This window comes from Dipodomys merriami, unplaced genomic scaffold (assembly GCF_024711535.1).
Source record: "Dipodomys merriami isolate MVZ:Mamm:240054 unplaced genomic scaffold, mDipMer1.0.p SCAF_10, whole genome shotgun sequence".
NCBI classification, from domain to species: Eukaryota; Metazoa; Chordata; class Mammalia; order Rodentia; family Heteromyidae; genus Dipodomys; species Dipodomys merriami.
Genome location: NW_027202271.1, coordinates 51,506,093 through 51,567,040, shown reverse-complemented (window position 1 = coordinate 51,567,040; position 60,948 = coordinate 51,506,093). Strand labels below are relative to the sequence as shown.

At 38.3% G+C, this 60,948-nt stretch overlaps 1 protein-coding gene across 3 annotated transcripts; it reads left to right on the top strand.

The window, feature by feature from the left end:
• Nucleotides 1-4,426: 4,426 nt before the first annotated feature.
• Washc3 (WASH complex subunit 3) lies at nt 4,427-43,932 on the top strand. 3 transcript variants are annotated; one of them, XM_069991383.1, is made up of 7 exons: nt 4,427-4,583; nt 5,170-5,268; nt 11,758-11,823; nt 13,652-13,759; nt 18,602-18,709; nt 32,710-32,774; nt 43,677-43,932. In XM_069991383.1, the coding sequence occupies exons 1-7, from the start codon at nt 4,533-4,535 to the stop codon at nt 43,759-43,761; spliced, it is 582 nt and encodes a 193-aa protein (XP_069847484.1). In that variant the 5' UTR covers nt 4,427-4,532; the 3' UTR covers nt 43,762-43,932. The 3 variants fall into 3 exon arrangements, with proteins under 3 accessions (XP_069847484.1, XP_069847476.1, XP_069847493.1); XM_069991375.1 differs by having other exon boundaries at nt 18,599-18,709; XM_069991392.1 differs by lacking the exon at nt 18,602-18,709.
• The last annotated feature ends 17,016 nt before the right edge of the window (nt 43,933-60,948 follow it).

The window sequence follows — 60,948 nt, the reverse complement described above, 5'->3', positions numbered from 1 at the left end:
AGATCAAAGAGTTCAGTCTTTGGAGGATAGGAGTTATGTTCACTGAATACAAACTCAATCTTTCACTAGTTCACCTCAACCTGTAATTGAACCCAAATGCTTACCTCTTCTTTTAACTTACTGTTCTTTCTTCACAATGTCCAAAATAAAATTTAAAACTGTAAGACATATCAAGAGAAATGATTAGTTATCTTGTAGTCTTTAATAATTCAAATATCTGGTTCATTTATGTGTCTGTTTCTGTTGAATCCATTTTATTATTTATTTTTAACATGTTCTATAATGTCCACTTACCTTCTTTTCTCTCCTTCCCATCACCCTCTTTTTTCCTCCTTTCTTTCTTGTGGATGGATGGATGGATGGATAAAAGGTGGAAGGGACAGTATTCTGGACCATGCATATATCATAGAAAGCTCTTTAAATAGCATATTAAAATTACTAATGAAATCAAGTGCTGGTAGTTCATACCTGTATTCCTAGCTAGAGGCTGAGATTTGAAGATCATGGTTTGAAGTCAGCCGGGGCATAAAAGTCCACATTACTCTCAACTCTAATAAAACCACTCAGGAAAAGCTGGAAGTGGCTCAAGTGGTAGAGCACTAGCCTTGAGCACAAAAAGTCTCAAACTCAGGAACAGCTCCTAGACCCTGAGTTCAAGATCCAGAATGGGCAAAATAAAAGGGAGGGGGGAGAAGACAATAAAACTATTGAAATTTCATTGAAAAACAGAGTCATTGGTACAAATTGAGTACAGTTAAAGAATTACCCTTGCTGTGAGGATTTTGAAGATTAATGGAAGAGATCAAGTTCATATGGGCTTTATCAAGGGGAGAAAACAAAAACATAAGTACAAGTTGCCTAGAACTGTCACAATGTTTATGTTATTTATAGTTGTGGCAGAAGTATAGTTCAGTCAGGCATCATTTTCTTGTGTTTTGTGTTACTGAACTTTATAATATTGCTCTTTAAAAACCAACAAAATGTTGAAAGTTTGTGGCAACCCCGCATGGAACAAGTTTATTAACACTGCGTTCCCACAGCACAGACTTCACTTTGGATACCTATGGCCCATTTTGGTGACTCTAAACTTTCTCATTGCTATAATGGGTTATGAAGATCTGATACCAGCTGTCTTTGACATTACTATAGCAATTTTCTGGGGTGCCACGAGTCATCCCCACATAAGATAGTAAGCAATCCACAAATATTATCTGTGTTATGACTGCTCCATCAAGTGATTCTCTCCCTCTTTCTCTTTCTTTCTCCAACCCCACGGGCCTCACTTTTCCCTGAAACCAATGTTAAAATTAGACCAATTCTTGGCCCTACCCTGGCCTCTCTCAGTGTCTCAATAAAAGAAGGAATTGCACATTACTCTCTTTTTAAATTAAGAGCTAGAAATGATTAGAACAGGTAAGGAAGCTATGTCAAAAACCAAGACAAGACAAAATCTAAGCCTTTTGTATCAAACTCTTGGCCAAGCTGTGAATGGGAAGGAAAAGTTCTCAAAGGACACAAAAAGTTCTAGTAATATGTGAATGATATGAAAACAAACTACCCTCATTACTAGTACTACCAGAGTGATTGCCTTAGAAAGTCACAAACTACAGAATTCCCCCTTTTTTGGGGGGGGGGTTCCGGTCGTGGGGCCTGAACTCTGGGCCTGGGCGCTGTCCCTCAGCTCTTCAGCTCAAGGCTAGTGCTCTACCACTTGAGCCACAGCGCCACTTCCGGCTTTTTTCTTTTTGCTTATGTGGTGCTGAGGAATCGAACCCAGGGCCTTGAGCATGCAAGGCAAGTGCTCTACCACTGAGCCACCTTCCCAGCCCCCAGAATTCCCTTTAACCAAAGCCAGACCAAGGTCCTCATTCTCCTCAAGTCTGTGAAAGATGATGAAGAGGCTACAGAATAAAAGTTTCAAGGTGGTAGAAGTTAGCTCATAGTAGATGTTTTGAGGAAAGAATTTGTTCTGTAACATAAAAGTACAATGTAGCAACAAATGCTGATGTAGCTAGAGCAAGTTATCCAGAAGATGTAGCCATGGTTAAGTGATGAAGGTAGCCAGGTAGCCACACTAGACAACAGACTTTCAGTGGAAATGATGCAGCCTCATAATGCAAATGCCACCCAAGGATTTCCAGAGCTAGAGAGAAGTCAGTGCCTGACTCCAGAGTTTAAAAGACAGGCTGGTTCTCCTCTTACAGCCTGATGCAGCTGGTGACTTTAAGGTGAAGCCAATGCTCATTTGCCATTCTTGCTGTGGTGGTGCATTCTCCTAATCCCAGTATTATGGAGGCCAGGCAGAGGCAGAAAGATACAAGTTTGAGGGGAAATGAGGATGCCTATACTGAGAAAATAAAAGATGATCAATGGATGCTTGTTAAAAGATAAATAATAAAATATCCAAGAATATATAGCCAGTTGAGACTGAAAGTCTTCATTTTCCCCATGTACAAATCCCACCTTTAACATTTGTATCCTACCCAAATTTTACTCACCAGATACTGGATAGTCTTTTTTAAAATATTCTGGCTTATGTTACTCTCTTGCTCAGAATTTTTTAATGGCTCCCAAGACCATGGAAATAAATTTTCAATCTTTTTGGTTCAAAATAATAATGGGTAGTAGGGTCCTTAAAAATGAAGATTTATAGGTTCACTCAACAGATCTGGTTTATCTGAGGTTAATCTGAAATGAGCATTTTTAAGAGAACTACTAAATAACTGATACAACTAGTCCTTAGATCACATTTACAGGAACATGAGTTATAGTCCCATCATAAAATGACTTTAATAAGCTTTTTCTGTCAATTTCTTCTGCCTTATTCTCCATTTCTGGCTTCTTTGCTTTTACATCCCCAAACAGTGTTCTTTCCCCCCACATACCATACTCTTTTATGTCTCTGGACCTTTGCTTGAGCAAATGTCCATCCCAAATTGTCTGCTTAATTCTCCCTAATGTACAGTAGCTAGTAAAGTTTAACTTCTCTGGTTTTCTTGGAGGACTTAGAAGCATGACTTTATTGGCAGCACCATAGCACACTGCATCTGGAAGCACCTGCCAATATATACACAAGTGTTTGTGTGCCTACTTGTACACACAGCTTGTTTGTATGCCTGTCTGGATGTTGTACACCGAACTTCTGTGTCTTCCCTATGCGATAAATGTCTTGAAGGCGAAGACTATCCTCTTCGTATTTTTAGTATTGAACATCTTGCCCAGGATGAGTTCACACTTTGGGTTAGATGACTTGTCGGGGGTCATGTAGATGATAAGCTACACAGTCAAGAGCTGAACCAAATCTTCACACTCCAGATAAAGATCTCCTCTCTCTCCCTCTGTCTTTTCCTCCTCCTCTCCCTCTTATTTCCCTCTCCTCCTCCCTTCTCTCTCTTCCCCTCCCCCTCCCCCTTCCTCTCTTTCTCTCCCCCTCCCCTTCCTTTCCCTCTTCACCTTCCCCTCCCTCTCTCTGCTAGTCCTGGGGAGGGACTGAACTCAGGGCCTGGGCACTGTCCCTAAGCATTTTTTTTTTTTTTTTTTTTTTTTTTTGCTGAAGGCTAGCATTCTACCACTTGAGCCACAGCACTTTTGGTGCTTCTGGCTTTTTCTGTTTATATGGTACTGAGGAATCGAATGCAGGGCTTCATGCATGCTAAGCCACCTTCTCAGCCCTGCAAAGATCTCTCTCTCTCCAGGTGAATTTTCTACCTTTTCTAAAGTGGCAATCACTTCCTTTTCTTTAGGTCTCAACCATAGCTTGACAGGATATTTGAATTTTTGAAACATCTTAACTCCTTCCGCAGGGAATAAGCTTCTCCAGTGCAACAGGTTCGCTGTCTCTCATTAATTTTTGTATTCTGACAATGCCCAGCAGAGAATCTGACACTTAGTAGTTTTTTTTTTTTTTAAATGATGCTCAATGAATAACAAAGCTATTTAAACACAGAATACTAAGAAGGAAAACGTCAAGTGGATGCAGCTCCTGAATTTCTTAGCTATCCTTTCCCTACTTAAAGTTTTACAAGCAGCCGGACACCAGTGGCTCACATCGGTAATCCCAGCTACTCAGGAGACTGAGACCTGAGGATTGAGGTTTGAAGTCAGCGAAGAGAGATAGATCCTTGAGAGTCTTCAAAAAGCCAAAGGTGGAGCTCAAGTAATAGATCATTATCTTTGAATGGAAAACGCTAAGGCAGAGCGCCCAGGCCCTGAGTTCAAGCCCCAATACTGGCAACAAACACACAAACAAAAGGACAACCAAGTCAGCATACTTCTCCAGCGTCTTCAGCAGTTCCTTCAGAAGCCTACTTCACATTCTGGATCAAGAACTACCAATCCCAGAATGCCGAGTGATGAGGAGGGGGCGGGTTCTCCAGGAACACACTTGTGATTGGCCAGAGGAGACATTTGCTTCCGGCCGGAAGGGCCTCGGGGGTGGGGACCTGCGGAAGCTCTGCTGTTCAGAAACCGGGTTGGCAGGTTTTCTTTGAGGGGATTGTGGGTGACCCTTGGGTCCCCCAGCCGCTGACGGGATGGATGAAGACGGGCTTCCGCTCATGGGGTCAGGCATAGACCTGACCAAGGTTTGTAAAAAAAACAAACAAACAGAAAAACAAAACAGCGGAGTTGAACTTCCGGCATTCTGGGTGGAATCTGGGGGGAGGGACGTCGCCGCTCCAGGCCCTTGGTGCCCCTGACGGTGACCCCCAGGAAGTCGAGCCCCACAGTGAACCTCAAAAGGGGGGGGCGTGTCTCCAGAGCTGACTGAGATGAGATGGTGCCCTAGCCTGTGCTTCCCAGGCCACGTGGCTTTCCACAGTGGTTGGTGGCTAGAGACTGGCCCATTGGGACCTGAATCACGTGTGTGTGTGTGTGTGTGTGTGTGTGTGTGTGTGGTTTTCACCTGTTAACAATCGTCCTTGTAAGTCTAGGGAACTTTCTGCAAGTTTCTGCAGCCACTTTCCAGCCGCCTCCTCCTCCACCCACACACACTGTGTAGGAAAACAAGCTAAATGACTGTTTCCATCCTCCAAAAACTTCCTATCACACGTCAGAATGTCCCCTTGGGATTCCCAGGTACCTAGACGATTATACAGTGTGCATTTCTCCAGCACGAATCATGTTTTTCTTTTTGTTGTTGTTGTTGTTGTTGTTTTAAACAAAACACAGGTGCCAGCTATTCAACAGAAAAGAACGGTGGCATTTCTAAACCAATTCGTGGTGCACACTGTACAGTTCCTCAACCGCTTTTCTACAGTTTGTGAGGAGGTAGGTCCTCTGATACTGGTTTTAGCCAAGAAATCACTTAGCGTTGAACTGACAAACGAGTTGAGCAAGTGTTATTATGGTCTTTATGTATTCATGTGTCATGACATCTTATTTGTGTTAACCCCCCTTAGTGCCCCATCAGGTCACCTCTACTGGATTACTAATCTAGAGGCTTCTTTGAGATAGTTTGGGCATTTTTATTATAATTAAAGAATTAAAAGGAAACCTAAAATTTCGCCGTTGGAAGCTCTTCTTTTTTGTAATTTTGAAATTTTATTTTCCTACCCCAAAGATTGACATTTTTAAGTATACATTGTTTCGATTTATATTGAAATTAATTTTACAGTTGTTTATTCCGAAAGATGGGGAGGGGTAGCCTGGAAACATGCCTTGAGTGTCAACTTTTATTATTGGAGCCTGGAGTCACAGTAGAAGTCTAGAGAGTGAATCTGTAAAGGTCAGTCTAGAACGGAGAAGACATGGAACTCATATTTATGAGTATCAGCCTGGTGTTTAAGGGCTACAGACCTGGTGTGAAGGTAGGCTCCAAGTTTGGACCTGGGTTTGGACTGCTCTAAAATCTAGGACAGCCTTATTATTTGTATCTAGTTGTATATGGAAGCTGGCCTAGGACTATAGACTGATCATGGGAAAATCATGGCAGTCAGCCTTATATTCTGGTGACAGGCTTGCTCTTAAGATTTCTTAGGGCCAGCCTGATTCTAATATGGGCTTGGAGATCCTGTGGGACTGGCCTGCTCTTTAGACTGTCTTGAGCCTTAGATTGACCCAGAGCCACCAGAGTAGGGCCCAAAGTGAGGCAGGTCTGGAGTTTGAGGCTGTGGGATCTGATGAAGCAATGGAGTTGACCAGGAGGTGTCATCTTTGAGTACAGGTGTGTTGTCTGGGGCCATAGGCTTGCACAGTGCTGGGTTTTATTCCAGTGGACTTAGCTTTGTGGTCCAAGGCAAAGTCTAGTGCTCATGTCTCCCTCTTTTTTGAATTAAAAAGGCATTTTTAATCCATGCTGTGCAGCCTGGGATTGGAGGAGGGTGAAGACAGAGATATGAAGCTGCCCTTCCTGCTTCAATGCACCTTTTCTCAAATCTGTGTTCCGCCCGCTTGCTATGATCTCTCAGCTGGTTTCCTTGCCTCTTGTGAAAGTATTTTCATATGTGACTGGTTGACCTGGAAAGTGCTATGCAACTGTTAGCATAGCCCTTTTCTTCTTTAAATATGGTAATCCAGAGGTAACTGCAAATCATTACCTGAGCTTATATTGGTCAGTTTTAATGTCTCCTACTGAGTGAGATAACAGTAACTAATATTTATTACTGTTTACTCAGTTTTGTACAGGTAAAGCTAATGTTTTACACATATGGAATCATCACAGCATAGTCCTTTGAGAGAGGTCGTCATCCCTCCTTTGCAGATACACATACTAAGATGGAGAGTGTTAAAATCATTCATTCATTCATTTATTCATTCAACGTAGTCAACATGTTTGAGCAGCTAGAGTTTCTTCCTGTTACAGTTGTGGTACTGGTACTCATATAATTGGGATTCTAAGTCTGGTTGAACTGGAAAAGTTAAATATCCAGCTCACCTTTTGCATTTGAATAAGAAACTTGTTTGCTTTCAAGTGAGAGAATATAATATTTGTGTTTTGAATTCATGTTGTTTACTATATTGTGTTTAATGTAAGGTCCTTTTGGATGTGATAAAGTGCAAGAATATTTTTATCCAAATCAAAGTTTCCCCAAGTGGCTCATGCTTGTAATCCTCACTACTCAGGAGGCTGAGATCTGAGGATCAAGGTTCAAAGCCAGCCCAGACAGAAACACCTTGAGACTCTTTTCTCTAACCACCAGAAAACCAGAAGTGGTGCTGTGGTAGAGTGCTCGCCTTGAGCTGAAAAGCTCAGAGTTCAAGCCCCATGACTGACAAAAAAAAAACAAAAAAAACAAAAAACCAGAAAAGAAAAGAAAAAGAAAAAACAATAGTGTGACTTTTTGAAATAATTCTTAATTTGTTAGTAGCATTTACTAAGCCTGTAGCCCTTGTTTACTTAAAGCCTTAAACAAGAATGACTGTTTCCTTCAGAAAAATAAAAGAAGTGAACCCCAGCTGTTGTTTTTTTGAACAGGGAAAAAAAAAAAAAAAAAAACTAGAGAAAATGAAGCTCCCATCCTTCTCTCCATACATGACAGGACTTGAATGAAGCCCAAATTGTTAACACTTTCAGTCACAACTAATCTCAAAATACAATTAAGTGTGAATCTTTCATCATAAGTGATACTGCCTTTTAGAGTTAGTAAGAAAAATGAACAACTGTGAAAAGCTCAACTTTTTAAAAACTTTCTGCGTAGTAGGCTACTTTGTAATTCTTTTACGTCTGGTGAGATTGGAGGACAGAAAAAGGAGAAGAGTTGAATCAGACCCAACTTACAAGTTACTTAGGGTCATATCTTTCTGGACAATTCCCCAGTAAACATTTCTATTATTATCCTAGTCAGCAAAATCTATTGGTGATCCAATTTAAAAGGGCAAAGGGGGCAACACAAAGTCTATGTGATTGCAGGAAAACCTGAGCAGGCACTTAATCTTACAGGGAGTTTTCCTGCCAAAGATATCTGTAAAACAAGAGATTATTAAGAGATTTTTTTTTCCCACATGGATTTATAACACACTTAGAATACAAGATTTTAAATCATTCTTTTTGTAGTCTATTTTTTTTTGTCTTTTGTGTGTATAGTTCAGTCATGGGTTTGAACTCTGGGCCTGGGTGCTGTCCCTGAGCTCTTCAGCTCAAGGTAAGAACTCTGCCACTTGAGCCACAGTGTCACTTCCAGTTATCTGGTGGTTAATTGGAGATAAGAGTCTCACAGACTTTCCTGCCCAGGCTGGCTTTGAACCGTGATCCTCAGATCTCAGCCTCCTGAGTAGTGAGGATTATAGGCATGAGCCACCAGCCACCAGCTTTTGTCTTTTTCTAAAAGCTTTAAGTACAGGCTGAGAATTCCCATAGTATTGAAGAACATTTGGAGTAGTTATCTTCCCTATTCTATTTCTAAGCCCACCTTTGGGCTTCACTTTCACACAAATGATGTTTTGTATACAAACTAAATTTTGCTACATCTAGGTGCCTGTCATATGAGCTTAAGAAAACCCTTTCTTTTTCTAGCGGTTAGACAGACAGACAGACAGACAGACAGACAGACAGACAGACAGACAGACAGACAGACAGACAGACAGACAGACAGACAGCTAGCTAGATACAATACGTTGGGATATATTAAGAGATCTATTAAGGTACTGTTTCTCTTTTAGAGAAGTAGACATGTAAACTGGATACTTTTATATTCACAAACGTTATGTTGTTACTATCTGTAAAGTGTAACTTTTGCGACACCTGGTTTTTGAGATTCTTAGATGTTAAATATGTTCTCAGAAAATATGCAATGTTTTCTCGGGGAAAAAAAAAATCCACCAGCCGGGTGCTGGTGGCTCACACATGTAATCTTAGCTACTCAGGAGGCTAAGATCTGAGGATCATGGTTCAAAGCTAGCCTGGGAGGAAAAGTTCCTGAGACTCTTATCTCCAATAAAACACCAGAAAACTGGATGTGGCACTATAGCTCAAGTGGTAGAGCTCTAGGCTTGAGCTGAAGGACAGTGCCCAGGCCCAGAGTTCAAGCCCCACAACTGAAAAAAAAAAATCCACCAAATGATGCTGAGTAGGTTAAAAAATTATTTTCCAACTGGGCTCAAACTGAAATCTTACCAATCTCTTCTTCAAAGTAACTATGATTACTTCAAAGTAACTATGGCTTTTTTCTTTTTGCTTATGTGGTGCTGAAGAATCGAACCCAGGGCCTCAGGCATGCAAGGCAAACGCTCTACCACTGAGCCACCTTCCCAGCCCTAACAGTTTTTAATACAACTTTAAAAAGTAACTTCAGATAACTGGCATCTAAGAAAATTTACCACAACCAGAAGAAAGCCATTCTCAGTGGATATATCATAGACAGTAGCATCTTAGGACACAGTAGTCATTTATTAACTAGAAAACAAATTCTGTCTGTGTAATCCTCATGAATTTACTATCATGTTTTAGCAGTATAAAATGCCCTTAAAAGTAGTTTTCTGATAAAGCCAGGCACTGGTGGCTCACGCCTGTAAATCTAGCATCTCAGGAGGCTAAGATCTAAGAATCGTAGTTTGAAGCCAGCTTAGGAATTGCTCAGGTAGCACATTCCATGAGACTCTTATTTCCAAGTAACCACCAAAAGGCTGGAAGTAGAGCTGTGGCACAAGCGATAGACAACTAGATGAGCAAAACAGCTCAGGGATAGCTCCTAGACCTTAAGTTAAAGCCCCAGAACCAGCAGAAAAAAAAAGTCATTTCTAATAAAATACTGACTGTAGTCAATGTCAAGTTACTTGCTTGGCTGAGACTCTTGTTTTTCTTTATTATGAGCATAGTAATTTCTATTTCAAAATTTTAGTATGAAGTTTAGTGATATATTTCCTATGTAGCATACTATATATAAATATTTAAATGTTTACAATGATGCACACACCAATCCTGGGGTTGAAGTCAGGGCCTGGGTGTTGTTCCTGAGCTTTTGTGCTCAAGGCTAGAACTCTACCACTTGAATCACAGCTCTGCTTCAGGCTTTTTTGTTCGTTCATTGGAGATAAGAGTCTCATGGACTTTCTTCCCTGAGCTGGTTTTGAACTGTGATCCTCAGATCTCAACCTCCTAAGTAGCTAGAATTACATATGTGAGCTACCTGTGCCTGGCATGTGATTTTTCTTGAGTACATATTTATGTAGTACATAAAACTTAAGTTTTGATTTTGTTTTTTTCCTTTTGTATATTCACTTTACTCATGCTAGTACGTTCATGTTTTATAAGCTGGAAATTGTCATTCGTTCTACAATTAAAATGTTACAATTTTTTCCCTCTGAATTAAAAGATTGATTAAATTTGCCAAAGTTGATTTTTACAAATACTCCCTAAATTATTTGTGTGTGTGTATTATTTGTGTGTTGTCCTTAAGCTTTTGTGCTCATAGCTAGTATTCTACCACCTGAGCCACAGCTCCACTTCCAGCTTTTTTGGTTTTTAATTGGAGATAAGAGTTTCACAGACTTTCCTGCCCAAGCTGGCTTTGAATCTCCATTCTCAGATCTCAGCCTCTTGAGTAGTGAGGATTACAGGTAGGAGCCACTAACACATAGCTAACCCCTACTTTGTTTTGTTTTTTGTTTTGTCAGTTGTGGGGCTTGAACTCTGGGCCTGGGCACAGTCCCTCAGCTCTTCAACTCAAGGCTAGAGCTCTCTTACTTGAGCCACAGTGTCACTTCCAGTTTTCTGGTGGTATACTGGAGATGAATATCACAGACTTTCCTCCCCTGTCTGGCTTTGATCCTCGGATCTCAGCCTCCTCCTGAATAGCTAGGATTACAGGTGTGAGCCACCAACACCTGGCTCTAACCCCTAAATTAGTAAGAGGGATTCACCCATGACACATTTTATAACATGTTTATGTTTACACAAAAGCCTTAATGTGAATAAATCCTAGAAACTATTATAACCTGCATTCAGAAGGCTGAGAAAGATTGCCTTGGCTACATGGCAAGGTCTTGTCTTAAAAAGCAACACCAAAGCAAACCAATTGAACAAACAAAATACCCTAAGATTCTGTGTTTTATTTCTAGCTTATAGAAATGCAATGTGTTAGAGCACCTGCATAGCAAACAAAAGGCCCTGAATTCAAACCCTAGTGCTTACAAAAATGGGAGGTGGAGGGAGCGATGTTATTCCAGGTTTTCTTTGAGTAATCTTTATTCTTATTTTCCATAAAGAATTCATCAGCAAGTAACTATTAAGCTCCTATTAAGTTTCAGGTACTGGTTTTTATTTTGTTTTGTTATTATTATTTTTGTTTTGTTTTGTTAGTCGTGGAGCTTGAACTCTGGGCTTGGGTGCTGTCCTTGCACTCTTCAGCTCAAGGCAAGCACTCTACCACTTGAGCCACAGCGCCACTTCTGGATTTCTAGTGTTTATTGGAGATAAGAGTCTCACAGACTTTCCTGCCCAGGCTGGCTTTGAACCGAGTTCCTCAGATCTCAGCCTCTTGAGTAGCTAGGATTATAGGCATGAGCTACTGGCCCCTGGCTCAGAGTACAGCAGTAAACAAAAGACTTTGGCCTGAGTTGAGTTTATTTTTGGATTGTTTATTAGTCTAGTAATTAATTTCTTAAAGTTGAGATGTAACTTTTTGATAGTGAATATTATCTTATACAATTATAAGAATAATAGAAAGCCTGAATTCCCATTTCTACCTATATAAATAAGACAGGATCATATTGGAAAGTGACAAATACTTAAGCCATTGTTTTCATTATTTGCAAATCTGTCCCATGTTCTTTTTAACAGGTATAACAGTTTAGGCTATGTCTCTAATTTTTCTTTTCTAGAAACTTTCAGACCTTTCTCTTCGGATCCAACAAATTGAAACAACACTCAATATTTTAGATGCAAAGGTTTGTATTTCTGAATATATAGAAAAATTTTTCTGTGCTCACATGGTCTTTTTTATTCATATTTAATTTTAATTACATTTGGGAAGGAATTCAATTTAACTCTTGCATCTATGAAGTAGGATAATATACTTTTAAAAATCTTTGTTATTTTGCAAGGAAATAGTATCCACTTTAAACCATTCATTGAGTCTTCTCAAATATATATGTAAATTAAGATTTCTTTCATTGTACTAGTCAAAAGCATTATATGAACAGCATGTTAACAAACTGAGCTGGATTATAGTTTAATTCATTTGATAGAAAATTCAAAATGATGGCTATCATGTAATGACGCTAATAATTACATAAAACTGCACATATCTCTAGAGCAAAATTTACATATTATCAGAGGTTTTTCCATTTGTAAATATCTAAAATGCTAAGGAAGAATACCAATATGTTACAAATTGCCAAGAATTAACTGAGAAAAATAGAAGGTTTTTTTTATCTTTGTAATTTGAAAGCCAAAAGATTTTGATTAATATCAGTGACATATTTGATTTTAACTTGATTTAATTTTTTTCACTGCATATGCAATTTTTTTCTTCATAAAGTAAGAGAATCGTATTTTGGTGCCTTTATCCTTTATTCTCCTCAAATAATAACTATTGATTGAATATTTATGAGAAGGAAAAATGATATTAATACTTTTATAATATTTCTACTTGCTACATCTTCTATGGACTTTAGTTTAGAAATTTAAAATATCTGACATGGGACATGTTCAATACACATTTGCCACTATTTGGGTGCTAGCTACTGTGCTACTTGCTGCCATTAGTCAAAAGTTCTCAATGAGCATTGCTGTTTAAGTCCTGCCATTGTTTTTTTCATTATTGTGACTATGTCTTATTTTAATGTTTGGGGAGTTATCATGGAGTTAGATTTCAAGGGCACAAGTTAAGACAGCTAACCTTTCTTACTTTCATGGCCACAGAGTTAATTCCCAGACAGCCTACATTCTGAAAGTTATATATCATTGATTTGCCTAGATCTTGCATATCTAACCTAAAATTCTTAACTATTCCAGGTTGAAATGCTGACAGTATGCCATTTATTGTGTATGACAAACAATATATTTTAGTTATATTGAGTGGTAATGTTTATAGGAAAATGATTTTTAATATTGTATATTAAACTACATAGAAGAATTTTGTCATATCCCTAATATAAAACATGCTACAGAGTGCTTATTTGCTAGCCTTTTTAATAAAAATATTACAGAACAACTTGGAAAGGTCAATTTTCTTATTCCCATTACAGATGAGAAAAATGGTCACACAGCTTGGGAGTTGTAGTGTAGTAGTGCTGGCTCCTCCTTGAGCTCAAGTAGTCTGCTCCGAAGCCCAAACTCAGTCCTTACACTGAATTGTCTATATTGAAAAAATACTAATTAAAAAAAAAAAAAAAGAATGGTCAAGTTAAGTTTCCAAGAAACTGTTCAAAGTATTTTTTGTGAATGTCATTCACTTTTAAAATGGAAATTAAAGATCAGATTCAGTTCACTATGAAGTTTGTTTAGGCTTAAAACAACACAAATGTTAAAAGCACATTTTAAAAAATATTTGTGCACCTATGAGGGGAGGGAGGAGTCCGGGAGGTGGGGAGGGAAGGTATGGTAGGGGAAAAACAAAGGAGGATGTAACAATGCTCCATAGGAAATGTACTCATTCCCTTGCTCATGTAACTAACCCCTCTGTACAGTATCTTTACAATAAAATATATATACAAAAAATATTTGTGCACCTAGAATTATTTTCATATTGTAATACCAATTTTCATTTCTCAGTTGTCCTCTATCCCAGGCTTAGATGACGTCACATTTGAAGTATCTCCTGTAAGCATCCCTAATGTCACAAATGAATTACATTATGGAACTGCCTCAGAGCAATCACAGGTAAGTAGTTCAGTTCCAAGAAGCATGAACAGATAGATATTCTCTGTTGAACCTAATAGATGTATACTTTGGTCTTGGATGGAAGAAGCTAAACAAAAATGGTAAAATGATACAATCTTAAGATATAAAAGGAAGTTTGAGAAAAAATTGTTTCAATTATTTTGAAGGGCTGTCAAAATGATTATATTTTATTTGGGTGTAAAAAGCAGTCTAAACATGACTAGGAAAAGCTTTAATATTCGAGTTCACTATGAAATTTTTCTGCTGGTAGCAGGGCTTAAACTCAGGGCCTTACACTCCCACTATTGTCTACACATAGTCTCTATCACTTGAGACACAGCTCCAGTCTAGCTTTTTTGCTGCTTAATTGGAGATAGAGTCATGCAGACTTTTCTGCCCAAGCTGGCTTTGAACTTCAGTTCTCATATCTCAGCCTCCTGAATAAAGAATATAGGTGTGAGCCACTGACACCTGGCACATTATGAAATTTTGTTCTAATTTCTTATATATACTTTTTAACATGTCTTATTATAAATTTTGTGAACATAAACAGAAATTGAGTAATAGAATAAATACTCCAATGCACATTACCTAGATTCATAAGTTAAGATTTTGTCATAATTGCTAAATCTTTTTTATTCCTAAGTAATCTTTATACAAATAACATATCTAAAAAGAAACTTAAAGGCATAATTTAAGCATTAAAAAGATAGACTGTATTTATGTGATTATTCTTTACTTAAAACATTGTTTAATTTAGGATTCCAGAATTTTTTAAAAAAGAAGTGTAAAAGTAGAACAAAGAAATTTTAGTGAAGAGATGATTTTATTTGCAAAGACAAGCAGATCTAAGGAAAAATCATCAAAGGGAATATTCTAGAAGTAGTAAGAGCTGAGAATTGATCACTCTTAGTAAAGATAACAAGAGAAGGTAGTGCTGAATTAAAATAGCCACTTGAACCAGAGATAGTGACTCAAACAAGTAATCCCAGCTACTCAGGATGAGATCTGGAAAATGGTGGTTTAAGGCCAGCCTGAACAAGTCAGCCCGGCATTATCTCAACAAATGAACTGTATATGGTGGTTCACACGTATGATCCTATCTACACGGGCATTGTAGGCAGGAGAATCATGGACCTGCCCAGCCCTGAACAAAAGTACAACATTACATATGAAAATAACTAAGGAAAAAGAGCAAGGTGCATAGCTGAAGGGGTAGAGTGCCTACCCAGCAAGAATTTGAGCTCCACTCCCCCCCTCCTGCAATTAAAACAAAATGCACTTGACAGAAATTATAGCATTATGAATAAAAATGCAACCCTAGCCAATAAAGTCTGTCAGGAAGGGAGATAGAATACCTTTTTTGTTGCTTGCCCAAATGAATCCTAAGCATTATGACCTTTTGCTCTTGCATAATTCCTTGAGCATCTCTGAGAAGTTTTTATATTTTCTTACATAAAGTTTTTCTTACATAAATGGGTTTATATTGTTTTATCATGTACAATATAATGAACAGCAATCCTCTGGTTTCATTTAATCTCTTGTTACTCAGAATGTGTCTCATGGACTAGCTGTCTGGACCTCACTTTGTTTGGTAGAAATGAAGAATCTCAGGCCCTACTCTGTAACTGCCAAAACACAATCTTTTTAACAAAATCCATAGTGAGTGCAAGTTCACTATGTAAGCATTACTGATCTTAGCAAAACATTGCTAAGATCAACATTCAGTTGATTCACTGAATCTTCATCCTACTATTTGGTCCTTTATATTTGGCCCTATGTCTTAATATTCTTTCATGTTTCTGTATAAATTTAATTTTTTACTGCTTCTTATTTTTGAAAAATTCCTTCATGTTTGAGACCAGATATTTCAATGAAGTAATAAGATTTGAAATAAAATTGATTACTTTTATATTGGCCTACCAAAGCAATATTAGTCAAGTAGATCTCCTGTATAATTGAATTCTTCATTTCTACCAAGAAGTACTTTTCACAGCATGTTTTTTAGGTAATAATGATGTTGATAATGATGTTAGCAATAAAGTATGCTTACTGTGTGCTAGGGTATACACACCTCTAAGTGCTTTTCTTAAATTAACTCATCCTCATAACAGCTCTGATTTAAATATCGTCAGCCCTCCTTACTGATGGGCTCTGTATCTGTGAGATACAACCAATTGCAAATTGAAAGTATTTAGAAAAACAATTGCTTCTGTACAGAATATACAGTATCTTTTCTTGTCATTCCCTAAACAGTACTATTCACACAGCAGTTCCACTGTATTAGGGATTATAAGTAATTTAGAGATGATTGAAAGTACACCGGAGGGTGTGTGTATGCTAAATTCAAACACTACACTAGTTTTTAGAAGGCACTTGAATATTTGCAGATTTCAATATCCTATGGCGTACTGAAGCCAACACCCCCCCCCCCCCCGAGACAGAAGGAAAACTACAATATTATCAATCCTACATTACACAGAGGTTTAAGTAACTTACTGGGAAGGTCAAATAATAATGTAAGCACTAGAATTTTAACTAACAAGGTCTGGTGCCACCTCACTGCACTATCTCCTATTCCTGTATTCAATCCATTGGGCATATTCGTGCAAGGCCATGAGAGAAACCATATATTTGGATATGGTATGTGTTGGGGAATCAATTTGTTGATCACTTAACAAATATTAGAAATCAGTAAATTCTATTATGATGCACATTGCAATATAAATTGAATGTGGAAGAGGAGTTTCAGATGTTGTGAAAGAATTTATTTTTACAAGGCTCTCTAAAACTTGGACTGCCTGATTTCTACAATAGGCATCTGTAAAGAATATTAAGAAAATGTTTTAAGTCTGATCAGAGGTTATTCTTTGGCAGATGCAGTTGTTATATGTTTATATACATTTTTCAATGAACCTAACTTTGAATATTGGTTTTTCCAGTTGGTATTATGAATGCAATGTATCATATGTATTTTAGGACTTTTATGCAGCTGTGTAGGTCCTGGCCTATTTAAGGTCCCAACACTTGATTGCCAGTAATCATATCTGAACTTCTTGTTTGGCAAATTCAGAATCACCTACTAAATGTCTGACAATTTTTAAGTTGTACATTAATTAACTTAAAGTATTTTTGAAGTTCTGTTGGTCCTTACATTTAAAACATTGTGGTAGCTTTGTGTTAGCCTAATAAAATGATTTTAGCATGTTAATATTGAAATCAACTTCTCAATTCTTCATTGTTATTAATTGGTACATATTATGTAAAATATTTTGAAATGTGTTTAAATATGCTTTACACAGAATTTTCATTGAGCTTACAGTCAACACAATGATCACATAAAGGATAATTATGCATTTTCAAAAATCCATTATCATCCACTTATGGTGTACATGAGTCAAAAATCCATTCTATATTGATTTTTCTTTTACTTTAGTTTCATGTCTTAGGTCTTATCATTCACAATAGAATATCCAATTACATAGATTGAGATAAATTAGAATGAAATGAGGGACAGTTGAGAGATAGGATAGAGAATTTAATAGGTTATTCAAGTAGCAAAGGTTTAAGACGTTACATAATTAAGGCTTCTGAGGCCTTGGTTATTAGGCAACAATTAATAGCTGTGAGATTATAACTGTTAGATGGGGATATAGTTCTCATTTGGCCCTTAGTGCTTTTGTATGAGTTTGTTATCCATACAGTTTTTTAAAATACACTTGGATTTTGTTTTCATTTTTTTTAACTTAATTGCAGTGTTTTAGACTTTCATAGTAAAATGTTACAAAATAATGCATGTATATACTCCCATATTCTCTCATTTTTTAACATTGAAAAATAGTATAGAAGAAAACTTTTAAAGGACTTTTATGTTATTGCTTCTAAGTTTTTTTAAAGATTTAGTTCATATATGAATTATCTGAGGGAAAAACCTTTATGTAAATAATATAAACACATTTATATTCTAAATCCTATGAAGATTTAAAGATATTAATTTATCTATGCTTTTAGCATAGACATGGACAGAAAGCTGTTTTCATTTGTTAAATAAATTTCCCTTAACACTTCAATGGAGATACAGAGTGAAATTCCCAAAAGTAAACTTATTCTACTTGAATAGAAAAATTAAGTACTCTGTACAGATAGTTTTGTCTCAAAGTGAGGACAGGATTCTACTGTGCTTCAGCTAACATAGGGTCATTCTAAGTGAGGATATACATTTCACAAAGGCATTCCTCACTACTTGTCATTTAAAGTAGCATTTAGTATTTAAACTCATTATTTGGTGGACAGTGTTACTATAACCAATAGCTTAATCAGTACCTAAAATGTAGGAAACCAAGTGGTTTTGTCTGAGAAGCTGAGTTCCGCTCCCTCACACAAATTGCTACACACTTAGAAAAAAGAGATTAAATGAGATCAGTAGGAGAAATGGAATATACTTAATCAATTCATTCCCATGAAAGCCCAGCAGTTGACATAACATTTTACTAGCTTTATTAAAAGTTTTATTGACATACTATATCTACCTATAATTCATGTTTAGTATCAGCACCCTAGGACAAATAAAGCAATATTAAAAATTGTAGTGCTACAAATTCATTTTAAGAAACAATACATTGTTGCTATAGTATAACTTCCACTGAAGTCATATTTTAAGTCTTTGCAGATATTAGAAAGCAGTATCCCATCATTAACTTCTTGTTATTTAAATTTAGTGATATAGCTTTTTCTGATATTTATTGCCTTCTAACTATAAAAAAACAACATCCCTTTTAAGTAACATGATGGACCCTTTTTGTGAATTATCTAAAGATTTACATGAAATACTCTCTACAGCAGAACAATACACAAGACTCTGGACCACAGGAAAGTGAAGTATCATCAGAAAATATCTTAACTGTAGCCAAGGATCCAAGATATGCCAGATATCTCAAAATGGTTCAAGTGGTAAGCCAATTTGGTCTGTCTTCTCTTGTCTAGCAGCCGCATCTTAACCCTGGAGGTTTCATTGTTATTTTTTCCAATCTGAGAAAACTGCTAAACCGAGTGACAAAGCTTTCTAGTCTTTTATTCTTTCCTCTTTTAGTGAACACCTTGATAAAAGGTCAAGTCTGTCTTGTTAAAATTGATTAGACTTCTAAATGACAGTTTTATAGATTTGCATACTTTTCTTTTTTGCGTTATGCCATGTTATTACTGAAAATCTTGAGTGTATCAGAAAGAAAGGAAAGTGGATGATTTAAATTTGGTAAATCATATGACTAGCTTAATTCCAGTATATCAGGACAAATAATGTTTAAAATATAAAAAACATAATTTAGTCTGATGTTCATCTATCAATAATTTGGTTATTAATAGAAAATGAAAACTCTTGATCATATAAGGTAATGCTTTTAATATCATTTCGGAATTCATAGTTTTTCCAAAGAAGCTATAACATGGGTGTCATACTAAAAAATACACAGAAGTCAGTAGTAGTAGAAGTTAATTTCTTTTCTGCTGTAGAAAGCCCTACAGCCCTACAGCCCTTCTTGCTGTTGAAAGAGCTAGCTAAAGATCATTCTCATGTTAATCAAAATATTGATGCTTTTGTAAATATTTCATTATTAGGCAACAGAAGTACTAAAAACAAAAGAGCAGATTTGTTTTGCTGTCCATGGTATTGTTGTAAAAATAGTTTAAACACTATTTTTCTCCCTGACAATAAGAAGGAGTCATGTGGCCAATTTAGAAGCTGCAATCAATGTTGAAAACTGAGGGGAGGGGTGAAGCAAACTTGAAATACTCTGCAGTATACAAATTGGTTTCGAAATTCTTCTTTGCAGTCAACACCTGGGATATAGGTTTCAAAAACATAGACTCTGTAATGAAAACATACAAAATTCACAAATAAAAATAAAGATTTAGCCGGGCACCAGTGGCTCACACCTGTAATACTATCTGCTCAGGAGGCTGAGATCTAAGGATCACTGTTCAAAGCCAGCCCAGGCAGGAAAGTTCATGATACTCTTCTCTCCAATCAACTACTCAGAAAAAGCCAGAAGTGGTGATGTGGCTCAAGTGGTAGAGCACTAGCCTAGAGAACACAGAGAGGCTCAGGGACAGAGCCTATGCCCTGAGTTCAAGCCCCAGGACACCAGCCCCTCCCCCAAAAAAATTTAGGTTAAATTTGCATAGTGAATACATTAAAAAATAATAGAACTCATGGGCTGAGAAGGTGGCTCAGTGGTAGAGCGCTTGTCTTGCATGCCTGAGGCCCTGGGTTCGATCCCTCAGCACCACATAAGCAGAAAAAAAAAAGCCAGAAGTGGTGCTATTGCTCAAGTGGTAGGTAGCCTGCTAGCCTTGAGCTGAATTGCTGAGGGACACCACCTAGGCCCAGAGGTCAGGCCCCATGACTGGACCCCCCCCCCAAAAAAAAATAGAACTGAGGAAGCTCTAAGATTGAAAGACAGACTGTTAACTATGTGACTCTTTCAAACAAGACCTCACAATGGCTTACAAGCTTACAAGCTTTTTATTTTATTTTCATCTGCCCTGAACACTAAAAAATGGGAAATAAGAAAATTTATTTGATTATATCTGTAAGAATGCCATAAAGTCTTTCATGTGACTGTATCTTTAAAAAAACGCTTAGCCCAACTCTATTGCCTCACTCTTGTAATCCTAGCTATTCAGGAGACTGAACTCCAAGGATTACAGTTCAAAGCCAGCAAGTGCAGAAAAGTTTGTAAGACTCCCATCTTTAGTTAACCAGCAAAAATCCAGGATAGAGGTCAGGTTCAAGTGGTAGAGGGCCAAATGGGCCCTCTACCAGAAAAAGCTGAGAGCTCAAGGTACTAAGTTCAATTCTTGGCACAAGCACAAAAACTAATAGCCACACACTTGACACTCAACTCTATAATCTGTCATTTTCTTTTGTCCCCAAGTTCAACCTTACTTCCCTCAGACATTTTCTTTTTGTAGTCAGAATTTCCTGTTTTTATTTCCTTGGTTTCATTAAACCTTTAGTACAGGTAATTCCAATGTGCTAAGCATTTCCAGGGTTCTGGATGTGCTGTTTTTTTGTGGTAGCTCCCTCTTAAGACACATGGACACAGCCTTCTGTGCTGAGCTAGCTCATCAATCATTGGTCTATCTGCTTTTAATTTTCAAGCATTGTGGCTCTTATATGGTGCTTAGTCATTAAAGTTGGAGGTTGTGTCCTATTTCTAATGGTTTGGGGTGATTTTTAAGAAGAAAGTGGGGAGCAATATCTTTACACTGCCATCCTAAAACTGGAAGTTCATCCAAGTTAAATTTAATTTTATTGTTTTTAGTTTATTTTGCCAACCTGTATCCCAGAATCTTATTACCCAACTTTTATTTTCTCTACTGATCCTTGTCCTGAATTCCATTCTTCAATCAGATAAAACCACAAATTCCTTCTCATCTAAGTTTCATGCTTTGCCACGTCTGAATCTAGATTCTCCTCCTCTTGATTACTACAAGTCCTGATTTTACTCATCTTAACATGTTTCAATGAGAACTCTTAGTAAATCATTCCAGATTTTAAACCCACCCACTCCTAAAGCTATACGTAATACCTTTTTTTTTCATTAACCTGTCCAGCCTTTTCTTCTGAATTCATTATGGAATTTATCACTTCATACCTTTTTTGACAAATATTTGAAATATTATATCTCTACAATCAAGAAAGAACCAAGAAAAAAATATTATCTTGGTTAATTTTTTATATTCACTTTAATCCCATGCCCCATATAGGCACTCAACCAGTATTTTTCCATATACTGTGAGACCCTGCCTATTAGTTCTCCATTCCAGTTTTATACTACTTGGAAATGTATACTTGTCCTCCTGTTTCTTCAAGATTGATTTAAAATGTTTATAGAGCCAAACCAAGAGTAGACCAAATAGAGATCTTCTGTAAGAAATGATATAATTGTACTGATTGTTATCATTTGAATTATAATTATTAAATATATTATAATTATTAAATTTATTATAAATAAATTATAATTATTAAATATATTGTAATTATTATATAATTATTAAACCACATTAAATATACTTTTCCCCACTTCTTAAATATGGCATGACTGACTGTCAGAATTGGAACTGGAGGTACAGTGACAATGCTACTGCTTTAGAAGATATTTCCCAGAAGTTGAAGTCATTAGGGACCCTTAATAAGCCATACTATTGACATACTCATTTTTATCACTGATAGAATAATCTAGGTAGGTCTGTATGTCTGTACTCTAGGTCTTATTTTCTGTGTTCTCTCTTCAGTTCATCCTGATGAAGTGGTTCAATTCCTTTGTGAGAAAATCAGAGTTGAGTAGGATACAAATACAAAGACAAACAAATTTGACTGCTGGCCCAAAGAAGAGCCTAACTCCAGCTAATTTTAGTTTGTACCTTCATGTACCTTCACTACTTATCAGTACTAAAAAGAATTTCCCTTTCCACAAAAGATTTCATTAAAATACCCAGTTTTCTCAACTTTAAAAGATGACCAAGGTTTCCCTGTCACTTTATTATTGAAAACTTAGTTTTAGTTATTATTGCAGAGAAAGACTGGTATCAGCATAGTTCATTCAATAAACTCTACCTTGCCTGTACATATGATTGTGAATAGTTTAACATTTATTGTAAGTTATTGAAGCTGAATTTCAGAATCCTACATGTTAGCGGTTTGTTAGGAGATGCTTGTATTAGGATTTTAAAAAATAGCCCAGTCTCAAAAATAAATCAAGATAAACTGTCACATATCAATAATATAAAAATCTATTACTAAAAAAAGAAAAAACAATCCACAGTATCTATGCCCTCAGGCCACAAAGCTCTCACCTCCTAAGCTCAATACTGATTTGTTTTAAAGTACCGTTATATGTTTTAAAAACATGAGTTCTCCATGAGTAAATTCTTGTCATTCCATCTATACTGAGCCTAATTTTTTTCTAAATTATAGTATCTTCTTTAATATGTCATTAACCCCTTAGCAATCTTATAACCTTTTCTTATACTGCCTTCCTGAATTGTTTAGATAAGACAAAGAGAAGAAGAGCATTTCTCAAGCTTTATGGGCATTTTCTCCGATCTAAAAAGCTTGAAATTGCACCACCCATGTAGTGACCTTAAGACAAGAAGACACAGCAAGTCCTATAACATTACAAAACTGTGTTTTGTTTTAATTTTCAGGATTCTTCTGGATATTATGTGCTGGGCTCTTTCTCTAGGATGCCATGAAAACTGCTTCCTCCTCCCAGGTCCTCACTGTCCCTTTTTACAGTTTTATACCTGTCCTGCCTCACAGGTCATCTGCTGTCAATCTGGTTTAGAGCCTAATCATTTAAATTGTTGAATTAATATAAATACCTTTGAACAGATAAACGACACAATCTCACTAGTCTCACAAATCCACATTCACAAATCAAGAAACACACCTTTGCCTTCTGAATTCCATGCCTTTCCTTTTAGATCTAGGTTACTACCTTTATAAGATATAAGAGTGATAACAGTTCCAACAAGTGGTGGTTTCTCTGCTTCAGGGTACACCTGGTTCTTGACCCTTTGCTTGTGGAGTGCAGCTTAGGGTAACTTCCCAGCTTTGTCATATAAACCTTCTATGACCATGCTCAGGTTATGTCACCTCTCAAGGCCTTAGTTTATTCATGTATCTAAAGTAAAATCCCAAGTTCCTTCTAGATTTGTGATTCACTAATTGATCATCAAATTTGGATCTTATTAATGGAAGTTAATAAGATTAACCTGGCTGGCATTTTCTGATTTTTTTTCTTTTTAAGCAAGGTTTACACAGAATTTTCAATGAGGAATCCTGTCGTGTTCCAAACATGGTGGATAATTGATTCTGATTTAATGGCTGTTGTCATAATAGTACAGCACAAACCTTTACTAAGTTACATATTGCTTTTATAACGTAACTGGAATTGTGCTCATAGATCACTTTTCCAACAATCTCCCCTTATTACTGGCAGAGTTTGGTGAATACTTTGCCAGTAATAAATTGTACATTGGGAAAATCCTACTTCTACATTAAGAAGCTAATGCCTTGTATTTTTTGAAACCATGTTTGCCAAAATAGACTCTTCAGACACTTAGTTTTTTTTTAACTCTTATTTTTCTTGGCTTGCTTAAACAAGAATTGAACAATCTCTGGTTCTGGTGGTTCTGATGCATCTGTTGCCAGCCATGGAAGCTGGCCTGGGAAAATGTGACTTCCATAACCTAATGGCAAATGGGCTCCAAATGATTCTTAAATGTGTTCAAGAAGCTATTCGCAGTCAGGTACTGGTGGCTCACGCCTGTAATCCTAGTTACTCAGGAGGCTGAGATGTGAGGATCATGGTTTGAAGCCAGCTCAGACAGGAAACTCCGCGAGACTCTCATCTCCAATAAATTACTCAAAAAGCCAATGTGGTGGTAGGCTCAGGCCCAGACCCAGAGTTCAAGCCCCAGGACCAGGGAAAAAAAATAAGAAGAAAAAGAAGCAGAAGCTGAAGCTGGTGAAGTTTATCAAGCATGAATTAGAATGTCCTTTCCATAGCACAAGGTATAGTCATGAAACCTTGTTTTGGCTATGACTACATTGTAGCTTTCCATAGTTTAGTGTAGGTTCCTTATAACTTGACCAGTGTAATCAAAAGGAGAAGTTACTGGTTAGTGTATAACCACAGCTATTTTGTGAAAAAAATTCACTGGTGTAGATTTAGTTTAATAACTGTGTTACTTTCTCAAACTTTATGTGAATATGGTAACATTAACATGTGGTTCATTACTCTTATGCTACCAAAACTTTACTAATCATTATCAATGTCAGTGCTTTTAGAATACATGAAGACTTAGGAGATGATTGACACTTTTTAAAATGCTTTAGCTTCACAGTGTTCATTGAAGGTAAAAGCTGCACGCTCAATAATGACATGTTATCTTTTCCATCCACTGAATCATCTATTTGACTACAGGCAGATAAAAGGCACAACACTTTGCAGAATGATATACTATATGAGTAGTAACTGTAAGTTGGGATAAATAAAACTCACATGACCTCTTTCCTCTACATTCTGTCTTATATTAAATGTAATATCAAAGCTTGCTCCTAAGCAGGAAATCTTTAACAATTAGCTACCTAAAGTATTATCTATGCTTTGCCACAATCTGAGTACTCAGAGGACTTATCTATAAATGGGTAACTTTTGTTGTATTTTTTTTTGACACGGAATCTAAAAAATTACTCATTCTCTGACAAAGTCAATGAAAGCCAAATGTGAAGGCTTATGCCAGTTATTATAGATTATTATTTTTCAACCATTGTGACTGCCTTTTGAGCCCTTTGACTATTGTCTTAAAAGTGAGGGTGCTCAGAACAAGCTGTAGTATGCACAGATTTTTGTGCTAAGAAGCATTGCTGCTGGTCATAGTGGCACATACCTGTAATCTCATCCCTCAAGAGCAGAGGTAGGAGCTCAAGCCAGAGGCTAACCTGGGCAATATAGCAAGGTCCTGTTTGAATTTTTTAAAGAAAGTATTATTTAAAAATTGTATTGGCTGGGTGCAGGTGGCTCACGCCCATAATACTACCTACTCAAGAGACTGAGATCTGAGGATCGTGGTTCAAAACCAGCCTGGGTAGGAAAGTCTGTGAAACTCTTTATCTCCAATAAACCACCAGGAAACTAGAAATGGCATTGTGACTAAAGTGGCAGAGTGCTAGCATTGAGCTGAAGAGCTGAGGGATCCTGCCTGGGCCCAGAGTTCAAGCCCCGTGACCAACAACAACAACAAAAAATTGTGTTGTCATTTTATGTATTTGTTTATTCTTTAAAAATCTTTTTCTTATTGATGTTTGTCATCAGTAAGCAGTAATACTACTAAGTTCAGTTTTCATCCCTGGCTTTTCCTGATGTGTGATAAAGGTAGGAGATGGCAGGAAGTGTGCCTGCCCCGTGGGCGCAGGTACTACCAGCTGTAGAGTCGACAGCATCTGTTTGTTGGTACTATATGTGCCTCCCTTTGACTCACCATCTGTTCTTTCCCACTAATTCCACTATTCCTATTTTAGTACTAATATCACCTCTTTTTCATGGTAGCTATCCTTCAGTGGTGTTCAGTTGTCAAAGTGTTAATTTTGAGAATAATTTGTTTCAGGGACTAATTGTTTACCGTGACATTTTCTTTCCTATGGTATCTAGAAAATATATTTTGAGCTACACTCCTTAGAAGGTTTGGAATTCTCAGTCATATTTGAATAATAGTCACATGTCAGCACCCTGGTGAACTTCCAGAGATGTTGTCACACTTGGGGATAGATACTTGGCTACTATATACTTGAGTGTTTTGTTTTTAAATATTGCATCAGATAATTTAAAATTAATTTCTCTCTTTTTTAAAACATTTTTTATTGTGAAAATACAGAGGGGTTACAATTACATGGGCAAGATAATGAGCACATTTCTTATCAAGCATTGTAGCCTCCCCTTCCCATCCCTTCCCATTCTCCCCCGCCCTCCCCACCGAATCCTCCTCCGCCTTCCCCCACCACCAAAATTGTAAAATTCGTTTTTCGACATAACGACTTGTACATCTCATTGTTACAATGGGTCCACCTGTATCCCTGTTTTAATGATTTGTTTTTTCCCTTCCCCTCCACAAACTATATGAACATCATATACAGTGAAAGCAGGGTTTATACCGTGGGGGAGGGACAAACAAAGCAACAAAGAAATAATCTTATAAATATGTTAGAAACAATCGCATGAAAAATCTCTCTCTCTTTTTTTTTGTCAGTTGTGGGGCTTGAACTCTAGGCCTGGGCGCTGTCCCTGAGCAATTCAGCTCAAGGCTCATGCTCTACCACTTCCAGTTTTCTGGTGGTTTATTGGAGATTGGAGTCTCACAGATGTTCCTGCCCGGGCTGGCTTTAAACTTTGATCCTCAGATCTCAGCCTCCTGAGTAGCTAGGATTACAGGTGTGAGCCACCGGTGCCTGGCTAAAATTAATTTTAATTACAATTACTTTAACAGAAATGGATCATAAGATAGTTGAAAATACAAAAATCTTAAAATAATTGGTAAGTCAATGAGTTTGTGATGTTAAATTTGACATCAGTTATTGTTAAGTATAAAACTTTTAAGAAACAACAAAAAATGTATTTTTCCACATGACATTGTTGTATGATTGGTATTTTAATTAAAATAATATATAAAGTGCATAGACTGGTTTATTTAAAATAGTCCTTTCAAACAAGAATGTTTAATTTTCAATTTCACCTTATTTTGATAAGTGCTAATCATATTTACTTCATTTACCTGAAAATTTCTGTAACACCATACCTGTCCATACACCTCTTCAAAGAAAGACAGGGGAGAACTTTTAGAGGATTTATTTTTAATAGTGGGGAAGGTGGCTCAATGGTAGAGTGCTTACTTTGCATGCATGAGGCCCTGGGTTCAATTCCTCAGTACTACCTAAGCAAAAACAAAGCCAGAAGTGGTGCTGTGGCTCAAGTGATAGAGCACTGGCCTTGAGCTGAAGAGGTGAGGAACAGCACCCAGGCCCAGAATTCAGGCCCTACAACCAACAAGAGAGAGAGAGAGAGAGAGAGAGAGAGAGAGAGAGAGAGAGAGAGAGAGAGAGAGAGAATTTCCTTCAAATGACATGTAAAATGATGACCAACAAAGCATTAGCAGGAAAATAAAGTTAACTTTTACTTTTCTATCATTTATCCCAGCCTAGCACTTTGGAAGTGTGGACAAAAGGACAGCTAGCTTCTAGAAAAGGAAAAAGCACATGCTTTTTTGTGTCATGATTTTTTTCAGTAAACAATTATCTATTATATGTAATCTTCCATCACCAAATATTTATTCTACATATAGTGCCCTTCTGAAGTGTTTTATAAAAGTACAGTATATTTTTAATAGCATGATTGAAAATCAGAAGACAAAGATATGATTGAGTCGATTTCACTTAAATCTAAAAAAGAAAAAAAATAACCTACTTCTAATTCCTACATATTCTCTCTCCGTGCAATTAAGAAAAGAGGCAGGTTGTATTCCAGGATGTAACTAATCTAAAACTTTAGGAAACTTTAGGAAAATTTCAACATGATTTATAAAGAGATTTAGTAGCTTGGTTCTTATTAATATAGTAACACACACACACACACACACACACATATACATATATGTATATGTATGTATGTATTGGCAGGTCTGTACACCTCCAGACAGTTTTTGTGATATAAGAAACTAGTATTTAACCATTAGTGCTGCCATCATAATTTCATTAGTGTGTCTTTACACACTTTCTCCAGTGACGCAAATACAGACATGATTTTTTGGAACATCAGACTTATGGCTGCTTTTTCTCTTCTTCATTACTTATGTTGGACAAAATGCCATTATCACTTGCCAAAAAAAATCCCACAGTTCAGTAGACTTCAGTTTTGAGGTCTCTCATGTCCTTCTTAGACCACCAGTAGCTTTGTCTCTTGGCGATTAGAAATTGGAGACTTCTTTTCCATGTTCAACAAACCAGAGACTGTTACTTGATGTCTAAGGAGGAATATAACAAAACAACACATTTTTGAAGCAACATCACTGGAAATGTAACAGCAAATCCCTTTAGAAGACATCCTTTACAACACGGACAAATTAATCTTTTTTTTTTGTCAATCAAGCTTTATGAGATTTGTATTAAGGTGTGATACTAAGTCTGATGGGTTAAAATATTAGAAGTTGTACCTTTGTCCATATATAGAAATGACTAAAAAGCTCACTGGATTTTTGAGATACATACACTTCTGCTGTAACCAGCTATATAGTTAAAAACAGAATCATAGGTTACCAATCAGATTTCTATTATTATTTTATTGTAACTAGTTCTGTGAAACAAGTTACAGTGGAGAGTTTTTCTGATTCCACCAGAGTCCCTGTTCTTCATTTCTACTTTTCTATCCATCTCCTCCCCTCTGCCCCATACACACTTTCTTGCTGTGTTTCTTGATGTTTTTGGTTTTTTTTTTAATTTAATTTTATTTTATTTGTGAACATACTGTACAGAGGAGTTACAATTACATGGGCAGGATAATGCGTACATTTCTTACCAAGCATTGCAGCCTCCTCCTTTGTTTACCCTTCACATCCCTTCCCAGCCTCCCCCCTCCCCCCTGTTTTTGGGTTTTGTAATTTATTTGTTTAACTTTTCACATGATGTCCTCTGGGTTATGCTAATGTATGATAAATAAATCACATAGGCAAGTTTGTAGAAAGACCATGTACCATCAAACCATAGTAAATTGAAGCTGAGATGTTTGCTTTTTTATATATATAGATAAGAACTATGACATCAACTCTACTCTTTTCCCCTTTTGTCCTTAGCATTTCTGTGCTGGAGTATTTGTTTAATTAATTGTTTCAAATTCCTAACTTTCCCTCTGGTATCCTTAATAGTTGAATAACATTTAATTATTAAGTTAAACTCCTGTCATTTAAGTAGTTGGCTTACTTCTCTATTATTAAAAGTTAATTTTGTTATTAAGTACATTTTATTTTAAAATCTATTTTGCTTAAATTTTAGTTCTAACTATTTAAAACATAGTTTTTTAAAAAAAATTTTTTTTTTTTTTGGTCTGGTTGTGGGGCCTGAACTCTGGGCCTGGGCGCTGTCCCTCAGCTCTTCAGCTCAAGGCTAGTGCTCTACCACTTGAGCCATAGCGCCACTTCCGGCTTTTTTCTTTTTGCTTATGTGGTGCTGAGGAATTGAACTAGGGCCTCAGGCATGCAAGGCAAGCGCTCTACCACTGAGCCAACTTCCCAGCCCTCAAATTTTTTTATTGTTATTAAGTGGTTACATAATTTCCCAAATTTCACAGTATTGTGGGATAATGATGCTTCTTTAAAGTCACAAACACATTCTAACTTTCATGGAGCAAATTGTCTATAACATTTATGAGTTTTATGAGCTTTGCAATAGAGTTATTTCTTCCATATTGGGTGATATGTTGTTTTTTGTTTGTTTGTTTTGCATAGCATCAGCTGTTCCCTCTTTCCCACTCGTTTCCTCTCTCCCATCGCTGCCATTGGTTTCTTAGTTCATTTTGGTCAATGTTCAGTACAGCTGATGGGTCCCGCTGTTGTATGTTTTTCTCTGATTCCCTCTAGTTCTGTGTCGTCCTCCTGGTTTCCCTCCAGTGTACACATATACACCATACATGTGATCAACAGCATGGGGTTATTTAGTAGTGATTCGACCAGATGAGTGGAAGTCCTTTGTTTCTTAAGTCCTGTTAATTTTGTCGTATCACCTAACATTTTGGATTTAGCATCCACTTATCAGGGAGACCATGTGCCATTTGTCTCTTTGCTCTTGGCTTACCTTGCTCAACATGATTTCTTCTAGCTCCATCCATTTCCCTGCAAATAAAACATAGTATAGTTTTAATCACTTACTCTAATCCAAATATAAGTCTGTTGATTTTGGATTGGCCTTGATTTTTAAAAATGATTTGTCTTTAAACTTTAAGTTATACCAAAGGCCCAGAGTTTTATCTTCTACCTCCTATATCTTTTTTTTGGGGGGGGAGAGGGGGTCCGGTCGTGGGGCCTGAACTCTGGGCCTGGGTGCTGTCCCTCAGCTCTTCAGCTCAAGGCTAGCGCTCTACCACTTGAGCCACAGCACCACTTCCGGCTTTTTTCTTTTTGCTTATGTGGTGCTGAGGAATGGAACCCAGGGCCTCAGGCATGCAAGGCAAGCGCTCTACCACTGAGCCAACTTCCCAGCCCCTACCTTCTATATCTTCTAATACAATAATTCACATTTCAGTGATTTATAAAAGTTGCCTTGTGGGGCAACAGCTGTTTCTGGGGTATCGTTTTAGGGAGAATTTTATGTGGCTGCTATTTATATTCATCCATGTAACATTTCAAATACATTTAAATATTAAGTATTTTTTTTTACCTGAACTTTCCTGATTCATACTATCAAATACAGCAGTCATGAAGGTAATATAAGCGCTGCCTTGTTTTCACTGCATCGTCTGAGTGACCTATAAATTTGAGAGAAACATGCTGCTTCTCAACTAACCTGGCAAGCTATAAGAGGGCCTATAGACCTTATCTCATCCACAGCTAAAATAAATGATTATGAATCTTCCTATAATTGTCTTTTCTGGAAAAACATTTTTTGTTTTGGTCAGTCATGGGGCTTGAACTCTGGGCCTGGGCACTGTCCCTTAGCTTTCAGCTCAAGGCAAGCACTTTACCACTTGAGCCACAGCACCACTTCTGGTTTTCTGGTGGTTAATTGGAGATAAAAGCCACCAGCGCCCAGCAAATAACAATTTTTTGAAGTAATGTTTTCTGAGCCAGGAGTCAGTGGCCCATGCCTGTAATCCTAGCTACTCAAGAGGCTGAGATTTGAGGATCATGGTTTGAAGCCAGCCAGGCAAGAAAGTCTGTGAGATTCTTAAATAAATGTATATATTACATATTGTATGTTTTATATATGCATATATATACATATATTTATAAAATCTCCAAGTAGCTATACAAACGAGTTGGCATTCATCAAAGCAGTTCTGTACCCCAGGTTCCAAATTGAATACCACAGCTGACTAGTGATATAGGAGAAAAAGGTGTTTTATAACAATAGAGAAGAGGTTATTTGTTCCTCTGTGGGTCTTGCTTGGCTTCCTCCTTCTGCAGCCTCAGCCCTGAAAGCTGTAAAAGGGTACATGCGTCTTTTTCATGGCCAAAATAAGTGATTATGATTCTTCATGTAAATGTGGTTTTTGAGCAACTTTTTTGTTTGTTTGTTTTGGTTAGTCGTGGCGCCTGAACTCTGGGCCTGGGCACTGTCCCTCAGCTCTTCAGCTCAAGGCTAGCTCTCTACCACTTGAGCCACAGCACCACTTCTGGCTTTTTCTGCTTATGTGGTGCTGAGGAATCGAACCCAGCACCTCATGCATGCAAGGCAAGCACTCTACCCTTGAGCCACCTTCCCAGCCCCTTGAACAGCTTTTTAAAATTATAAAGCACTTATTTTTGGAAATAAAATTTTCTCAACCAAAAGATAAAGAGATTTTCTGTGATGAAGAGATGTGAGTGCAAGGGTCCCATCCAATAACCAAACCCTCAAACTGAACACAGTGTTTTCTCATCCTTGGAGATGATGTGAGAAGAGGGAGTTAGCAGAGGTTTGATTGTGTCATCTCTCCCTAGAGATTTACTAAGTGAGCTTTCATAGGGTTTATTTATTCACCAAATCAGTTTCCTTCTCAAATTAGTATTTCTTTTTTTTTCCGAATTAGTATTTCTGATGTACCTTTTTCTTACTGGTTTGATATTCTTAACCTGGATGCTGCAACTCACATATTCTAAATGTTAGTATTGTTCTATTATTGTCATTGCTCGCATTGTACAGGTATTGGAAAGATGTATGATGTAGTATTCAAGGGTCTTTGAATTCTATGTCTAAGATATCCAAATTGAATTGGACCATTTATTTATTAAAAGAACATTAACATGGATATACATTGTTTTATTTTTTAAAAAAAAAACCTTTGAAATCTTGTTTGAAAAGATTCTTATTTCTACTTCAGCTAAACTTTTAATCATTTGAGTTTTCAATGTATTCTTTTAGTGAATGGACATGAATGTAATCCCTGCTTTTTATACAGCAGAATTAGTAGTGAATAAACTCTAGTAGTCCAGTTTAACCTAATATGGTATTAGATAGTACTGATTTTACTCAAGCACTATAAAATGTATGCCTGATTAGGTGATTCAAGTGTTTTTTCACATGCTAATGTAAAAGCAAATTAAAATCTGTATTCGGTAATAAAGCATCTTATTTCAGATGTATGTGGCAACAGTGAAGAAGGCACTTTTAATGACTGAGTTACTACTTTATGTCTTTTGCTTAGGGTGTTCCAGTGATGGCAATAAGAAACAAAATGATATCAGAAGGACTAGATCCAGATCTTCTTGAGTAAGTAACTCTCACATAATCATACTACACACACACACACACACACACACACACACACACACACACACACACACACACACACACACACACACACACACACACACACACACACACACACACACACACACACACACACACACACGGTATTCTGTCTTAAGGATGTAAAATATGGCATGCTTCTCTGCTGAATATCCAATCCCTCTACCTGCTTCTGTTTATTTGTTACCCTCTGGCCAGCCTAAGCCTACTTTCAGTATAATTCAGCCAGCAGTATTCTCATTAGCAACTTGAATAGCATCTTTAATTGCCCTCGTCCTTATTACCTCTGTGTCAGTCACTATCATCCTCTCACTTCTAATATCCCTTCATACTCATTGCTGTTATTCCTGGCTCTCACCATTTCTCACCTGAGTTATTACGTTAGCTCCTGATTTGTGTTCCATTCTCTTTTTTTAAACTTAATTTTATTGTCAAGGTGATGTACACAGGAGTTACAATTACATACGTAAGGTAGTGAGTACATTTCTTGTCAAACATTGTTATCCCCGCATTTTTCTCCAACTTTTCCTCCCTGCATTCTCTTTTGAGCAATCTACTAAAGCCTGAGTAGATGTCTTTGTAAAGTTTTTTTATATTTATGTTCTTTCTTGCTTCATATTATCTGTGACTCTCCAAATATAGGCTAACATCTAAAAATTATATACAAATACTTTTGCCATCAAGTCCAGAATTTGCAGTCTGTCTGTCTGTCTGTCTGTCTGTCTGTCTGTCTCTCTCTCTCTCTCTTTTGTTGTTGTTTGTCGTGGGGCTTGAACTCTGGGCCTGAACACTGTCCCTCAGCTCTTCAGCTCAAGGCTAGCACTCCACCACTTGAGCTGTTACACCATTTCTGGTTTTCTGAGTGGTTTATTGGCAATAAGAGTCTCATGGCCTTTCCTGCTGGGCTGGCTTTGAACACTGATCCCTAGATCTCAGCCTCCTGAGTAGCTAAGTTTACAGGCATGAGCCACCAGTGTCCAGCTCAGTCTGTCTCTTGCTACTGTCCATGCATGCCTATCCCATACAGAGCAAACAATTTGCTGTTCTTTGAAGGTATCATCTTTCTATTCTCTTTTGATCTCTAAATATTAGTTTTATTTCCTCTCTGTAGAACTTTCTCCTATCTTTTTGGCCTAGCTCTGTGTGTGTGTGTGTGTGTGTGTGTGTGTGTGTGTGTGTGTGTGTGTGTGTGTGTGTGTGTGTGTGTGTGTGTGTGTGTGTGTGTGTGTGTGTGTGTGTGTGTGTGTGTGTGGTGTGTGTGTGTCTGTCTGTCTGTCTGTCTGTACTCAGGGTGTGGGCACTGTCCTTGAGGATTTTTGCTCAAGGTAGCCTAGCCAATTTCTTATATCAAAAGTCTGCTTGGTATTACTACCTTAATAAGTTTATAGACTCAAGGCGCTCACACTAGCTACTTAGGAGGCTGAGATCTGAGGATCGTGATTCAAAGCCAGCCCAGGAAGAAAAGACCATAGACTCTTATCTCTAACAAACTACTCAGGAAAAGTTGGAAGTGGCGCTGTGGCTCAAGTGGTAGAGCACTAGTCTTGAGCACAGAGGCTCAGGGACAGCATCAAAGCCATGAGTTCAGTCCCCACGACCCACCAAAAAAAAAAAAGTGTATAGGCGACTAGCAATGGGAGAATGCATTCCCGACACTCTTATATCTCAGTTAGCAAGTTTGAGGGTATGTCATTGTCTATAAATGTTTAGAAACACTCCATCATGAGGTAGTGCCAACTTTTAGGGTAGAATTCCAGTAACACTTACATTGTCTTACAGAAAAGCTGTTCCTCAACCACAGCCTGAGGCTGACTTCTGACCTGTTGCCTCATAAGTACATGCCATTGGTCACCAGGGACACTGGTTAGAGTGGGGTGACTCACTTAACCTATCCTCACTACTAGTAAACAAATTCTAACTACACTTAGCTTAGTATGGTAAGTGGAATCAAGCACCTAATTAACCGAGAAATGGTGACGCTTCTGGAGTCAAGTTTACATAAGTTAGGGAGCCCCATTTTGGGGGGAGAAGCATGAGGTGATGAGTAAGAAGATGATGTGCCATCTAAGGACAGTGTGATTTTTATTTAGAGCTTCAGGACTTAATGAGCCTCATCCAAGAACTTTCAGTAAAAATGGTTTTGTTTTTTTTTCTTCTAAAGTACCTTTAAGTAGTAAGAAAAACTCATATAACTCTTAGAACTAGCAAGATGTATCTGTACAAAGCAAAGAGAAAAATTGAGGTGGATCAGTAAATAAATTGTGGTTTGATTGGCTTGGGTATATAAAATTCTGGAAGCTTAGCCGGGCGCCAGTGGCTCACACCTGTAATCCTAGCTACTCAGGAGGCTGAGATCTGAGGATCACGGTTCAAAGCCAGCCCAGACAGGAAAGACCGTAAGACTCCTATCTCCTATGAACCACTAGAAAACCGGAAGCGGCGCTGTAGCTCAAGTGGTAGAGTGCTCACCTTGAGCTGAAGAGCTGAGGGACAGTGCCCAGGCCCAGAGTTTAAGCCCCATGACCAACAACAACAACAAAAAAATCTGGAAGCTGAAAATACACAATTTTAAACTAATAAGTTTTTACATGATCAGGGGACAAAAGCCTGGCATTTTAAGATATCTGTAAAACTAAAGAAAATGCCTGTGATTATTAAATGAGTGTTATTTATTCAGTTCTTCTAAGTAGTTGTTTTTAAAATTTCAAGTTTTTCTAACAAAAACATGGCTGGAGGTATGATTCAAGTGGCAAAGTGCTAGCCGAGCAAACAAATCAAGGAAAAGGCCCTGAATTCAACCCTCCCCCTGCCAGTACTACAAAAATAAATAAATAAACAAATAGAATTCAAATCTTTGAAAATAACAGTGGTTACATAACCACATACTACTCCTGTTTGCATCAAAATTTTAGATTCATTGTCACTGAAATAAAAAGATGTGAAAAAGAACCATCATACTGAAAAGTTTTTAATGGAAAAGAAAATTATGTAAAAAAATATGATTAGGCCACTGCTGAGTGAGAAAATAGAGCAGAGGTTAGAAATGTTAGAAAGCATTTGGGGTCCGTCAGTGACTAGCAAGCAAGAGAGAAAAGATCTATTGGGAAATGAAGGATTCCAGGATAATAGGAAGCCCACCTTACCTAAAGCACTGGCTTTCTTTTATTTTATTTTAATTTTTTTTTTGGGGGGGACCAGTCGTGGGGCCTGAACTCTGGGCCTGGGTGCTGTCCCTTAGCTCTTCAGCTCAAGGCTAGCACTCTACCACTTGAGCCATAGCGCCACGGTTTTTTTCTTTTTGCTTATATGGTGCTGAGGAATCGAACCCAGGGCCTCATGCATGCAAGGCAAGCGTTTTATCACTGAGCCACCTTCCCAGCCCCTGGCTTTCTTTTCTGTATGATATTAGGCATTAATTTGATTCCCTGGTTGTACCAATCTACTTCCCATGAAAAATAGGATATACTGTTTTGAAGCATTTAGAAGAGACTGGAATATCCATAGTCTGAGTATATGTAGTGTTGAAACAAGTCTGAGTAGCCACTATATCATGGAATTGAAAGTGGTTTTTAGTTTGGATTTGTTTTGTTTTTTGGTGCCGGTATTGGGGCTTAAACTAAAGGCCTGGGCAATGTCCCTTAGCATTTTCAATCAAGGCTAGTGATTTACCACTCGAGCCACAGCTCTATCCAGCCTTTTGGTGGTTCACTGGAGATACAAATCCAAAGGAATTTCCTGACCACTGTGACTTTGAACCACAATTCTCAGATCTCAGCCACCTGTGTAGCTAATATTACAGGTGTGAACAACTGGTGCCCAGCAAAAGTTATATAAATATAATCACAATAGTCATACCAGAAGATTTTATGTGGTTAGTGCAATCACAGTTCAAGAGTCTTAAGACTACCTACTCAAGTCCATAGAGCTCTGACAGATCACCATAGAAAACAATGGCATGTGAAAATGCTAATTTTATATGACAGTGAAAACACAGAGAAAAGTGATTTAAACTAACTACACTACACTCCCTAATGCCCAGCAAAACGTTTATTAACAATGTTTTTGCGTACTTAATCTGTTTGAAGTTCAACTGTTTCAAATGTAAAGAAAATTGTTTTTAAGCCCTTTATCTACATAAATAAATGTTTTTCAAAGGATGTTAGTTTAACATTTTTTGTCTGTGAAGTGGCTATAGTTTTAAACAGAAATATAAACCTCATAATGAAAAGAAGTTAAACCAATTATATATATATTTTTTTTGGGGGGGGAGGGTCTGGTCATGGGGCCTAAACTCTGGGCCTGGGCACTGTCCCACAGCTCTTCAGCTCAAGGCTAGCACTCTACCACTTAAGCCACAGCACCGCTTCCGGCTTTTTTCTTTTTGCTTATGTGGTACTGAGGAATCGAACCCAGGGCCTCATGCATGCAAGGCAAGCGCTCTGCCACTGAGCCACCTTCCCAGCCCCCAATTATATTTTTGCTTTGGGACTCTTCATGTTCAGGACTGCAGAAGCCACCTTAAATTAGCTTCAGCAGAAAGAAAATTTACTCCGTTCAAAGCTGAGAAGTGTGGGTGAAGGACAAGACTAGGGCCTCAGTGTCATTGGCTGGTATTCTATTATTATTATTATTATTATTATTATTATTATTATTATTATTATTATTATTATTATTATGCGCTCTACTGTGGATAAGCTTTCTCTATGAAGCCAGGGGATGAAGGCCCCAGCCAGGCTAGTACTGGGGTTTGAATTTAGCCTCATGCCTGGTAGGCTGGAGCAATAGTGTAGGGCCCTACTTCCACCCCTGTTTTTCATTGGGTAGTTATAGGATTGGATCTCACTTCCTGCATGCCTGAGCTGCTGTCAGCCTACACAGGCTTCCCATCATTACAGAGATCACAGACACATGCCACTTTGTCCAGCTTCCCTTCATGGAGATGATCTTATGGACTTCCCTTTCCTGGTTAACTTGGATCACAACCCTCCCAGCCTTACTCTCCCATGTAGCTTGGAATGACAGGCACACACCCCTGCACCCAGCTGTGGATTGAGAGGGGATCTAGCTATCTTTTCTATGTAGGCTGACCTCAACCCATGATCTTTGTGTTCTCAGCCTGTCAGTAATTAGGATTATAGGTGTGAGCCACTAGCACCTAGCTCTACTGCTAGTTCTGCCACTTGAATGAAAACACCACTTTGGCTCTGTAACTCATAGCTTATTTCTACAGAAACATTCTGATTTTGGCCTACTTGAGTTCTGTGCCCTCTCTTGAGTCTCTCCAGAAAAAGAGCTTTCTATCATTGGCCTGGTCATGTGACTGAAATAAGGAAGTGGATAAGGAAAGTAGGACAGCGGAGATTATGGTTGACAACCTTTGGTGGTTTAGATGAATGGGAGAGGATGGGTGTCAGAATCAACCATGCACAGTATCATATCCAGTGTGCCCTGCTAAAAAAAATATTAGTTGTATATGCTTTCTGTTCTAAATTTGGGCCTTTTTTATTTTTTACAACCTAGTAACTTCTTTGAAAAAAACTGTATTCTATAATTTAAACTTAATGAGTTTGAACTTACACTTTAAAATTTTTGCTTTCATTAAGAATTTTATTGGTAGCTGGACACCAATGGATCATGCCTGTAATCCTAGCTACTTAGGAGGCTGAGATTAAGAATTGTGGTTTGAAACCAGCCTGGACATGAAAATTTGTACAACTTCTATCTCCAGTTAACCACCAAAAAGCCAGAAGTATAGCTGTGGCTCAAATGGCAAATACTATCTTTGAGCAAAAAGTCTAAGGGACAGCACCTATGCCCTGAGTTCAAACCCTAGGACCCCCCCCCAACCAGACACACAAAAATTGTATTGCTAATATTAAATTAATATTAAATATGTAGTTACCTTTTTAAATTTATTGTAATCAATAAAGATTGAATTTTCTGGAAAATACACATATGAATATAGAACTTGATATATTTTCTGTTTTTTCTGATACACTTTTTAAATAACTCGTGTGTGTGTGTGTATGTGTGTGTGTGTGTGTGTGTGTGTGTATGTGTATGTGTATTGCACTGTACCACTGAGCCACCTTCTGAGCCCCGATATGTATGTTTTTAAAATAGAAAGACACTTAGGTTTTTAGAATTTTATTTGTTTTTTGTGTTGCTGACATTCGAACTTAAGGCTTCACATTTGCTAGGCAGGTACTCTACCATTTGAGCCACATCCCTAACACTCCCAGCATTTAGTATGAGGTGTGTTTCTTTTGGATTTGGGGGAGTTAAACTTTAGGCTGGCAGCTTACAGTAGGAGTCTCCTCCAACATGTCCTGAAAGTCCTTTGCGTGAATAACAAGTTAAAATGAAAAGTTCACATAGTGTGATATCAGGGAAGAGCACTTGTGATCGTAACACAAGAAATCCAGCTTCTGTTCCTCCTCATAACCAGGTGGAAATGAGGGAGGTGCTGTGAGTTTTATCATTGGTGTTAATATTTATGTAGACCTTTTCATAAAATGCTTCACTGTATATTACCTCATTGGGTTATTGTAGTTTCTTAAAGTTTTTCCTTGTTTTATACTCTAAGAAAGCTAGTGTATTTTGTACAATTTTGTTCTTTTTCCAACTTAAAATAGCATTTATTTTGGCTTCTGGTGTGTGTGTGTGTGTATGTGTGTGTGTGTGTGTGTGTGTGTATGTGTGTGTGTGTGTGTGTGTGTGTGTGTGCATGTACATGTGCATGTGAGTGTGCATGCATGCGTGTGCCTATACTGGAGTTTGAACTTATGACCTAGACCTTGTCCTTTTATCACTCAAAGCTGGCATGCTACCACTTGATCCATAATTCCACTTTTGGTGTGTTTTTTTCTTTAATTGTTAATTGGAGATATGTGTCTCATTGACTTTCCTGCCCGGGCTGGCTTTGAACCACAATCCTCAGATCTCAGCCTTCTGGGTACTAGGATTAGGGTTGGGGTTTTGAACTCACTTTGGAACTATTCTATAATTTGGGTCACATCTTCAGCCCTTTTTGCTTTATTTTTCATATAGGGTCTCACACTTTTGCCTATACTGGCCTTGAATCCTGGTTCTTATATAGGTATCTCCTGCATAGCTGGGATTACAGAAATGCACCACCACATTTGGCTTGTTCTTTAACATAGTACTGCCTTAACTTCTTTTTGGACTTGTCTTGACCCAATCTCCTATCTCCACCTCCTAATAGCTCTGATTGTAAGTGTGAGCCATAGCAGCTAACCTCATTGACTTTATTTTTAAACGAATGAGATCAGAAAATAACAAGTATTGGTAAGATTATGAAGAAATTTAAACACTGTTTACTGTTGATGGAAATAGAAAATAATACAGCGTCTATGGAAAAACATCATGGCAGTTCCTCAAAAACTTAAGAATAAAATCATTATATCACATAGTATAACCACTGTGGTACAGTTCCCTTTTGGGGCATAATGCTTAAAAAGATCAAAAGCAAGATCTCAAAGAGATATTTATATACCAGTCTATAGTAGCATTATTTGCAATAGACAAAAGTTAGAAGCAAGCACTAAGATAAACAGATGAACAAATTGATGTATGCATTAAAAGGAATATTATTATTCCTTTTGAACTCAGGGTCTTGGACTTGAACGCAGGGTCTGGGCACTGTCCCTGCCCTTTTTTTTAAATGTTCTTTTTAATTTCTTTTTAAAAAGTTTTTTTGTTTATGTGGTACTGAGGAGTCAAACCCAGGGCCTCATGCATGCTAAGCAAGCACTCTACTACTAAGCCACATTTGCCACCTCCCTGTGTTTTTTTGCTCAAGGCTAGCATTCTACCACTTTGAGTCACAGTGCCACTTCTAGGTTTCTGGGCGTTAATTGGAGATAAGAGTCTCATAGACTTTCCTGCATGGGCTGGCTTTGAACTGCAGTCTTCAGATCTCATCCTCCTAAGTTGCTAGGATTACAGGTGTGAGCCACCGGCACTAACCCAGAGGAATATTATTTAACTTTTTAAAAAATGGGAGGAATTCTGACATATACTGCAATATGGATTATACCTTCAGGACGTAACATGAATAAAATAAACAAGTTACAAAGGAACAACGGGATGGAGGAGGAAGTGGAACAGACAATGTAAACACTGGCAAAGATGTGGAGAACTTGATATCCTTATACATCATTTTCTGACTGAAAAGTAGTGCAGCCACTGTTGACAGTTCCTCAAAAAGTTCACCAGAATTACCATATGACCCAGAAAGTCTGCTACTATGTATATAGCCAAGAGAATGGAAAACATATGCTCACATAAAACTTGTTATTCAGATGTTCTCAGTAACATCATTTGTGATGACAAAGAAGTAAACAACCACCCAGATGTCCTGTGCCTGATGATGGTGAAGCACGACATGCTCTGTCTCTCTGATGGAGGAAAAGCAGTGAGCTACAGTAGACCGGCCTTACTTGTGGCTCTATTACATGTGCTTTTGAACAAGATGGGTCACATTCATAAAAAAAAGCAAAAGAAATACTACAAACAAAACAAATTCCAATTTTTGCCTGTGCCTTTCACAGCTCGGTTGATGCAGAGAAATACTTGTGGATGCCATCTTTTCCTCAGTTTTTGTGTTTAAAATGTGTGCGATCTGCTGACCGGACCTCTGCCCTTCACCTTATGAAAAATTTGCCTCCCAAAAAGCAACGCGTGCTGAAAAAGCAAGGCTAATGTTAATGTGATTAACATAAGTTGTAAAAGGAAATTGTAGATTGGTGGAAAGGTGGCAGGTCTTTCGTGGAAATTGGGAGCCTGAACTCCAAACATCCTGAGCATTCAGGGTTTTTCCTCAATAGCAGGTTTGAAACCTAAGATATTTTTACCCTTTTTAAAGTAGCACTTATTTTTACAGGGTCCTGTACGTTATTTGTTTGAGTTGTCATAGATACTAATATAATTTTGGTGTGGTATTGAAGCAAGGCCTTCTAGAATTTTTTTCCTTTATTTTGAAGTGGAGATGTAAGACGAACTCTATAATATAGTAAAGAGAAACAAAGAGAAAAAAAATTCCTGCCAAAAAAAAAAAATGTGCCCAGTCTTGACATCCACACTGCTCCAGTTGTTTGCTTCTATGGGAAGTGATGAAGATGATGGCTTCATGGTAGCATTTTAGGTAAAAAGAGCATCAGTCCAAATCTGGAAACGCTTTGTACAGTTTTCAAAGTCTCACTGTACTGGGTACCTATAGCTACCTGATAGATGTCATCCACAATTATTCTGCAGAGCAAATGAGTTTACATTTGACAGCAAGGGAGCAGGGCCAATGTTTCTTTCTGTTTAGCAACACACCAGAGATAATAAAATATACAAGCTATGCCAGCACCGTGGCTCACGCCTGCAATCCTAACTACTTGAGAGGCTGAGATCTGAGGATCCAGTTCAAAGCCAGCCCAGGCAGGAAAGTCCATGAGACTCTTATCTCCAATTAACCACCAGAAAACCAGAAGTGGTGCTATGACTCAAGTGGTAAAGCACTCACTCACCTTGAGCTAAAGAGCTGAGGGACAGCACCCAGGCCCAGAGTTCAAGCCCCACGACTGACATAAATAAAATAAATAAATAAATAATACAAGCTTTAATTTTCAGTATCTAAAAGTAATGAGAAGACTATACATTTTCTTATTTATTTTAGTGATAATAATTCCTACTTGTTGAATCTCCTAAATTCATAATAAGATCAAGGAGCCTGAGACAGAAATAAGCCGAGTAGTTTTTCAGACATGGTTATCGAGACATAACTGGGCCTGGGAATGTGTCTTAGTGGTAGAGTGCTTGCCTAGTATGCATGAAGTCCTGATTTCGATTCCTCAGATTAAACAGAAAAGGCCAGAAGTGGTGCTGTGGCTCAAGTGGCAGAGTGCTAACCTTGAACAAAAGAAGCTCAGGGCCAGTGCTCAGGCCCCAAGTTTAAGCCCCAGGACTGGAAAAAAATAAAAATAAAATAACAGCTCTAACTCTGTTATTCTTCCTTGTCCTCTTATTTTCTCCCTAGTAGATTCCTTGACTAATTTGCTTTGTTGGTAGAAGTAGAGGCTGAGTGCTAGAGGTTCTTGATTGAAGAAATGATTTGCTGGCACAAACACTATTAATATTGAGGCCTATCTGAATGATTATTTTAATGACACTATGTAAAATCTCATTTGGGTTTACTCTGTCACATCCTGCAAAGTTGTAAACTATGCAAACCATTCTCGGCTTTCTTTATTGTGCCTAGGGAATTTTTGAAATGTCATTGTTAAATTTCTTACCAACTCATACTTTTTTATATTCTCTAGAGAGGAAACTTGTAAGTGAAAACACTACGAACATTAAGAACCTTCTTCAGCCGGGTACTCTTCCCCAGCAGAATTTCCATCTAGCCTGTGTCTTAGCCATTCTTGAACTCCCCTCTGTTTTCTGAATTTTCCCCTGAAACGTCTCTTTCCATTTCTAGCTCTTCCCTCTCTGTACCTCATGTACACTGGAGGCTGCAGAGAGTTTAGCACTGGCCATGCCAGACTCTGCAGATCACAGCTCCGTCTATAGTTGGGTCTCCATGGAAATGAGAAGTAGAAAGTGCTGAAGGAGCATAGTATGTAAGGGCTGGCAAAGAAAAGAGTGCTGCTGTGGCCTCTGCAGGAATAGCACTTAATCCCCGCCGTGCTGGAAGCCAGAGACAATCACGCTGCGGTGGAGGCAGGAGACTCCTTCACTTAGGGACACAGACTTGGCAGATTCATTAGCAGCAGCATTCTAAGAGGAGCCTAGTTTACAGTTTGTAAGAGCTCTGCTTCAATTGTTAAAACCTTTAAACATTTTCTTCTCTTTCAGGAGGCCCGATGCACCAGTGCCTGATGGTGAAAAAGAAAAACCTGTAGAAGAAAGTTCAGATAGTGAATCTTCTTTTAGCGACTAAGCTGGATTTTCCTAAGAGTTAAGTGTATGTACAGATGAACTGGTACAGTCTGTGAGAGAGTCTGTACTCTCTTAATCATAGAAATATAAAACAACCATATATCTCACCAACCTTCCTCTCTGTTAAAAATAATAATAACAATAATAATAAAGCATTTATAATCTGCCAGTATATCTTGTGATCAAACTTAAGGGCTCTAAAATGAAAAACCAAATAACCTAAATTGCAATTAATGCTACAAATACTAAGATGGTATATTCTAGAAGTGCAAGGATAATTTTAAAATTAAATTAGGCTTTTTGTAAAAATAAGTGAATTATTCACTGTGAATATTTTAACACAAAAAGTGTTATATACATTTGTATCAGAAGAATTCTGGCAAAAAAATACTGTATTGAAATTTTCCATGACAATCTGAGACATTATTAGGGATATGAAATTTTATTGGCAGTATTTACCAGCATATATTGCTTTTTTTAACCACTTTCTCAGTAGTTCACATATTACCAAAGTGAGAGTTTTAATTTATTTTTATTATCAAACAAATACTGAAGATAGCTCCAATGTGGTTGTAAGTGAGCAAACATCATTGGTAAATCCTTTTATTGCCTGAACAACAACAAAGGTAATTTATGACCTGGCATTAGTTCATCCTAAAGCAGTGGGGAAGGCAGTTAGATCACAGAGAGGAGTCCTCTTCATGGATCCACCTCGGGAGGACACACCCCAGGTCTCCTTTACTGTGGGAGAGAAGCTGTTTTGCCCGGCATGGAAGGTTTGAAGGAAAATAGAGATGCAAGTGCCTTCAGCACTGTCACCCAGACTTTCTCCCAAGTGTTAGAGTTCTACTCCTTTGCTCTCAGGGCCTTCACTTCAGCAAAGACACTGGTGCTGCATCTTTTATCTCCTGTGCTGCTCCTCCATTCTTCCATTTACACCTGGAGTCTGATTCTCAGCACAATTGCCCTGTGGAAAGAAAGACTACCAAGAAGGTTTCTGACTTCACCACGTGCTTAAAGTTGGCTGATTTGCCTTACACTTGGTTTTCCAAGGCTTGCAAGCTGCTAATGAGTGCTAGTCCACCCCAAATTCTTTCTCCTATTTATCATCCAGAGACAGAGCTGCTGGGTACCTCACTGCTTCTCATCACAATCCACCACGGGTGAGATTCAGAGGAATGAGGATATACACCAAAAGAAATCAGTGTTCTTCTTATCTAGCACTAAAGAGAAATGATCCAGTTCCAGAATCCCACCTTCAGGATCTTCTCTGCAGAGTTCCTCCCCGGGCCAAAGCCAACCCTGAGACAAACAATTGACTGCAAGTAATTTGTGTGGTGACCCTAGCAAGCAAGGAATGAATGAGAGCGGGAAGAATGAGAGGGAGGAAAATCCAACAGAGAGGTGTGATTGCTCTTGAGGGCACGTGGAACTAAATTCATGACCAGCACCTGCTTAGAAAGGAGCACTACTTCCCAGAACTTTCCACCTGAAGGCACAGAATCCTGAGTATTGGTCTGCTAGCCTGGGCCCATTGGTATAGAGGGGACCCTTCACACAGACCTAGGGTGCCCATGGCCTTGGAAACAACACTAAGGAGGCAAAGGGGGAACTGACTTGAGGTAGGTTCCTCATCAAAAGTTAAGTTCAGAACTGGGTAGAAATCTCCCCTACATCTGTGGCTGAAATCCAAAGAAGGTCTGAGGATATGTTTCTTGGTACAACAGATAATACCTACAGACAGTGTTGCTTCTAAAACCCCAGAATGACCCGTGCTTACCTTGATTTAAAATGTGCAGTTTTCGAGCTGAGAATGTGGCTTAGTGGTAGAGTGCTTGCCTAGCATGTATGAAGCCCTTGGTTTGATTCCTCAGTATCACATAAACAGAAAAAGCCGGAATGGTGCTATGGCTGAAGTGGTAGAGCGCTAACCTAGAGCAGCAGAAGCTCAGAGACAGTGCTCAGACTCTGAGCACAAGCCTCAGGCAAAAAAATAAAAAATAAATGCAGGGTTTTTCTTTGTAGATACGCAAAGGCCACACTCAGAACTTTTTCATTAAAACTTACAGATTAAAAAAAAACTTCCAAGACTAAGCTAAGGATAAACAATGAGCAAATCTATATCTTTATAGTCTGTTAAAATTATAAGACAAGTTTAAATGTTTCCTTTTACACATACCCAACAGAGTTTCTGTGAAACTTTTATATCTGAACTAGAGCATGGCTCCTGTTAAAAAGCAAATTGTGCCCATGTGCTCTAGAAGCATGCCCAGGCAGCATAATGGGTAGTCAAACACTTTTGTTTCACAAAAACAAGCTTGATTGTCAGAATCCAGAGAGATCTTCAATTCCCACTATTTATCTCTGTATATTAATAAATGTTTTGTCTTCCAAAACATTCATTTTTTAATCTTTCCTATTGGTAAGATTGGCAAATAAAAAGACTGGCACTACAACTAGCGTCACTGTAACTTGGTTTTGGATAAATATGTTAAATTAGATATTTTTCTTACTGCAGAACACGTGTCTCCATTTCTTTTCCTCCCCAGACAATATTGCTTCAGATGAGCAAATAAATTTGAAAAGGAAAAAAAAAGAACCTTTATTTTACAACAACTACAATTTACTGGGCATCTGTATATACTTATATTCAAATTGATATAATTGTATTATACACTTCAGAATTAAACACTTTGTTTGGTCACTGTTAACATTGCAAACTTTAATTTGAAATAAGTTCTGAGAAATAGAACAATAGTGTTTTTTAAGACTTGAAGAAATCTTAGCAAGTATCCAGTCTGCTTGACTCATTGTTACTAAGGAATTAACTGAGGCCCAAAGGAATTGACTTGCTCAAGGTAAGAAAAAAAGGTATTTATTTATAAAATGAAAATAGTTAATTTCTCAGTAATAATACTCAAGACTTGAGTATCCATACAAAAGCAAAGTACTCACAATTTCAGTAATTTTATTCATTTTACATTGTAATCTACAAAGTGAAGTAGTGAGAAAATCTTTTTTTCACACAACCTTAACACTTTAGAGATGATCTCAGTTTTTCACTTGCACTGAAATTTATCATGTGACAAAGCTGCTGCTTCATATTCTCCAGGGCTTCTTAGCCATCCTGGTTTATTCTTTGTTGTACACTATTTCTAGCTTTCAAAATCACACCTTAGAACATTTGCAGAAACTGGAGGCATAGGGTTTTTTTGTTGGCCTGGGCACTGTCCCTGAGCATTTTTTGGTCAAGGCTACAGCGCTACCACTTGAGCCACAGCTGCTTTTTTTGGTGATTAATTGGAGATAAGAGTCTCAGGGACTTTCCTGTCTAGGTTGGCTTCAAATGCCATCCTCAGTTCTCAGCCTCCTGAGCAGCTAGCCCCTGGCACCTGCTGCAGTCTTACATTTTAATCCAGCTTGTCATTTCATGTCTTTTGACTGAAGACATTAACATCAGTGTTAGTACTGAGAAATGTCATGATTTGTTTTTTGTTTTTGTATTTTGGAGGGTTTTTTTTGGTGGTGGGTCTTGAACTCTGGGCCTGGGTGCTTCCCCTGAGCTTTTCAGCTCAAGGCTAGAGCCACTTCTGGTTTTCATTGGAGATAAGAGTCTCATGATCATTCCTGCCTGAGCTGGCTTTGAACTGAGGTCCTCAGATCTCAGCCTCCTGAGTAGCTAGGATTATAGACGTGAGCCACCAGCGCCCAGCTGGTTTGTTGTTTTTATGATGCTTGCTTCTTTCATACTCCTCCTTTGCTAACCTACTCATTATTGGAATTTATTCTCTTCTTTATTTTCCTGTTTTCATTTGTCTTCCTCTTCTGACACTTCCATTTTTGATAAAGAAAAGGAATGGGTCTGCTTATACAACCTGTTTTCTTATCCTTCTGGAATATAACTTGTTAATATCTGAATTATTTCTCTTACATAGATGCTTTAGTCCTATGCATTTCTCATATACACTGACATACATTTCCTCAAGTGCTTGCTTCCCTTCAAACATCTCTCTAGCTAAAATTGATTGGGAGAAGAAAGGATCTCATACCATTTCTTTAAGTAAAAGAATTCAATTTCCAAATGTATTGACTATATGATCCAAGTGGACCAATAAAGCAGTAATAGTAATAGAAACCCAAAACACTACTAGAGATTAGTTATTAGGCAGAAATTTAGTTGTTGCTTTTATAGATCAATAAGTACAGAAACATTGTGAGCATTAAACTTCCAACATACAGGTAGATGTCATCTGTAACTTGGGAATAGACAGGCTATTCTCCTTGTCCCCTCCCCCCAAGTCCTCGGGCTTGAATTCAGGGCCCAGGCACCGTCCCTGAACCCTCTCTGTGCTCCATGCTAGCACTCTACCACTTGAACCACAGTGCCACTTCAGGCTCTATGTGGTACTGAGAAATCAAACTCAGGGCTTCATGCATGCTAGGTAAGCACTCAACTATTAGGCCACATTCCCAGCCTTCTTCCTTCTTTTTTTTTTTTTTTTTGCTGGTCATGGGGCCTGAACTTTGGGCCTGAGCACTGTCCTTCAGCTCTTCACTCAAGGCTAGCTCTCTACCACTTGAGCCACAGTACCACTTCTGGCTTTTTCTGCTTATTTGGTGCTGAGGAATGGAACCCAGGGCCTTGTGCATACAAGGCAAGCACTCTACCACTGAGCCACCTTCCCAGCCCCTCTTCCTTCCTTTTATTTGTGCTAATAATTACGATTTTAGGGCAGAGATTTTCAATGTTGACTGTAATTAGTAGGCCAAGAGATTTTAGTCAACAAGGTTATAGCATTCATTGTGGAGGGGGGAAAATGGGACAAATCAAAGTCAAAATAAGTTTCTTCTGCTGGAGCTATTATTACATGAGAAGGAACAGCTTGTTCACTAATTGCACAGATGAAGTCATTTTTGTTGTAGCAATATGAAAGGCCTAACGTGAGACTCTTCCAGATTCATCTCTCTCTGCAATATAACTGGTGACAGGTATTTAAGAACTGCCTGTTCTTCCAAAAGGTTCACTGTCTGCTGCGTATTATCAGACTGTCTATATACATAAACTGCTCCAACTGCTTTGAACTACAACAGACTCGGTGTGGTAGGCACGCCTCAGATCGTAACTCTCCCCTTTGGATTTCATAGTCATAATTTAACGTTTTGAATTGCTGTTGCTTGCTGACACTTCAAAGACAGCGAATAAGGCTTTGCCTTTTTAAACAGAGAGCATTTTTATTTGAAAACAAACTTACTTGCATCCTAAATGCAAAGAGCCTTGCAAAACATAGTAAAATACTTTACATGATGTCTCAGATCCTAGCTGCAGTTTGTTTTCATTGTATAATCGGTTCCATTTGGTGGAGAATCCTTGAGGCTATTTCACTGTTCTGTTAAATGCTAACATACACCAAAACTGGTGGAGTAATAGGAGGTTGTTGGTGTGAGGCAGGAAAGATTCATAAAATTAGGGCAAATTAAGTTAAAGGTCAGTGTGAAGATCAAACATTACAATTTCTACTATCCCACACAAAAAAAAGAAAAGAAAAGAAAAGGAAGGCTGGGAAGCTCTGGAATTGAATCCGGGAATGTCTTTTCACCAACGTGAAAGCAAAATGATCCTTCAAGTACTCTTGTTGAGGATTTGCGATTGTTTTGGGGGTGCTCTAATAGAGCACTGGCTCTAAAATCATTGCAGGAGAGCAGTGTTTTGCAATCATCTCTTCTGCAGAAAGGGTGAGTGTAGTTGAACATGTCAGGCAACAATTTGCCTGATATGAAAGTTATTAATAGGAGACCTCTACCCTCTTCCTTTGTCTTTCTTGCTTTTTTTAATGGCCCCATTAATGAACTCTGTCCATTTTTTTTGGTTTCATTTGTTTTTATAGTATGCAAACTGCACAGAACACCATGGCTAAGTCTGCAGTAGCACTAATCTCCATGGACACACTGAAATGCAAATAAACAATTTCAGATAAGAATACATTAACCTGCTTATTACCATTTGAAAGTCTTCCTAGTGCACCTGTTGGCAAGTTCCCTCTAAGGAAAAAGTACGAATCATAGGGAGTAGAATGATTTCATTAGTGCAATAAAAAAAAGTCACATGAACTCTCTGTAGTGGTTCTGTCAAATATCAGCCATATAATTTATTTTAAATTTATCAACAGCTTTATTAAAAGCCAAAAGAAATATTTAAACTTTACTTTTATTTTTATGGTGTATTTTATTTAATCCAATATATTTGAAATAGTATTTGATCCTAAAATAGTACAAAAAGATTAGTGAGATTTTGTCAAATATCTCATTTATTAAGCCAATCAGATACTTGACAGTATCTCATTGGTCTATTGTCAGATGTCTGATTTTAATATCTGTCAAATATCTGGTTTAATCAGATGATGTCTTTGAAATCATATATTATTATGTCATCTTTATTATATATACCAATCCTATGTTATCTATTATACGTCATATTATTATATTGTCTTTGAAATCTGCTGTGTTTTTATACTTACAGCAAATCTGAATGTGTTAGTGACATTTCAAATACTCGGTAGCACATGTGAGTAATAGCTACTATTTTACATAAAGGAATTCTGTGGGGTAGCACATGGTTATTATATATAAGAAAAAGGAGTCACTTCAATGGGGATAGCCTTTGTAGTTTTTCTTTTGGTCTTGTCTAAAAGCTATGCATATTAGTCATGTAGGACCTCATTGTGTTCCTCACAAGAATTCTTTTGCATAGGGCACTGTGCAAGGAAGCAGGTCCCCTAGCAATAGTATTGACCTCCTAGAACCTCTCAAGACCTCTGGCTAAGCAGCCTACTGCCAAAGCTGGTTCGAACCCAAGAGGGAAGCTCTTGCAAACTGGATGGGCTGAATTGAATGGACTATGAAACCTGCACGGTTTATCAAGCACCACCACCATGTTACGTAGTGCTTCTCACTGCTCAGTTTATAACCTCATTTTCTTAGTCCTTGTTTGCTTTCAAGAACACTCTGATTGTATCCATCTAATTACCCAACTGTATTCCTTCTCTCCCATACTCTTTCCACATCTTGTCGGGCCACACAGAAGTCACTTCTCACCATGTGACCATGTTGTATCATTTTTATTATGACATAATAGTATACTATCCTTTCCTATTCTTTTGTTTTTCTGTTAGGTACGTTTCCCTCTTGCTTCCTCTAGTTTTGTTTTGTTTTGTTTTGTCATAATCCTTCTAATCCAGTTAATGGAATCCACCATGGTAGCCTAGCGTCTATTTACTCTGCAGGTTGTTGCCTTCTGACCTGAAAACCCCTTTGTTTCTGATGAAAGAAAGGAGGTATTATCGCCTTCCTGAGCATATCCAATGAATGTTCAAACTTCAAATAACATTAATATTGCACTTAAAAGTAATTTCTCAGGAAAACAACAGATTTAAAGACTCACAGAGTTACTTGAAATGAAGACATTAACTTTTTAGTATCACCCTATGAAAAGGGAACTAAAAATGTGATATGGAAGTTTAAGCTCCTCCTGATTGGCTAAGTCTACATAAGCACTCACTTTGTGAGTATTCATTGGCCCTCAGTACTTTTCAGTGCAATTTCCCATTCAGGCCTTTTAACAGCTGAGCTATTGGCAGGAGGCTCATAGCTCAACGTATCCTAAACCAAACTCAACACCAGCTCTCCAAAACCTGTTCTTTTGGATTCAGGACATCATGCAGAGTCATACTCAACATGTCCTACATTGCTGCTGGCTGCAAGTAAATGGCTAAGTTTCTTACTTCAGTTGTCACCAGCATCTGTGACCATTGTTCCTCGCAGACATTCTCCCAGCTGACATTCTAGTCAGGCCCCACTGCTTCTCAGAATCACCTCCAGCCTCGTTTCCCTTCAACTCCTAAATTCTAACATCCACCAAGGTAATCTTTTTGAAGCTCTAGGCCTGACCCCTCCTAGCTAGAATAGGCTCAGTTAACTCCTTATCACCTAATAAACAAAGTCCAAATTTCTCAGCCTGACTTTGAAGGCCCACCCATGCTCTGACCCCAATGTAACATCATAATGTGATCTCCTCCTACTCCCCTACTTCCAGTGAAAATGTGCTAATCAACTCCCAAATACACCCTGTTGGTCCCAACATCTGGGTCTTATCTCTGTTGCATTCTTACTTCGTATTTCTCTAACTTCTTACTCATTAAACTATGACCCCCATCCTTGAAGTTTCACTCAAAACTACTGTCTCTTCCATGATGTCATTCTGGATTTCCCAGCAGGAAATAATTGTTGACCTTTGAACGTGTTTTACTTTTATGTTTATTATGACCCTTATTGTAGTTAACATCATTAGGAAACAACAGTTTGTGTGTATTGTGTATCAATAGCCTATCAATGGTAAGAGTATGAAGTTCATTTCTTTCAATAAATACTTATTGAGTACCTATTATTTGCTAGTGCTATACGGATAGTGAACCAGGCATGAAGAATATGTATGTTGGCCAGGTGCTGGTGGCTCACACCTGTAATCCTAGCTACTCAGGGGGCTGAGATCTGAGGATCACAGCTCAAAGCCAGCTTATGAGACTTTTATCTCCAATTAACTACCAGAAAACCAGAAGTGGCTCTGTGGCTCAAATGGTAGAGTGCTAACCTTGAGCTGAATTGCTGAGGGACAGCGCCCAGGCCCAGAGTGCAAGCCCCACAACTGACAAAAAAAAAAAAAAATATGTATGTTGGAGTGTTATTCCACAGTACCTAGCATGTATTTCCTGTTTTGTAAGCACTCAATTTTCATTTGTTAAATGCATGAATAAAATCCCCATTTGTTTGAGAAGCATTTATCTAACAAGCTTTATTTTCAGAACAGAGTTAAAAAAGGCTTCATCAGCCAGGGTGGTAGCTCACGCCTATAATCCTAGCTACTCAGGAAGCTGAGATCTGAGGATCTCAGTTCAAAGCCAGTCAAGGCAGGAAAGGCCATGAGACTCTTATCTCCAATAAACTACTAAGAAAACTGGAAGTGGCTCTATGGTTCAAGTGGTAGAGCTCTAGCCTTGAGCTGAAGAGCTGAGGGACAGTGCCCAGTCCCAGAGTTCAAGCCCCACGACCGACAAAAAATAAAAATAAAAAAGATGAAGAAGAAAGGCTTCACAGCAGCAGAACTAGGAGTTCACAATATGGATGTGCTTGATCCTTAACACCATTTTGCTGAGATCTTGGCGAGCCCTGGAACAGAGAGAGCCCTCTGCTCTCAGTTTACTTATATTTCTAACACTAACAGACTGTTAACAAAACACTGAGCTTGGACATCTGATTGCCAAACTCAGTTTAGCAGAGAAGAGCAATTAGGAGCTTGGGTCTGTTACGTGGCATCAATGAGATTGACAGCAGCGAGGGAGAACCCTCAAAAGCTAAAAAACAAAACAAGAATCAAAACACAGCAGCAATTTTCAGCCATTTAGAATGGGGACAAACAGTTCTACCTACCTCCCAAGTGCCTGAGGGCTTCTCAGGACTTTAGCTCATTACCACTTTTAATGACAATTGGACTCATCTCCCTGGATTATGTTTATAATGTACTATTTTGGAAGTCAAGGAAGAGTAACATATTGGAAATGTTCCCACCCAAGATAATTAAAAGTAAAACTTTTGGTGTTTAAAAGGATAAATCCTCAGCCATCTATTAAACTCACTTATCCAGAACAACTCTCCTTCCTCTTACCCACTACAGGCTCTGGAGCCAGGGTTTTATTGTACATCCTTGTATTACTTCATTCATTTGCCTCAAAACATTTGTTGGCTCCCAGAATTTAGTTCAATATGCATTCAGTAAGTTTTATTCCCATTTTATTTGCACAATACTCTAAGAGGGCCAGTGGAGGACACCGATTTGGAAAATCTAGACCCTGGCCTTATCCCAGAGATGCTCAAGGTCAAGTAGAGGAGATAAGGCCTCTATCCTTGAGCAAACATAAGGAAAAAATGAAAGGGCTAACATTAATCAAGATGACATGTAATGATTAACTGCTTTGTTACAGGGCAACTCCTTTGTACAATTACTTACCGATAATAATTCCTTTATCGAGACGCAAATTAGTGGGTGGGAAAACACAGTAAGCAATGGATTGTGAGGGAAAGAACCAGGGAGAATCAGCAAAGACTTCTTACAGATGAGCCTTCAACTAGAAGTGAAAGACTTGGGGAGGTCATTTTGGGTAAAGAAACCAGTATAAGAGGACTACATACCAGAGGCAAGAAGGAGCAGATAGCATTCAGGAAATGGTAAGGAGCAATCCTTGCAGAGAGGGGGCCCTGCTTGGGAATAATAAGAGATAAGTCTGGAGCAGTTCCACCATTTTGTAGAAATCCCTGAGACTTTCTAAGGTCAGATCTCTTCATCTGCTCAGGCTGCCATAACAAAATACCATGGTGGCTTAAACAGCAGAGATTTATTTCTTACCATTCTGGAGGCTGGGAAACGCAAGGTCAAGGTAGTGAGTGATTTGGCTTTCTGATGAAGTCTCTTGGTTTTCAGCTGACAGCCTTCTCACTGTGTCCTCACACGGCAGAGAGAGAGAGAGAGAGGTCTCTGATGTCTGATTCCCTCCCGAAGGCTCCACCCTCAGGACCTCAACTAACCCTAATTGCCTTCCAATGGCCCTGCCTCCAAATACCAGCACACTGAAGGTGAAGGCCCAAGAGAATTTGAGGGGGCCATAAATATTTGCAGCAGAACAGATCATATGGAACATTATTTTTCTTTAATCCGAAATCAACGCTGATGTTTTCCCATCGTGTCATTTTGCTACAGTTTATGTCCCAGCCACTTCACAGATAAGACCCTGGGAAATGTCAAGCCTTCCTTTGGCTAGCAGCTCTGGAGGACCTTACTTCTAGACCTTACCACCTACTGTTATAGATGCATCTGAAGCTTTGGGTGATGGTCAGTGGATTTATAGGTAATTGAGCATTAGTACACACACATACACACACACACACACACACACACACACACACACACACACACACACACACACACACTTTCTAAAGCTTGTTAACTGGTAATGATTGGAAATCTATTAGCCTGCTAAAATGAGACTCTGAAAACTCCACTTTTCTCTTTCTCAGAGCTGGGTAACAGTGGCTCATTCTTGTAATTCTAGGTGCTCAGGAGGCTGAGATCTGAGGAGCTGAGGTTCAAAGCTAACCAGGACAGAGAAGTCCATGCAACTCTTATCTGCAATTAACCACCAAGATGTCAGAAGTAGAGCTGTGCTCAAATGGTAGAGCACCAGTCTTGAGCAAAAAAGAAGGGACAGTGCCTTGTCCTTGAGTTCAAGCCACAATACTGGCATACAAACACATACACACACACACACACACACACACACACACACACACACACAAATCTCAGAGGATAAGGCAACTTTTCCCTAGGGACCAGCCCAGTACCTACCAACAAGATGAGGTTTACTATTAAATAAACAATAGAATAAGCATTTCAAGGAGAAATAATTTCATTTGGTAACCAGGCTAAAGAAAAATCATATATTACTCAAAATAAACATGGTCTGAATTGGCTAGGATCTTTGCAACCGGTAGATCATGACTTTTTAACAAACTAAAAACAAACCACAAAATTAGAGATTTTTAAAGTCATTCTTTTATGGACGTGTTCGTTGTAAATCCAATACACGTATCCTGTTGAATTGGCTGCTTTGTATAACTGAGAGCCAATTTCAATGTTCACATGACAATGAAAATCGCAAGCTGAAATTTATTAATATGTCACGTTGGCAGAACACCAGTCCTCTTAATAGCAAAATATGAAGAGAAAGGATATTAGTCTCCAAAGATTTGAGTTTGCTTTTGAAAGTAAACTGACGCTCTTAAAAAAAAAAAGTACATAGGGTTGAGATGAGCCCTTTGCTCACAAGTGCAATGTCCTAGGTCCGATCCCCAGTACCCAAAAAGAAAACACACACACACACACACACACACACACACACACACACACACACACACACACACACACACACACACAAGGAAGCATAACTGTAGAATAATAAAGCAATTTAAGTGAAAAATAATTCACAGAACAGATCAAACACAATTTTAGTGTGGTATTTAGTAGAAGTGTCTGTTAAAGGATTTAACCGGAGCAATTGAAATCGTGAACCACGGCGAATCCACTGTCAGATGACTCCTTATCTAGACAACCAGAGGTACTGGTGAGGCCATAACACAGTGCTTTTGATCAGATGGACCCTGAGAAAAGGAACAACTTCCTTTTTAGTACCTCTGGCTGTCATTTATTACCAGGTATCTGCAGCACTGCCATTAATTTTAGACATTAATGTAGACATTATTTTATCTAATCCTTAAAAAGCCCATATATAGTAGATGAGGAAACTAAACTTCAATATATTTGAAGAAAACTACCCCCAAACAACAAGTATTTAACTGGAAAAGTAGGACTTGAACCCAAGCCTATGTAACTTCAGGGACTGCTTTTAATCACTCAGTTCTCTTCCACTGTTCCTCAAAAGGTGAGCTGTGAGCAGACACTACCAGCATCACCTGAGAATGTGCTGGAAGTCAAAATCCCAACCCCTACTTAGCCCTTCTGAATTAAAGTCTCTGCTTGTGGGATCTAGGATTCTGTTTTAACCAGCTCTCCAGGACATTATGATGTGCACAGAAGATAATCATATCTCTGTTTCTTCAACTTTAGCAAAGGTGTACACTATTTCTTACAGATGCTTCTAGAACCCAGAAAATATAATATCTATTCCTTTGTTTGAGTATGTGGACAAGAGTCTCTATGCCTTTGGTGACAATCTGAAAGGAGAATATGGAAAATGACCTCTAAGGACAAAGACATGAGGACATTTTTATATACCAGAAAATATGAACAAAGGCTACTGTGATTGGAATTCATACAAGACCTGAATATACATATTGATTTGCTATTAAAATGGAGATCCATTTAGCTCATTATAAGCTTTAACAGATAGATTTTTTTAATATAATCTGAGAAACAAATGTCTTGCCAAGAGGACAAGAAAAAGTCAAGAACAACCATGCTGGGGTACTGAGACTGAAGTGAACTATAATTGATGAAAGTGGCCATCGGAATTCCAATCTTGTGCTGTGAGCGACTACCTTGCCAAATAATGAAATGTATCAACATTAATGCTAAGCGGTCACTGGCATGTTACAGACATTGAAATTGCCTAAGCAAAGTTCATAGTGGTGTAATAGGTGAACTAAAGACAGTCTCTTTCAAACAAAAATTCGTTCCAAACTCCTTGATGAGAAAAGAATCAGGACAAGCACCAATTTATTTATATTCATATATGGCTAAAATTGATTTTTATATCCCTAGGATTTTAAGACTCTTCTTAGTGGTTGAGAACTGATGTACAGCTGTGAGAAGTTGGCATAATCTGAAGCCAATATTTATGCTTTCCTGACAGAAAAAATGAGAGTTCTCGCTCTGTTTTCTATCTTACTTTTGTCAAAAACCTGGCAACCCGGTTTTATAATACATGCCTCTTCAAAATATTGCTAAGTTGTTGCTCACCATTTTGTAGTTTATTTCAAAGCTGGTTTTGAAATCATATTATTAAATCTCAGAAGCCCATGAAGTAGAGAATAATAGGGAAGATTTTTCATTGTTTTGTTTTTTTTTTTTTTAAATTTTACTTAAAATTGAAAACTATTTGAGTCTAGATTTTATTCTCAAAGTGTATGTCCCTGAATTGCCCTGAGATGGCTTAAGCAAATAGTTAAATCCTATTACACAGTCTGTTGTGGCTTAGGTCTCAGTTCACACATAGCCCTTGTTTATATAGGTATATGGAAGTTTGTGTAGAATCTTGGTAGTCCTATAGGCTTGCTATTTGATTTCTTATTTTGAGGCTGGTACTGTAGCTTAAACTAGGAGCTTTTTGCTTTTGCTCAGGTTTTTCTTTCAAAGCCAGTACTCTATCATTTGAGTCTTGCTGGCCTTTTGCTAGTTAATAGGAGATAAGAGTCTGTTAAGCTGGTGGCCAGTGGCTCATGCCTGTAATCCTAGCTACTCAGGAGGCTGAGATCTGACGATTGCAGTTCAAAGCCAGCCTGGGCAGGAAGTCTGTGAGACTCTTATCTCCAATTAACCACCCAGAAAACGGGAAATGGTGCTGTGGCTCAAGTGATAGAGCGCTAGCCTTGGGTTCTGGCTGAAGAACTGAGGGACAGCACCCAGGCCCAGAGTTCAAACCCCCATGACCAACCAAAAAAAAAAAAAAAAAAAAGAGTCTCAGAATTTCTGCCCAAGCTTTTCTTTGAAATACAATCATCAGATCTCAGCTTCCAGAGTAGCTAATATTACAGACATGAGCCACCAAAATCCAGCAGCGATTCCATTTTTCTCTAAAAGATTGATCGCTACTCCTACCAGCAGCCCTCTAGAATCTCTAGATTCTCTGTGTGCACACAAGCGCACACTCATGCATGCTTGTGCATGCTAGTACTGGGGCTTGAACTCAGGGCCCAGGCTTTTCTGCTTAATGCTGGTGCTCTGCCACTTGAGCCACAACTTTACTTCCTATGTCTAGAGTCTTTTTTTTAAAATTTTATTGTCAAGATGATGTACAGAGGGGTTACAGTTACATACATAAGGTAGTGAGCACATTTTATGTCTAGATTGTTTAACTTTGCTTATTTATTCCTCTTAACTGTTTCTCTAGTATATTGAGGTACTACTAGGGGCAAACATTTTTCTCATTTTTCTAGCTATGGCCTTGGATGTGTCATTTTAGTCTCTTGACTGTTGTCTTTGAACTGAAAGATGCCCTTGTAACTTTGGATCTTCTACCTTTTAGAAATTATATTATAATCCCTTGTTCTCAGATTTATGAACAATCTTCATGGTATAAAGATCAGCATTAGTCTCGGCTAGACTATGATAGTACACGACCTCTGTCCTTGAGAATTTTGAAGCAAAATAGAGCTTTCATACAACTCCACTACAGATAGCAAAGGAGGAGTAAAATAGAGGAGAAAAATTTTATAGCCTACATTAGATTTGATTAAATGTCTGTCTGTTCTAATGAAGCCTTTTGAAAGGCTTCAGGACTAGATAATACTCATCTGTGTGTCTCTGGTCTCTATGCCAGAGGCTAGCCTACGGCAGGAGTTATAATGTGTTCTTCAGGGGCAGACTGGAACAAGTGCAGACAACAAATTACTTCTGACCGAGTTGTTTGATGGTCACGATATGAGTCCAGGAGAGTCAGCTTGCATTGTACTTATTGTAGATATTCCTGGAGTTGTGTCCCACACAATCTGCACAGGTCCCTGTGGCAGTCCTGGGGAAGAAAGCAGTCAGAAAATGCCTTCACAAGACCACCGCAGCTGCACTGGGCGTTGATGTTTGTACATGTGCCAAGGCGGGAGTAGGACCATTCCTGACTGAATAAAGGCTCTGTGCAGAAGCCCAGGGCCATGGAAAAGCAGCTCCTAGACCAGGTAGCTGGTCATGCTGCTGAGAAAAGGTGATCGTGGATGAAAATCAGAGCTCTTACTTAGCCTCTCAGTGGTGGAGGATGCAGACGGCTATGCTGAGTAGGAAGCTCTTTGGGAGGAACGTTCAGGCGTTTCGGCTCATTTTGATGGAGAGTGATAATGTGAGCTGAAGCATGTTGCAGGAGCTCACTCTGGCGTTCGTGGGAAAGATGGGCTGAGGAAATGAAAAGCAGACACCACCTGGGAGGCCATCAGCATCATGCTGCCAAGAGACAATAAGGTCCAAAGTGAGATAATGGCGAATTAGACAGAGAGGACAAAAAGGGGATCTGCTGCATTATTGACTGTTCCATGTAAGGAATGGAAACGAAAAATAATTCAAAGAGTGAATTTATCATGCTTGTGTAAGCAAGACATACCCATAAATACTTGGACCAGAGATCAAGAAAGAGAAAAGATGAAGACTTCTGAACTCTCAACCCATGGAGAGTGATTTAATTCATAGAGGCCAGGTAGGCAGCTAGGTTCAATGACTCTTAGGCCTCCGTGCTGTTATAATGGCAGAAGAAACAAGCAAGCTTGAGCAGGACAGAGAAAGGGTAAGAGGCCTTCCCAGAGCCCGCCTCTTGATACAGCGTCAGTACCAATTACTTTCCAACATCAGTTTGGGGCAGACCATAATACTTGATATTTTCTTTGAGTCTTTTCTTTGGGATAGCAATCTAGAATCACATCAAATTGTACCAAAAAATAATGTATCTCATTGTGACATTTTCATGATGCATATCTACTAGCTCTTACTGTGCAACAAATCACCTCAAACTCAATGGCTTTTCTTTCTTTCTTTCTTTCTCTTTTAAATCGGTCATGGGGCTTGAACTTGGAGCCTGGTCACTATCCTTGAGCTCTTCAGCCACTTCTGGTTTTCTGGTGTTTAATTGGAGATACAAGTCTCACAGACTTTCCTGCTCAGGCTGGCTTTGAACAATGATCCTCAGATCTCAGCCTCTTGAGTAGCTAGGATTACAGGCATGAGCCACCAGTACTGGCCTCTCACCATCTTCTTCCACTGGAGCAAAAAGACGTTCATTTCTATCCTTTTAGAATCCAGTCTTAGGTATTTTGTTATCATGGACTGGACTTGAGATATCCATGCTCATCCGCTACAGTACTGGTAAAATTCTAGTGGGGCAAGCAGAGATACACTGTCTCTCGAGGCCTGGGCTTAGAAGTGATTCCATCACTTCATAACTTCTATGGCCACAGCAAATGACAAGGGCAGCTGGATTCAAGAATAGTTTACCCCGAGATGGGAGTTGATGCAGGTAGGAACAAAGGTCCGGGGCTGCCTGTGCAGTTAATCGATCACAGAGTATAGAGAGCACAGCATGCGGAGACACGAGATGACTGTCAGATGCCTTCCTGGCTGTCACTCTGTGACCTTCGATCTCTGGACCTTGGACTTCTTAGCACTAAATTCTGTACTAGTATGCAAAAAAAAAAAAAAAAAAAGCCACATTCTGCTCTTGTTTGCATTCAACACATGTTTATTTTCTTGAAATAGTTTTTAACAAGACTTGAAAACACTGTCTGTTTTCTAATGTGGTATTACTTGGGGGCCAACATAAAGGAAAACATCTGCTTTTATTTCATTCCCTTGACAGGGACTCTAAATATTTGT

Excerpts from the sequence above, each read along its gene's own strand:
- Washc3 (XM_069991375.1), top strand. The coding sequence starts at position 4,533 with ATGGATGAAGACGGGCTTCCGCTCATGGGGTCAGGCATAGACCTGACC. Across the intron at positions 11,824-13,651 it reads TCAATATTTTAGATGCAAAG|TTGTCCTCTATCCCAGGCTT; the intron begins GTTTGTATTTCT and ends TTCATTTCTCAG. Across the intron at positions 18,710-32,709 it reads ATCTCAAAATGGTTCAAGTG|GGTGTTCCAGTGATGGCAAT; the intron begins GTAAGCCAATTT and ends TCTTTTGCTTAG.